The 72,089-nt window shown below is 37.2% G+C and overlaps 2 protein-coding genes and 1 long non-coding RNA gene across 3 annotated transcripts in view; all 3 read right to left on the bottom strand.

Annotated features, from left to right (window-relative positions):
* LOC123240770 (zinc finger protein 91-like) overlaps positions 1-4,430 on the bottom strand; it is a 730,881-nt gene extending 726,451 nt beyond the window's left edge. Inside the window, exons 1-3 of the mRNA XM_044668482.1 lie at positions 4,278-4,430; positions 2,790-4,073; positions 2,077-2,489 (exon numbers count right to left, since the gene is read on the bottom strand). Coding sequence (XP_044524417.1) covers positions 2,077-2,489; positions 2,790-4,073; positions 4,278-4,430 — 1,850 coding nt within the window. The remainder of the gene's footprint in view (positions 1-2,076; positions 2,490-2,789; positions 4,074-4,277) is intronic.
* A 9,689-nt stretch (positions 4,431-14,119) lies between these two features.
* Positions 14,120-19,118, bottom strand: LOC123239903. Its single transcript, XR_006505752.1, has 3 exons — positions 19,051-19,118; positions 17,930-18,052; positions 14,120-14,461 (listed from the first exon to the last, which is right to left on the bottom strand). It is a non-coding gene; the product is annotated as an uncharacterized LOC123239903 (long non-coding RNA).
* Positions 19,119-32,420: 13,302 nt separating this feature from the next.
* LOC123239895 (vomeronasal type-2 receptor 26-like) lies at positions 32,421-56,892 on the bottom strand. Its single transcript, XM_044667218.1, has 5 exons — positions 56,617-56,892; positions 54,897-55,700; positions 48,672-48,899; positions 42,364-42,487; positions 32,421-33,364 (listed from the first exon to the last, which is right to left on the bottom strand). Exons 1-5 carry the CDS (start codon positions 56,821-56,823, stop codon positions 32,421-32,423), a joined length of 2,307 nt encoding a protein of 768 aa, XP_044523153.1. The 5' UTR covers positions 56,824-56,892.
* Between the last annotated feature and the right edge of the window lie 15,197 nt (positions 56,893-72,089).

Consider the following 72,089-nt stretch of genomic DNA (forward strand, 5'->3'; position numbering starts at 1 on the left):
CATTAGTTGATATTTTGAGATAAGATGTACTTGGGAACCTCAAATCCTCCCTTATTACTTCATTAGAGGGGTTAGATTTCTACTCAGACACAGAAATCAGCCAATTGCATCATGAGTCTGAGTCCTTGGACAGAATGGATCAAACTGCAAGGATCAGGTTCCCTGTTCCTTCCATATCTTCCCCCTGCACTTTTATTTTGTGTTTGGTAAGATCTATGTGTGCCATCAAAAAACAGGAAACAAGTGAATGCCAATTAACTAGAGAATGGCCCAAAACTCTGTAATAGGTGAATGCCAACAAATAGTGAGGAAGAATGATAAACATTAGGATTTCAGAGAAAAAGTCCCTATCATTGTAGTTTTTTTTGTACAATATGAAATTTGGGGTGTTTAATGAGGGTTCCTCTATGGGAAAGTCCATGAAGTCTGTGCTACAGCAAAACACCTTTCCTAGTGAATTGGAGGCAATGAATCTTATATCGGGCAATATGTGTCTAGTGCAGTGATGGGCAAACTACAGCCTGTGGGCCAGATGCAGCCCCCTGAAATGTTCTATCCACCCTATCACAATATTCCTAATCAGACTAACACAATGAGTAGGATACAATACAATGAAACTTCGAAAGAGTTGCCTTAGAAACAGACTGACAGATGAGCATTTCCTTTCCTTTGACCCCCTCTTTAAAAAGTTTGCCCATCACTGGTCTAGTATAGTCAAATATGAGCTCAAGGTGAAGTCCTTCCTGTAATCATTCCTCCTACACCCCTTAAGAATGTTGTTCACTACTGATCATACAACTCTTCTCCACCATCATTTCATATTTTATTTTTGACAACAATTATATGTAAAGATGATATCCAACATTTTTTTAAAATTTTGAGTCTTGGATTTTCTCTCCCCAAACCCAAGAGATTTTAAGCAAATCTTATATAAATTTTGCATGTGCAACCCTATAAAACATTTTTCCATATGTTCCTTCTGTGGAATTAAACTCAAACAAATAAAACAAAAATTTTAAAAGTGAAAAAAAAGTTTCTTTGGTCTGGATTCAGACTCCATCAGTTCTTTCTCTGGAAACGGATGAAATTTTTTATTATAAGTCCTTTGGGATTGTTTTGGATCATTATATTGTTGAGAACAACTCAATACAGTTGTTCTGCATAAAATATTTTTTCACAATGTGCAGTGATTCTCCTGGTGTTGTTAAATTCAATCTGTATCAGTTCTCAAGTCTTTCCAGGTTTTTCTCAGCTCCTCCTTCTCCTCATTAATTATGAAACAATAGTATTATATTACAATCATATGTGACAATTTACTCAGCCATCTCCCAATTGATGAGTTTCCTCTTATTTTGCAATTCTTTAGTCACTCCAAAAAAAGCAGCTTTAAATGTTTTTTTTAAATACATATATGTCCTTTTCCTTTTTTTAATGCCCTTTAGACATAGTTCAAAATTGTTTTCTCCACAATGGTTGAATCAGTTCACAACTCCACTTAATAGTTTATTAGTATCTCAGTTTTCCCATATCTTCTCTAACTTGTCACTTTCCTTTTCTGCCATAATAGCCAATCTAGATGTGTGGTGTTCTCACAGACTTATTAATGTGCATTTCTCTAAATAATAGTAATCACCCTCCTCTTGAGGAAAACACATACAACTTTAGCACATTCATTAGGTTTTTCTACACTATGAATCCTCTGATATGAAGAGATGATCTCTGGCTGAAAGCCTTCCTACAGGGAATCCATCTGGAACTGGTCTGTCCCAAAGACATTTTCTCATATGGAACAAGCTCTGGACTCTCCATTTCAATGTATTCCAAAAGCAATTCTCACTTGGGAATAAGAGATGATTGTTGCCTGAAGGCCTTGTCCACATTCATAATATTACTAAAGTTTCTCTCTAGTGTAGATCTGTTAAATAATCTAAAAGTGGCAACTATAACATCTGCTTCACTCATGAGGTTTCTCTCCAATGAAGATTTTCTGACATGAAGCAACTGTGGAGCTTTATGTAAAAGCCTATCCAAATTGATAACATTCATAGTTTCTTTTCAATGTGGTTACCCTGATGCTTAGTAAGATAATTCTTCTGTGTGAAAGCCTTTCCACATTGTGTACATTCATAAGGTTTTTCTCCAGTGTGAATTCTCTGATGCTTAGCAAGATGACTCCTCTGTTTGAAAGCTTTTCCACACTCTTTACAGTCATAAGGTTTCTCTCCAGTGTGGATTCTAAGATGTTTAGCAAGGGATCCCCTCTCTGTAAAAGCTTTTCCACACTGTTTACATTCATAAGGTTTCTCTCCAGTGTGGATTCTCTGATGAGCAGTAAGAGATCCCTTCTCTGTAAAAGCTTTTCCACACTGTTTACATTCATAAGGTTTCTCTCCAGTGTGGATTTTCTGATGTTTAGCAAGAGCTCTCTTCTCTGGAAAAGCTTTTCCACACTGTTTACATTCATAAGGTTTCTGTTCAGTGTGGATTCTCTCATATTTAGTAAGAGCCTTTTTACGAGGTCTCTCTCCAGTGTGGATTCTCTGATGTATAGAAAGAGAATTCCTCCCTGTAAAAGCCTTTCCACATTGTTTGCATTCATAAGGTTTCTCTCCAGTGTGCATTCTCTGATGTGCAGCAAGTCTGCTCTTCAGTATGAAAGTCTTTTCACATTGTTTACATTCATAAATTTTCTCTCGAGTGTGAATTCTCTGATGCTTAGCAAGACTGCCCCTCCCTTTGAAAGTCCTTCCACATTGTTTACATTCACAAGATGTCTCTCCTGTGTGGACTTTCTGATGTGCAGTGAGAGAGAGTTTCCATGTAAAAGCCTTTCCACATTGTTTACATTCATAAGGTTTCTCACCAGTGTGGATTCTCTGATGTGCAGCAAGTTGTTCCTTCCCTATAAAAGCCTTTCCACAGTATTCACATTCATAAGGTTTCTCTCCAGTGTGGATTTTTTGATGTGCAGCTAGAGTGGTCCTCTGTGTGAAAACTTTTCCACATTGTTTACATTCATAAGGTTTTTCTCCAGTGTGGATTCTTTGATGTGCAGTGAAAGAGACCTTCCAGGTAAAGCCCTTTCCACATTGTTTACAGTTAAAAGGTTTCTCTCTAGCATGAATGTTCTTATGCTTACCAAGACTGCCCCTCTCTGTAAAAGCCTTTCCACACTGTTTACATTCATAAGGTTTCTCTCCAGTGTGGATTCTCTGATGTGCAGCAAGTTGGTACTTCCCTAAAAAAGCCTTTCCACAGTGTTTACATTCATAAGGTCTCTCTCCTGTGTGGCTTCTCTCATGTTCAGCTAGAGGGTACTTCCGTGTGAAAACTTTTCCACAGTATTTGCATTCATAAGGTTTCTCTCCAGTGTGGATTCTCTGATGTGCAGTGAGAGAGACCTTCCATATAAAAGTCTTTCCACATTGTTTACATTCATAAGGTTTTTCTCCAGTGTGGATTCTCTGATGTGTAGCAAGAGAGATCTTCCATGTAAAAGCCTTTCCACATTGTTTACATTCATAAGGTTTTTCTCCGGTGTGGATTCTCTGATGTGCAGCAAGATGGTCCCTCCCTGTAAAAGCCTTTCCACACTGTTTACATTCATAAGGTTTCTCTCCAGTGTGGATTCTCTGATGTGCAGTGAGAGAGTACCTCCATGTGAAAACCTTTCCACATTGTTTACATTCATAAGGTTTCTCTCCAGTGTGAATTCTATGATGTGCAACAAGAGAGATCTTCCATGTAAAAGCCTTTCCACATTGTTTACATTCATAAGGTTTCTCTCCAGTGTGGATTCTCTGATGTGCAATGAGAGAGAGCTTCCATGTAAAAGCCTTTCCACATTGTTTACATACATAATGCTTCTCTCCTGTGTGGATTCTCTGATGTGCAGCAAGATGATCCCTCCCTGTAAAAGCCTTTTCACAGTGATTACATTTATAAGGTTTCTCTCCTGTGTGGATTCTCTCATGTTCAGTTAGGGGGTACTTCCGTGTGAAAACCTTTCCACATTGTTTACATTCATAAAGTTTCTCTCCAGTGTGGAGTCTCTGATGTGTAGCAAGAGAGACCTTCCATGTAAAAACCTTTCCGCACTGTTTACATTCATAAAGTTTCTCTCCAGTGTGGATTCTTTGATGTGCAACAAGATGATTCCTCTGTGTAAAAGCTTTTCCACATTGTTTACATTCATAAGATTTCTCTCCAGAGAGGATTATTTGATGTTCAGGAAGCTCAGAGTTCTGACTGAAAGGTCTCCCACCACTATCACTCACAGAAACCATCTCTACTGCCATTTGCCCTATGTTATCTTGATGCACAGGTATTTCAGGAGGTTTCTCATGAGACTGAATAAGTCCTGCTTCTTCAGGAAAGCATTTCCTATATTCACTATCCTGATAACAGTCATTTCCTGAGGTCAATTTCATGTACTGATTTAGGACTGAATATTGACTGAATTTTTCTGCAGTTTTATCAAATTCACAGTTACTCTTTGGATTTTTATTTACCTTGATATTAGAATCACAGATTTCTCTCAAAATGAAGTCACAGGGAACTTCATTCCCAGATCCTTCTACAAGAAGGCTCAGCTTTGTAGCCATCTTCTTCACTTCAAAATTAGTCTCTGATTCTGAAGAAAACAAATAATGATATAAACACAGAAGGAAGGTGGACATACACACAGAGAAATGTAAATTATTTCCTCTGAGGGCAGAAATAAACTGATTTTTATTCTATTTCTCCAGGCAAAAAGGAGTTTTCAAACTTAAACAAGTAGAGCCAGTCTTTGGATATACCATTTGGTCATATCTGCAAGATGGATGATTTTAGAAATACTTTCACATACAATAACAATGAAACCTCACAATGGACCTGTGACATAGGCAGGCCCAAGATTTTAATCTCTCAGGAAATGAAAAACATGATGCAACATTGGTCTTCCAGCCCCTAAGTCAAGCACTCTCTTCACTTATTATTATAAGAATAATGGACAAGTGATTTTTTAAGGAAAGATAGAAAGGTCAATGGAGAAAGACTATCCAATACTGTGGACAAAACATACTCAGGCACAGGGTTTTACTACAACAGATAAAAGTCTTTTGGGATAACAGCCTTTATACACTTGCTTTCACTTCACTCACCTGGACAGGAGTTCCTTGGGCCTTTTTGCTCTAGCAGCCATGGTGCTTTCCCTTGCTGAAAACAGAAGATAAAATTTTCCCTAGGAACTGGAAGCCCTGGGCATAAGAAAGAAGGAAGGGATCAGGAGAGAAAAAAATATATGGTCCTTTTAAAGGAAAGGGGGCATTCAAGGAAGTCCTACAGAATGGCTCCTGTTGTATTCACTGTTGGTTCATTTACTGGAGGGCAGAGATCATGGAAACCATTTACAATGAGAAAATCCCATCTCAGTTTACCTGTTGTGATAGAAAGATAGGTACATTACTTAGACATTAAAGGCAGCAGGTAGTGAAGGAGTAAGAGGTCAGGACTTGGAGTCAGAAAAGCAAATTTAATCCAGCCTCAGAGAGATGGTAAGTGAGTTCTCCTGGGCAAGTTATTTAACCTCTGTTTGCCTGAGTTGCCTCAATTATGAATTGAGGACAAGAAAGAGAATCAAACTCACAGGGATGTGAAATTAATGATAATTATGAATTTCTTTACCTAGTAGAGGACATAGAGCAGATATTTTGAAATGCTTATTCCCTTCCTTTCAATTCCTACCATCTAGCTTGAGATTTGAGGGAAGAATGAAGGAGGAATAAGAATAAACTTGCTATACTAGGCAGAATTAGGGCCTGTGAGGTACAGTTTCATACTTCTTTTTAAAATGTTATTACCATATTGGTAGGGAAATAATAATCCCCTTACCTTTACTCTTTGTATTTCTATTTGTGTATGTCAAATGTGTTTCTTGTAAATAGCATATGATAAGATTGAGGGTTTTAATCCACTTTGCTATCTGCTTCCATTTTATGGCTAAGTTTTTCTTACTTACAATCTCAGTTATGATTACCATCTATATATTCCCCTTCATTTTATTTCCCTCTTTTAATCCTACACTTCCTCCTTTCACTGTCTATCCACACGTTTCCCTTTTAATCACTTCTCCCATTTCTGATGCTTTATATTATTCCCCTCCCTATCACCACCTTTCTTGCTCTTTTTTTCCTTTATAGGTTCTTTTAATCACTCTCCCTATTCCACCTCCCTTATATTACTTCCCTTCCCGCCACCACCTTTCTTATTCTCTTTCTATTCCTCTATAGAGTAAGATAAGATTCTAAACCCCAATGAGTCTGGCTATTATTCCTGATGAAAATAAGTTATACTGATTGTCACCACCCTCATCATCCCCTCCGTTGTAATAGTTTTTCTTCCCATGCCTCTTTATTTGATATCATTTATTCCATATTACTTCTCTCTTCTTTTTTCCCCTCAGTGGTATCCTCTATTCCCCCCTTGTTTTGTTTTTGTTTTTTGCATATCTTCCTAAACAGTTTTGTACCACACCCTCTGTCTATGTACACTTCTCCTAACTACTATGATAAGGATAGTAATTCTAAGAGTTACAAATATCTTTCCACTAGGCAAATAAACAATCTGACCTTATTGAGTTCTGTAAATTATCTTTTTCTTATTTATCTTTTTATGTCTAATAGTTAAAATTAAATTATGTGACTGCTAGTAGCTTTATTACATCAAAGCAATGATAGTAAAGAGAGGGAAATGTAGGAAAGAGGTAGAGAGTTGACTACACCATTTGCCATTTTGATGAATTGAAGCTCACCACCGCCAGGGTTCCTTCATATTCCAAACTCCATCTAGATGTGTAATTATAAAACCTGAACCCTTGCTCTTCATCTCCCAGAATCCTTTCCCTTTCATCCTGTATTTTCCTCAGAGGTTATTTTTTTTCTTTCTTTTTCCTTTTTTCCCTAAATGGCTTATTGTCAATGTACGGAACATTGGTTTTGTTCTTTTTCCCTTTTATTTCCCTTTTATCTCTGAATTATTGTAAATTTTAATTTGATTATGTTTTCATGATCCTTTGGGGAGACTTGTCTCCCAAAGGATCATGGGGGGGGAATGTAAAGTTGAAAAGACCTTGTACCCCTTTTAAAACTACATTACCCAAACTCCCCTTCACCATACCCATAATTCCTTAAGCTTTTCCTATTGGTTGTGGGTTTTGCAGGCTGTTTTTTATATGGTTATTGTGGGGGTGGTGATGGGGCTTTTTTTGGAGAAGAGGCAGCGTGGTAAGGTTGAGTTGAGACTCTCTCCCTGTGTTTGAAATAAAATCCTTATAAATATACTTTGGAGGCATTGAATATTAAATTTAAAACGTACAGTCCATGTAGTGTCCTTATGTATTGTAAATAAGTTTGCTGTAACCTCTCCTCACTCTCTTTTCCCACGCGTGTGGCTGGGAAAGCTGGCTTTACTCAAACTTTTACTTTGTCTTTTTATTTTTTTACTTCAAGTTATTATTAATAAATCTTATTAAATATAATACTTGGAGTTATTGTATATTAACTTTAAGCTGACATTTATGGCTACTACTTGGTTTAAAATTCTCAAAAAAAGTTTTTTAAGCCTTAGAGAAAAGAATAGGGAGTAGATAAATTTTGCAAACTGTTTTCTCCCACTGCTGCTATTGCTGCTGTTTGCACCTTTACAACCACTCCCTCTCCAGCTCTGGTCTCCCTATTGCTGAGGTGTGCTGGGAGGTCTGAGAGCTGTTTGGAGTTTAGAAGCTCCTTCTTGGTCCTGTGCAGAGGGTGATGTATAAATCCTACTAACTCCCCCCCTTCCCCCTCAACATGGGTTTTCAGCCTTTCCTAGCCACTTTTCAGCAGGGAAACACAGTGTGGAGCAACATACCCATGCTAGTTCAGCCACACACCCCTTCTAGTTTTCAAGCAGAATTTTTTTTAAAGCTTACTCTGGGCTTCTGGTTGAAATGGCTGCTACTGAGGGCTTTTCACAGGGAGGGCAGGTAGTGAATCCGTGGATTTGAAGTCAGAGTTTATGGGAATTTTCTTCTGATTTTTTTTGTCTTTTTTCCTCCAGACCCAAAAAACACTAGAAGCCAGTCTCTCATATGCAAATATGCTATTGTTCTTCCTCAAAGTTTTGCCCTTAGGGAAGAGGACACAGGAAAATAGCTTTTAAAAGCCCTTTAGCAAACACTTGAAAGTATTTTTTCCTTCTAGTCAGGGTCTTTTTGTTTTGCCAGTAAATAAAATCCAGTCAGCTTTTTTTTTTGAGAATAATGCTATTGCAAAGCAGGCTTGAAACTCTGAAAGAACAGTTTGAGTTGATAGAGCTAACAAGTGCAGATTGGCTCTGCTTAATTCTTTTACTGGCAGTTTTTATTTTCAATGGGTATTTCCCACTTTGTTTACTTCTCCTTAAGAATATGCAGCAACAAGTTAGGCTGCTTGAATTACAGCCCAAAGTGGAAAATTTTGACAAAGTTTTGAAAAGCTTAAAAACTCTCAACATGTAGAATGGAGATTCTGCCCAATGTGTGTATGAGGAACTCCAGAGGTGAGGCCAAAGGAATCTAAATGGATGATAACACTGGTGAGGGGAAGGAATTTTAAAGAGATCTGGAAGTTTATTGATGTTAACTTTTTGAGTTTTGTTTCCCTTCCATAATAATGAAGAAGTCTATTGGAATTAGAGAAAAGGACTTTATCCTATCATACCTATTTTATTTCCTGATTATTTTAAGATTTAATTGTTTTTAAGTTATTTATATATTTATATATTTATATCTAATCAATACTATTCTGTTACACTGAATCATTTTAAGCTACTGTGTTTTGGCTATTAGCTATATATTCTGTTATATTGTCTTCATTTGTACCCTGCCCCTATGACTGTAGTGAAGAACATATCATTGTAAAAGCCCATAAACACATGCACAAACCCTTTTCTTGGCAAAACCATAGATTTTTAGGAATGCTCGGTTTGTCACCTGATCCACTGAGGTCACATGTTGCTTAATAGCCTTTTGTATCTTTTTGTCTTTGTTAATTTTCACATAGATGATGGATGGACTCCATAAAACTGGTTACAACCTTTGGAGAATTTAATGATCTAAATATCACAATTGATTTTAAAGGGTCTTCAGAAGTGATTTTTAGATATCTAGTAGCATCAATAGTTCTGACTGATTATTTGCTTGCCTTTGAGTTCTTTGTAACAAGAGGTAAAGGGTCCTTTTAGTAGCTGAAATGAAGTGCTATTCCCCATCTCCACATTTGTAAAAATTTAATGGATGAGACATATAAAGACATGTCTTCTACGGTTGTTATAGCATCATACCAGAGGAGCTATGAAGGTATTCCTAGGGCATGGTTCCCCTGGATGGCTCCTAAGAGGGAGAATTTCCCATGAAGCTGAAGTAGTCTCTGGATGATTTTAAACTCAGCTTAATTCTACCCTTTCACAAGAATGAACTAGATTCTTGGAGACATTTTAGACCCCAAAAGGTTTTTATCAGCAGTGCAGATTATTCCCCCCTAGGCTCCTGCTAAATTTTGGAATGTTGGCAATAATAGACTTTGTTAAAAATATCTTTGCCAAGGTTGAAAGATAGGCTAGATCTGTAGAACTTATGACAAGTATACATGAGTTCATAGGTTTTTTAAATGTCATATGGCAAGTGGCTATACAGACACTAATGTGAATCCAATATGATAGTAGATTTGTTTGCCATTGTCATTAGATAGGCTATTGTGAATTTCTTTGAATGTGCATTACCTGCTGTACTACTGTTTTATAAACCTGTTACTTTATTTGGTGAAAATCATTTGCACTCACACTGTGGATCATGGCTAAGTTAAAAAGGAAATGGATCTCATTTTTGGTGAGGAACCTTCGTATTCTACTTCTCCTTAGCTGACACAGTGTGTCACTGATTGTAAGCTATACATTTTTGATTTTTAAAAACATTTTTATTATTGTTTTTTTTCTTCCTTGTATGTGCAATATAATGTGTTTTATTTTCTCTCTTTTTGGGGGGGGTACTTTGAAGCACATATTACCAGTATTAAAGGGTTTTTTTGATTTTGCACTAAGGTAAGTTTAAAATGTCCATTAGCCCTAATGTCAATGCACACCCAAAAAGTTTTAGACTATAGAAACCTGTCATTCATTGTTTAAAAATCATGGGACATTGCTTAATGATTGTCTGATTCTAGAAGAGAACACATAAAGAGCTATTGCACAGTGCCAAGAGATCACATAACAATCTGCACAGTGCCAATCAAGCACAAGGTCAAAGAGACCAAACAATCCCTGTGGGATTCATGAGATTCTGAGCCAAGAAGACTTGAACTTGTTTGAGATTCAAGGCTGGTGCTGTCTGACAAACATTAGAGGGAGTTCTTCCCCGTCCCACATTCTATCAGGCACCTCACTTGGTTCCAGTATCCCTGAAAGAAAAGGTAAATCAGACCACAGAATGCTATTTCCCAATTTACTGCTGAAATCTAGTCCCTTTTCTGTCTTTCATAGTATGGCAAACTTTCTGTGGTACTGGCTGCTGAGTGGGTAAGAGCATGATGTCAGACATGGATTTTAATTGGGCCATTGTTCTAGGACCTGTTGTGATTTTGTTCTAATTTAGAATTTTTTTTCATATAATAGTTGGCATTTTTGTGATGTTTTTTGATAATTTCATTTTGTAATGATTTGTGCCTTATAACTCATAAGCCATGCACCCCTGTATCCTCCTCAGGGAGGAATGTGCTATTGTTTTCCTCGGGGGGTGGTGGTGGAGGGAAGGGTTGCTATGTTATTGTTGTGAACTTTGATTTGAATTTGAGCCTAATTTGGAACAAGAGACTACCTTCCAGAATCCAGAAGGTAAACTTTTTGGAGAAGACACCACAAAGATGCCTGCAAAAACCACACACTGCACCAAAAGATCTAGAATGAACTTTGGAATGTGCTAAATTGAACTATGGGGGGTTGAATGCATTAGTTTTGAATGTACACTCTTATGCCATAGGGGACTGCCCCCTAATTGGCTTTCTGTCAATGCACCTAACATTAGTTTTGTTCTTTTTCTCTTTTATTTCCTCTTAGCCCATATTATTGTAATTCCCCTTTAAAAATGATAATATTGTATGTACCTCTAATAAAAGTTATGTTAGTTATGTTTCCATGAACCTCTAGTTAAAGTTGTGTTAGTTATGTTTCCATGAATCATTGGAGAGACTAGTCTCCCAAAGGATCACAGTGGGGGGGGGGAATGTGTAATTAGAAATTTTGAACCCTTCGACTTTATCTCCCAGAATCTTTTTCCCTTCATCCACATAGCGTCTTTATGTATTATAAATAAGTTTGCTATAACCTTGCCGTCTCGCTCTCTTTTCCTGTGTGCAAGGTTGGGAAAGCTGGCTTTACTTGGGCTTTTACTTTTGTCTTTTTATTCCTTTTACTTCAAGTTATTAGGATTTATTAATAATAATATAATAAAAATAAATTATATTATAATAAATATAAATAAATACAAATGACAACAAATAAATACATAAACAAAAATAAATAAAACAATAAACTAATAATAATATAATACTTAGAGTTATCATATATTAATTTTTAACCTTACACAGAAGACCCTTACTTCCTGCTCGGTCTCCCCTTATAAACAGTTTTCTCCACCCATTAGCTCTCCCGTGTCACATCTTAGGAACCAATCAGAGTTCCTTAATTTGTCTGGCACTGCTCAGGTTTGCAGTGCCTATAGAATCAGTTTCACATCTCATTAGTTTCAATTTCATTTCTTTGAGGGTCTGTCTATCCCTGCATATCTCAATGGTAAATAACCTCCAGGTCTCTGACTGATTACATCAAAACAAAATATAATGGGGGATAGTGGGAGGAGTTCAAAATTCTCTTGAATTTTGTATTGGGAGATCAACTTTCCTGTTTTGGTCTGTTCTTTTAATCAGGAAAGTTTGGACATCCCCTATTTTAATTGTTATTAATAATTATTTTTCTCCTTGAATAAATATAGTTAGTCTTGAATGGTGGATGATTCATGGTTATAAACCCAGGTTCCTTGTCTTCCAGAATATCATATTCCAAGCATTTTGATCCTTTAATTTGGAAATTCCCAGATCCTATGTAATCAACACTGGGGTTCATTAATATTTGAATTATTTCTTACTGGCTTAGTTGGGTAATTTCTCCTTAGCACGGGACTTCTTCCATTTCGCTATAATATTGCAGGAAGTTCTCATTTGGGGACTTACTGCAGGAGGTGATCTGTGGATACTTTCAATTTCTCTTTTAACCTATGATTCAAGAATATCAATTTCTTGTAACACCACATCTAGGCTTTTTTTTTTTTCTTTTTGGTAGTCTAATAAATCTTAGATTGCCTTTCCTGGATCTATTTTCCATGTTGGTTGTTTTTTCAGTCAGATATTTCATATTTTCTTCTACTTTTAAAGTTCTTTGGATTTTGTTTTATTGTTTCTTGATGTCTCATGAAGTCATTAGCTTCTATATGCCCAATTCTAATTTGAAAAGAATGATTTACTTCCATGACTTTTGATACTCCTTTTCCATTTGGTCCATTTTACTTTTCCTTCAACTTTTTTCTACATCAGATTTTTTACCCTCTTTTTGTACTTGGTCAGCTCTACTTTTTAGGAAACTTCTTCATTGGATTTTTATACTTTTACTACTTGGCCATTTTTGCTTTTACAGGTCTAGTTTTCTTTTTACAATACTTTCATTTGTTTTCCCATTTTTCTTCTACTTCTCTCATTTGATTTTTGAATTCCTTTTTGACTTCTTCCAGCACTTGAGACCAAGTCACATTATAGTTTGAAGTTCTGCATGTGGAGGCTTTTGTATCCCAATCTCCACCTGAGTCTATGTCTTGATTTTCTTTGCCTTCTTAGAAATTTTTCTGTGGTTTGATGTTTCTTTTGCTATTTGCTCATTTTCCCAGACTTTTTTCCCCCCACTTTGACTTCTATCTGTTTTCAGGGTAGGCAGGGCATTCTCTTAAACTTCAGTTTTTCCTTGCTTCTTCTTTTAGCTGTAGTTCTGGTTTTCTGCAACTTTCATTTCTCCCAAGGTGGTACCATGGTCTATAGGCTGGGTTCTCTGAAAACTGCTGATGGCTTGCAAGGCTAAGAGAACTGGGATCTACTTTGCCCTGGGGCTGGGGGCTTCACTTTTCTGCCTAACTTTCAAATTGTTTTCCTCAGGAGAGCCACCTCACTCTTACCCATGTATGTTCTGTGATTAGTCATTTAAAGGCACATTTTAAAACTGCTTTGAGATTTTCAGGGTGGTTCCAGCTTTTGCTTCTACTATGCCACCTTCTTGGCTTTGCCTCTCCCCTTATTACTTAATAACAAGAAATCCTTTCTAAAGACCAGACCCAGGAGAATCTTATACACAGAGATGGATACACTGTGGCACAATCGAATGTAGTGGACTTCTCTACTAGCAGCAATGCAATGATCCAGGACAATTCTGAGGGACCTATGAGAAGGGATGCTATCCACATCCAGAGAAAGAACTGTGGGAGTAGAAACAGAGAAGAAAAACAACTGCTTGATCACATGAGTCGATGGGGATATGATTGGGGATATAGACTCTAAATGATCACCCTAGTGCAAGTATCAATGATATGGAAATGGGTCTTGATCAGTGACACATATAAAACCCAGTGGAATTGAATGTTGGCTATGGGAGTGGGGTGGAAGAAGGGGAGGAAAAGAACATGAATCATGTAACCACGGAAAATTTTCTTAATTAATCAATTAAATAACATTTAAAAAAAATTAAAACAATAAAGTATTTAAACTATCAAAAATAAAATAAAGACCAGACCCAGCCCAAAGGGGAAGGAGCTCTCTTGGCAGGAAGAGGGTTCCTTTCAATGCCCATCTCCAAGGAAAAGCTGCCTGAGAATTTGCACACAAAATTCAGGTCTAATAAGAGGCTGGACTAGATGACTTCTGAGATAAGCTTCAGGAATGTAAATCTTTTATAAAAGTAGTTTAAGTTTTCACCTGAAAACTATCTATCTAAACTATCTAAAAACTATCTAAAAACAGAGGAGAAACAATTTCAGGGGCAAGAAAGGAAAGTCCCAGCTTCCCATCATATAATTCAGACCTTTTTTTTTTTTTATGAAAAGGAAGCAGGAAGAGAACTCTGGGCAAAGATTAGCACTTTTGCTTTTTTAATTATTGACAAGGCTTAAAATCTTGCAGATTTGGCACAGAATGAAGATACTTCCTTAATGGCAGATTCAGAGTTAGGAGTGGAAATGGTCCTTACCCAAAGAGAGTAGATTCTGCACATTCTCCAGCATGACCTTCAGGTATAACACTTTCTGAGAATCGTCCAACAGGCACCATTCCTCTTGGGTGAAATCCACTGCCACATCTTTGAATGCTATTGACCCCTAAAACAGCAAAAGACACGAGATTTAGAGTTGAACCTTCAAAATTCATCTAGTACCACCCTCATCAACTGACTAGAGGAAACTGAAGCACACAAGGGATTTACCCAAACTCCTAACCTTGAAGGGTGTCAGAGCCAACATGGGAGACCAGTCATTCAAAACCCAATGGAATACTGACAAATGCATTTTGTTTCTGAATGAGAATCATGTTGTGAAGATTAAAATCTAGAGAAATGTCTTACTCTGAAATGCTTTTCCCTGTGGAATCAGGGAAATGGGAAGTGCTCTCTGAGTGAATGAAGTATGAGATTCTGTAGAGGAGAAAGAGAGAAGGTGATCTGAAATTCTTCCCTATCATAAGAGTCAGAGTTGATCTGGTAAGAATAATTTTTTGAAGTTTCTGAGATGGCAGCATGCACTGTATTCTAGGGGAAAATATCACCAGTGATCAATGAGGAGAAAACAAATAAAAAGGAATTCTCTACTTAATTTCCTAAAAGGCTAAAATACTCTTATTTAAATTAAAGGATATAGAGGATTCCATATCCAGGGGAGGAATAGATTGAGGAAAGGCAGAGTGTTTCCAAGTTTGGGAAGACATAATTCTCCAGATCCTCAATGCAATCTTGAAACTTGAAACCCTACAGGGGTCATTCCACTGTCCTCCAAACCCATCTGGGGGCTATTCAACACTCCTGCAATGGCTTTGTCCATCCCCATGGCGACACTATGTGTAATATCTTTGAATATATACCTTCATGTCTTGATAGAACATGTCTGCACTGCAATTTTTTGGGCCAGAACCAGCATTCCTTCTCACACAACAAAACTCACTCTCCCACAACAGTAACAGGGGCAGAGAGCAGCCCCTGGAGCCAGGTCTGGGAGTGAGAATTGCTCCTAATGTACCTGAAGGACATTCAAAAAGTTCAGACAGGAAAGACGAGGCCCAGTGGAAAGGGCAGCCACTACCAATAGCAGAGGCAGCAAAAGGCCCTCGTTTAGATATACCTAGAATCAGAAGGCAGAAAAATTTCAGACCCAAAGGAATGCAGAGAAATCTGGGCTCAAAGGGAAGAATGCAGGGAGACCTCAGTTACAATGAAAGTAGAAAGCTTCTTGTTTGGAACTCGTCTACTCTGGGTGGTTCCTGGTAGTCCCAACACTGCCCCACCTATCCTGCCACTGAAAAGCCAAGATCACAGCTGTCCTCCAATGGCACCAAAGGAAGCTCAATCATTATATAAAGCCATGAATTGAAATATGACATGGAAAGAAGAAAAGTGAATGTGGATTTGACTTAAGGAAAAATATAACCTGACATTACCACTGATTGTTTATCTGTGTTCTGTATCCTGGTAAGAGAATGACTATCCTAGATTGCATGTATTTCATAAAGACTGCCCTCTGCAAAGAAATTCTAAACAACACACTTCTGAATGTATTCATAGTGTACTGACCAAAGGGGAATTGTTCATTGCTATCATATCACAGTTCATGAACCACGTGATCACGTATGATCCTTTAGATAAGTCATTGTGATTACAATTTTTAGAACAAGTGAGGCCCAGATAAGAAATTAACTGTGTAGCAGACAGCCATTATAATAGTGGAGCATGGGCTGCAGTATTGGAAGGAATGGAGTTTGGGGTATTAGAATATTAAAACAAATCATGATATCAAAGACTTCTGTGGGAGGAATAAAAACTCTAGGTCTATGTAGTCATCTTGAGGTAGCTGAAGGCCTCAGAAGGAGCCGGGCTCACTGGGAATGGTGAGTGAGGAGATCCAAGGAGACAACCTCCTCCAGGTGCTGTTTGAGCCTGTGAAGATTTATGCCAACTCCAGGCTCTCTGAGGATTGTGGCCAAGAGAGGTTCCTCTGACCGAAGCAGTCTGAGAGCTCTGAAGGAATCAGTACATTTTTTTCTCTTAACCTCGTACTGAACTGAGGACTTAGGATCAAATGTTCAAACTCTTGTAACCAAATGGCACTGTACATTTCTTAACATCCTCTGTGCCTTCCAGCCTGTTGATGACTTTGCTAATTATCTGTCAAACACCCATAAAACACCCAGCCCTACGCCTCTACGGGACCTTTGCTACAGGCAGGGTGGGTGCCATCTCCAGCTTTCACTTACCACAATTAAATTTTGGATCTTCAGCTTACAATGATGGCCCAGAAACATCTCTGTTCCTTAAAATATTTTCCATGAAGGGAATACACAACTGCAGGAACCAACCAGGCAGGGCAGAGCCAGAGGGTCTCACAGGTCAGATGGCTACCCTGACCCTGACTGGCCTTCCAAGAACAAGAAATGCTTTTTGATGCCACCTTGCTGCCAAGCCCCTGCTTCACTGACTCCCCAGCTCCCACCTAGGTAGCCTGCACTCCTCCCTGGGGTAGGTCTCCTCATCCAGCCCAGCCCCTCTCCCTCTGTCCATCTTGATGCCAGCCCCTTCTAGCCTCTTTCCTCCTTGAGCTGGGGAAGCACAATCCTATCTTTCACACTCCCATCCCCCAGCACCTTCCACTGAGGCTCTCCTATAGCCAGAGAGGAATGGCTATCAGAAGGGAATGTGGGAGAGAACATAAATGACTGCCCTGGATTTACCTTTGCTGTTAGGATAGAACAAGGTGCAGGATGTCCTCAGCAGCACCTCCCCTGCCCTTGGCCCTCACTCACTTCTTTTTACTCTTTCTAATAAAGAACAAAAGGCTCTGGAATGTTAACCCACTCCCAGTCCAAGGAAGCCGACTTGTGTCCTCTGGCCTGGAGGAAGGAGCTTTGCTGGAGACCTTCTAGCCCTGCCCTGGAATTCCCATCCCTTTCCCTCTGCTAAAAACACATCTTTTCCTGTCTGTGCCTTAACCTGATCTCATCCCAAACTTCTTCCAAACTGCCCTGGCAGGCTTGATTGACCTGTCCAAACTCTGTTTGGACAGTGGAGTGGAGACCATCCTTGGAACTGTGGGACACATGGCCATCCCCCACTGATGGGAGGGTATCACACATGAGGGTAGATGAATAAATGACAGCACTTGAGTCTATCTGGAACCAGGACTGACTCATTCAGGCAGGGCCTACTGAGGCCCTGGAAAACTCCTGGAACACAGTGTATGTGGGGGCAGTCAGGATTGACCCTTGAAGTTACACTGAGGACAATCTTTTTTTTTAAACCCTTACCTTCCGTCTTGGAGTCAATACTGTGTATTGGCTCCTAGGTGGAAGAGTGATAAGGGAGGCAATGAGGGTCAAGTGACTTGCCCAGGGTCACACAGCTAGGAAGTGGCTGAGGCCAGATTTGAACCTAGGACCTCCCTTCTCTATGCCTGGCTCTCAATCCACTGAGGTACCCAGCTGCCCCCTGAGGACACTCTTGAAAGCTTGGGGAAGACACAAGTCTTAGTTCTGCTGGATTCCACCTTGGGGGAGCTTGGTCAGGACTCAGGATGAACTGCACTCACCTGGGAAGGGAGCCTCTTGGTCCTGGGGACCATTCCCTCTGGCTTCAGGGTCTCTGCTTGGGTCAGACTGTGGTCCTTCAGGGGGTGGGAGCCCCAAGGTGGGGAGACTCCCTCTTTGTACACCTGTGGGGAATTAGAGAAAGGGAGGGCTCAGAGGAGTTCCCAGGGCCTTTCGCTGGCCTCAGGGAGACTCTCCCCACAGGAGGGGACAGGGAGGGTCAGGCTTGGAAAGGACCTTGGATTGGACAGGAAGAAGCCTCCCCACCCCCTCTGCTGCACTCTTTGGCTTCATTCCATCCAGAAACTGCATTGGGTAGAAAGGGTGGATTGAGGGAACTCTTAGGAGGAGAGGTTATTGGGTAATGGGGGGAGGAGACATTAGAAGGAGGATGGGCACCAGGTGGAGATTGGGGAGAGCATGCTAGCATTTTTTTGGTGCCCAAGATCCAAGGCATGGGCACCCCACGCCATCCTCTCACACCCTGCTGCCCCATGACCAGGCTTATGTTGGCTGCTTTTCCCTTTGGTGTGTTCTGACCTGAACGTCCCCTTTGGGGAAGGGCCTGGACCAGACCAGCCCCTATCCTGTGTCTGCACCCCCTCCCCCATCTGCCTCCTAGTGGGGGGGGGGTATTCTCTCCTCTGAGGGAGTCCAAACAGTCATCCTGGCCCGATGAATGGATAGACACAGAGACACCACTGAGATAGCCCCCTCCTCCTACCACAGGCATTTACACTGGGCACAGGGCTCGGGCCCCGCCTCTCTTGTTGCACATGCGCACATGACCCCTACCCCCACCAGCAAGCTCCAAAACCCGGAACTGGCCCACCTGGGCCTTTCCACCCCAGAGGAGTTCAGGAGCTGCCAGAGCAGGGAGCCCGGGCTGAGCCTGCGCACTGACTCCCTCCCAGCCCCCTCTCACCCAGCAAAGGTCCCAGAGCCACACCGGTGAGCCTTCCGGGAGCTGAGCCTGCCCAGGAGAGATTTCCAGAATGCCTCGGGGTGCCCCAAGAGAGGGGCCAAGACTGAAGCGGAATTCTCCAGGTAGCTGGGCGAGAGGGACCGGCAAGAGGGTCATTCCTCAGGTCTGGGCCCCCAGAGAGGCGCCACAGTTACATACCCAAACAGGATTTAGAACAGTCAGGCAGGCTTGTACAGTCCTTGATAAGGCCAGAACATCAATCCGGCTGCTTCGTTCTGGAGTTCCAGCAGGTGCAGGGGAGGGAGGGGCTGTGGCTCATCCCGTCCTAGCCAGCTTCTGGCTGCTGCGGCAGCCTTGCAAAGCCAGTCCTTAAAGGGGGACAGCAAGGATTTTCCACTACAAGACTTGTGTGTCGTCCCTAGGAATTCCCGGGAATGGAGTCTTCCACAGGGGAGGGCCACGGCTTACAAGAAGTCATGACTCAGGCATTCTGGGAAATGAAACCCTCCCTAGGTTTAGAGCCATTGGGGGGGTGGGGGCTACACACGAATGGGGGTGGGGGAGAAGGGTGCAGCCTTCTCTTCCCCACCTTCATTTCCCCTCCATCCCTGCCCGGCTTCTTTAGTCTGGAAACTGCCTTAGGCGAGAGCCTGGCACGCCTCCGGTTCGTATGAAGTGTCTATAGATTCATAGACTGACCCGAAGGCTCCATGGATCTACGCTCTCCCCGGCCCGGGGAGGTGGTGCTGGGTTCCTTGCTTCGGACTCACAATAAGACACACGCACACTCACGCACTCATTCAAAGACTCTCCCCTGCCCCCACCACAGTTTAAAAGCCCGACACATCCATCGCACCTGCCCTTCCCCCGTTGTTGCACAGGCGCAACGATTTCACCCACGCTCCGAGGCTCACTAAGCCAGGTCTTCCCCTCCCCCAGGAGGCAGGAAGCTGAAAATCTGCCGCTAGAGCAGGGAGCCCCGCTCCCTCCCCCTAGCCCACCCCTCCCCCTCTTACCAGCAAAGGTCCAAAAGCACTGCAGCGCACCTTCTAGCAGCTGAGAGGGTCCGAAGGAGATTCCCAGCATGCCCCAGGCTACTGCAATGGGGAGGAGCTAAGGCTTGCATGATGTCATGACACCGGCATTCTGGGAAATGGAGTCCTCTTGCCGGAGCCCCTGGGTTTAGAGGCTTGGTGGGGGAGGGGTCATAAAGGAATTGTTCCCCAACCTGGGGGGTTCAGCCTTCTTTCCCCCCAACCCCATTTCCCCTTCCCACCCTGCCCTGCTGCTTCTTCTTTAGACTGGAAGCAGCCTCAGGATATGGCCTGGCACATAGCAGGTGCTTAATAAGTGTCTGTTGATCGACTGATCAGTCAATGGATCTAAGCTCCCCCAGCCTGGGAAGGTGGTGCTAGGATCCCCCCTTCTGACAGAGAAGGAAACTGAGGAAAAGCACAGTAGCTGACAGTCTGGAGCACAGGCCCAGACCCAAGACCCCCCCTCCTATAGGTTTCCTTCCTTCATGGATCATTTTGAACATCTTGCTGTTCCTTCTGCTTTGGGGGGGACCCTGGGACTCCCCAAAAGGAGGGGGTAACCTTATCCCCAAGTGGGGGAACCTGGTGACTCCAGGGCTGCCCTCCTGGGCCTGGAACCCCCAAGATTTGGGTTCAAATGTGACCCCAGACCCTTCCCAGTTAGGGGCACCTGGCCAAGTCCCTTCCCCAGTGTTTACCTCAGTTTCCCCAATTGTGAAATCCAGAGAATAAGAGCCTGACCCAGAGTGGGGGGCTGTGGAGAAGATGGTCCAGTGTGGACTGGGGGGAAAAAGATTTCTCTGGTTCTCCTGGGACTCTGGGCCATTAAGCCTGAGGCCTCTCAGCCAGCTGAGGAGAGCCTCCTTCAGCATCACCCTCAGCCCAGAAGGACCGGAGACAATTCAGAAGCCTGAGGGAGGCCCAGGAACTCCCCTCCTGCCCTTTAGGAGGCCAGAGAAAGCAGGTGAAGCAGCTGAGCCCATGTAAGGAGTCCTGATGGACAGAGGGAAGTCTGTGTGTGTGTGTTTGTGTGTCTATAAGCAGGGCTGTCCTGGGTTCAGGCTGGTCTGACTCTTCCCCCCACTTTGGGGCTTTCTAAGCAGAGATGCTGGGCTGCTTTGCTATCTCCTTCTGCAGCTCATTATAGGGGAAAGGAAACTGAGGCAAGCAGGGGCAAGTGACTTGTCCAGAGTCCTGCAGGGGGAGAACTCAGGTCTTCCTGACTCCAGACCCTTTCCCTGAACAATTCTTCCTTTTCTGGCCTTAGGGCCTGGGGCTGCTGCTCTGAATTCCGCTGCTGTCTCTGGGGGCTCAGGAGGAGACAATACACTGGTCTACTCTGGGGATGGCAGGGCTGAGTGTGTGTGGGGGAAGCAGGGGGCCCTTCCCTGGACTCCAGACTCCCCTTCTTCCAGGATTTGGGCCTGTCCAGGCTGAGCTGGGAGGGAGACCTAAAGAGAGCCTGCTTGTGGTCTGTTTCTGTTTCAGTTTTGTCATTATCTGTTCTATTTCTCAGTTTTTTAACTGGCATGAATTAGGATACTCTGAAGGAAGTCTTTAAAATTATTCATTTGATCCCCCAAAGCATTTTACATTGATTAAATCTGCTCACACAGGGGCAGTTAGATTCCGTGGTTCCTATCCAAACTCAGACACCTGTATCTGCAGATACTTATCGTGCTAGTTCCCTGCTTATTTGTCCGTTTGTTTATTTTGCTTTTTATTTTATTTATTTAATTTTATTTATTTGTTTTATTTATTTGTTTTTTACATGCAAAAGAAAATTCTTAGGCTAGCTAGAAAGAAAAAAGGGAAATGAGTTGGCTCTATTCCATCTGACAGCCCACTCCATAAATTGCTGCAAGCATGGCGGCAGAGCCGGCTTCCTATTCAGCCTGGCAAGGCAAAGGTTAAAACTCTTTGAGGGAAAATAAGAAAATAAAGAAACTAACTAATTAGTTATTGGGTATAGTCAAATCATAAAAGCAGTGGGGACTGCTCTTAAGAACTTTATATCCAGACACTAATAATTTCTTCAAAAGCTTAGGAAAAAGTCAGAGTCAGGGACTTAGAATTTTCTTTGCCCTTATAGAAAATAAGGGATATCCTCTACTCTAGATTCCCCCCCCCCTTTTTTTTCAGTCTGCATATTAATGTTGTTTCAATTCATATTCGAAGATGCTTTCCAGGTGTCTCTACCTTCAGAATGATCAGCCAGAGGGGAGAGGAAATTTTGAATAATAAGACTTTTACTATTATTGAAATATACATGTGTATGTACACACACAAATTTCTGTTTTATTTTCTCTCTCTCTCAATCAATGCTGGCCATATTGAAATGGGACCAAGAGAGAAGACATATTAAAATTGTCAGAAACTAAGTATATGACACAGAGAAATGCTTTAATTTCTCCACTGGGAATTTCTAAATTGAGTGTGTATATATATATATTAAAAGTTAATCATTCTAAGTTAGGAAAGTTGAATTGTTTTGAAAGTGATAAATCTCAATTCTGAGTTGTGCTCTTAATGTTTGGACATTGAAACTTAGAGAACCTTCAGGTTTTGAATATGGAAATCATTCATTTTTTGAAAATGTCTCTCCATCAGACTTTTGACTTTCCAGAATTTGAAAAATGTCTCTCCATCAGACTTTTCAAGGTTACAGATACTACTTGATCCTGTGAATTCTGGTAAAGTATTTATTCTAATAGCCATCCTAAAACCCACTTGGTTGGCAATAGAAACAGATATTTTGACCTCTGATATTATGGTGTCAGTTATATAGGATTCAATAATCTCATGTTCTTTAATGATCTTAGTTAATGATGAAATGTTAATTTGAAATGCCAAATTTATCAACAGAGAATTAACTACAATATTCAAATTGTTTCAATATTGTTAGATACTGGTTTGAATGTTGGAAAAAATGAATTAAAGTTTGACAGAGTTTTCTGAGCAATTCCCAAAATGATTTCTTGATAAAATCTTGCCAGAGTTAAATTTAAAAAATATACTAAGTAATTTTAACTGAAATTACTGAAGAAAGATGAAATCTTTTTACAGAAATTTTGCTCTAAAAAAACTCCGTATGATCCTCTTGTTATCTTTTAATTGGGAAAATGATCATTGTATAGTTATTATGATCTGTGAAACTCCATTCTGAAGGTTTTAAAATAATTGTCACTATATTCAAATTTCTGTTTAAATTCTTGTATTTCACTTTTAATGTGTTGTCTGATAAAATTTAGAAGTTTTTTTTCTGCTAATTATCTCCGGATTTGAAATAGAATATTGAGAACTTTGTATGAATATTGAGTATTTTATTGCAAAATACTTCTGAGAGTCAACTTTTCAGGAATGATTATTATGAGGTTATTGGACCTCAAAAGCAGGACATCAGCACCACATGGATGACTCCTCAATTTTGAGACAGACCAGACGACTGTTATTTCTATGCCTCTTCTCTCTATCTTCTGCCTGAGATTAAGTAAGGGGCTTAATTGTATTTCCTTTCTTCCTTCTCATATAGCAAACTCAGTAAATATAAGTCCACAAATCTTTCTTTTACAAGTGGCATACTCTGAAGCATTTTCCTACAAGAACCTGCTTCATCAGAAAGCTCTCTGTTGTGTGTTTTCTAACTTTGTTTCTGTATTCAAAAGAAGGCATAGACTCCCGTCCACAATTTAGTGCCTTTGGAAGCTCCACAGGCATCTCTGAGTCTTGTAGAGGAGACAAAGCCTAGAGGTAGGACAGGCTCATGGTGCTCCTAGAGGAGGCCATCCATGTGGTAACAGATTCTTCATGGGGGCTCTGTTGTTACTCTGCAGGATGTCACTCTCTTTCTGAGGTTTTATCCCATCTTGTTGCCATTTCCTTAAAAACCCTCTGATTAAACTGTCCTTCCCTTTTATAATAAATAAAGCAAAAAAGATTAAAAAACCCTACCCCATTTTATTTTCTCAATGATCCTTGCTCCCTCCTCCTCTGTCTTCATGCATCATCCCCTTCATAAAGAACACAAATACTGTGATTCTTTAATCTTATCTTCTTCCTCTCTCTTTTTCCAATGTTCCAAGTGTAACATTTTTTGGTTCTGAGAAATCCAGATTGTAGTGTGATGATCTTGTACCTCTAATGAACATGATAATGAGGGACAGTCTCAGTTTGAAAGTTACATCTAGAAGAACTAATAATCTATGTGCCTAGAATCAAGGTCTTTAAAGCTGGTTTTTAGCATGCACAGCTGTCAATAATCAAAGGTTCCATATTAATTTTACCCAGTTGCACCCCTCACCCTCAATTATGTACAAACCTAGTCCAAGCCCTGTTGACCTTTTCCTCTGGAGTTTTAGATATTTCTCTGGAAACCAGCAATTTCCCCTTGTCCCAAGCTTTAACAAGGTTAGCTGAGTGAAATATGGCCACAGCCAAAGCATATACTCATCATCCTGCCATTTACATAACTTCTTAGGAAATTCTGATTTTTCAGCACTCTTTATTTACATTTTGCCCTCCTCCCTTAGAAGGTAAATACCTTGGTTTCAGAGACTGTCTTCCTTACATTAGTTGTATGCTCAACCCTTAGCACAGTGACTAGCACATACTAAAGACTTATTAGGTGGTCTGTGCTTTGTGTCTCCTTTGATAATTAATATGAAGTCAGACGAAAATTTTATTTAGTTTCTGATTATTCTCAAAAACTGAGCTAAGCAAATTCTATTAAGTATAGAACAGAATAATCCCACTTAATGATTGTAGTATTTCTTTTATTCTAAAACCAAATGCCTTGTTAGTTCTCTTTTGAAAACCGTCTTCTCTATTGAAAAGCCTCCTCATAGACTTTTCTTCATTTCCTGATTCCCTGTTCTGTGTTCAGTGAGAGCTGAGACTCTGAATGCTGGAAAAATGCTCATGATGGGGAGTCTGGCTGATGTATCCTTGTGCTCTTTGTTGAGAGCGACATTCTTCCAGGTCATCAGCAGAGATGTACAGATCAGATACAGTGTGAGAGAGCCTCTCAGCTGTGAAAGCCAAGGGAATCCTGAGACTGGAGATGTATCCAGAGATAATAATAAACATACTTTATTTTGTGGCTAACCTCCTTAAAAAGGTCCCTCCATTTTCTTTTCTGTCACTCTCTCTTTAACCAAACATCATTCCACTGAAACTGATCTCCAGATTTACCAGGGATCTCTAAAACCTCATTCTCCTCTCTCTTTCTTCAGGTTTTGGTACTATTGATCGCTCTTTCTTGATCTCTTCTCTCTATGTTTTTAGGGTATCACTCTGTCCTGGTTCAACTCCTTAACCAGAGGTGTCCCACAGAGTTTAGTCCTAAGCACTCTTCCCTTCTTGCTCTCCTTGTGATGATTTCATGAGATCCTATGGATTCTATTCTGCCTACAGTCTGTAAGAAATAAAATTATTAATATAGAATGATAAAATTAAAAATATCATGGTTTCAAAGGGTTTATTGAAAGCCATTTAGAAAAATGAAGCCGTGTGTCTGTTGAGTTAATTTAAAGGGACCCGCCATTTACCTGCTCCTCCTCCAGGATCACAAAAAAAGAGCGAGCCAGTCCGGGCACTCCCTATTTAACCTTCTGTTTATGTTATTAGGTAATTGCCTATGTCATTCACATAAGCCAGGAATCATGGGAAATGTAGTTTCAAGTCCCCTAAACATCCACAGGAAGTTTAGATCAGGGACCTCAAAATTAGTTCAAGGACCCCCAAATTTCCAATATCACAAGTCTTTACTGATCTGCAAACCTGAATGTTCAGATACTTTTCAGAGAACATAAAGCCGATGTCCAGGAGCCATTGGAATCCAAAACTAAACCCAAAGCATCCTCCCACCTAAACTCTCTTCCCCTCCTTACTTCCCTAATTCTGTAGAAGGAAACATTATCTTCCTTGGGATCACAACTTGGGTGCTATTCTCTATTCTTCATGGCCTCTCATTCTCCACATCAAACCTGCCACTAGGACTTGATGATTGCACCTTTGTGATGCCTTTCAACTATGTGTCCTTTTCTCCTCCAACACTACCACTACTCTGGGTGCAGACTTTATTTCTGGATTTACACTTGGTCCTGTGTGGTATAGTGTTGTTATCAGAAATGTGGAGAAAATCATAGAATCATAGAAAATATGGTCAAAATCATCAGCAAGAGAGAAGAGGCTTCTTGTGTATATGGAACACTACATGTACTGTCACTATTGATTGATTGATTGATTATTGATAAATATGCACACACATGCATGCATACACATATACACACTATATATGTGTGTGTGTATATGTACATGTGTACCTGGCCTCAGAGTAAATGAATATTATGTGTATTTGTATGTATTTCTATATATATAGAATACATATTACATATGTATATTTTTAAAAGTTTACCTTAATTTGAGATTTACATTTCTCTAAAGTTTCTTGATGTTTCTTCAGCATCCCTCCTGATAGATAGCTCTTCTACCAGTTCCTTGGACTCTACTCCTAGACCCCGGTGCACTGATTGGTGAGTTTTCTCTTAATCTTAAGAGAAATTTGGTCACTTCTAAGCCATCTACTCACCATGCTGCCAGCTGTGAAACTGATTTTCAGTTCCCTTTAGATGTCAACCTCCTTCATTAGAAGATAAACTCCTTAGGTTTAACAACTGTCTTTCTTACTTTTAATTGGACATTCAGCCCTTAGCATAATGACTAGCACATAAGAAAGTCTAATTAAATGGTTTGTGTGTCCAGTTTATCCTTTGGTCACTCATTTTAAGTTAGACTAAAATTTCATTTAGTCTCTGATGATAATTGAGTCAGGTAAAATTCTGGTAAAACTTGAATAAGTCCACTTTTATGGTCTCAGAATATCTTCTGTTTCTCCTCTTATGAATTTTTCTTTTCTATTGAAAAGCCTTCTCATAGACTTTCCTCCATTTTCAGATTGCCCACTCTGTGTGAAGTGAAAGCTATGATTATGGATCCCGGAAAAGTACCCCTTATAGGAAGCCTGTCTCTTGTTTTTTTTTTCCCTGTATTTCCAGAGGGAGAGTTTTTTTAACTGATCTGGTAGTCAGATGCAGAGATGCATCTCTTCCTTCTAAGTAAAAGTACCTAGGTCATGAGGGATGATGACTGGGTTAGGTTTTCAGAATCACGTGCAGACTGAGAAGGTCTTCCAGCTGAGAAAACCAAGGAGATGGAAATGAAGGTAGAATCAGAAATGATCACCAACATACTTGGCTTTGTGGTTATACTCCTTAAAAAAAGACACTTTCTTTTATTTCTTTCACTCTCTCTTATTAACCAGTTGCATTCTAGCTTTTGACCTTATCATTCAACTGAAACTGTTCTCTCCAAAAGTTTATCATCTGATATTTTATTTTCATTATTATGCATAATAAAAAACTTTTACATATGTTTTCTGAAATTATAATATCCAAATTGTCTCTCTACTTTCCTTCTCTCCTACCTCCCTAAGATAGTAATCAATTTAATTTGGTTTATACTTATATATTCTTGCAAAAATATTTCCATATTGGTAATATTGAAAGAGAATATTCACATAAAACCAAAATCCAAAAACAAAAATATATAAATGAAGCAAAAAATAGTGTGTTTTCATCTGCAAACTTCACCAAATCTTTCTTTGTAGGTAAATAGCGTTCTTTGTCACAAGTTCTTATCATTATCTTGGATCACTGTATTACTGGGAGTAGCTAATCCTTTCAAAGTTGATTATCATACAATATTGCTGTTCCTATGTAGAATGGTTGTGCTCACTTCACTCTAAAGCAACTAAGAGCATTTTCCCATCTCCCAACAAACAGTATAGAAGTTTTATTGTTAAACATCTACAAAATGAAGTCATCATTAATTATAGATAGATGGATTTGGGGACAGTGCTATTAAAGTTTCAGAAAGAGGATATCACTCTGTTGGCATAGTTAATAATCCTTTCCTGGTTCACAGAAAGGCAAAAGGTTTACTGTTGTGTGGAGATGCAAAGCATGGAATCCCTGCAAAGATACGGGGATAGCCTCACCCAGAATTCCAGGGGACCCCTCTGGAGAACTTTGGGTGAGGGGGCAGTTGACAAGGGTTTGAGTCAGTTAATTTGTGGAGGTTGAAGTGAGCAGACACTCTGCTTGCTACTCCAGACTTGGGGGTTCACTTGAGGTGGCCATTGTAGCATAAGCCAGTGGTTTCTACTCATAGGGTTAGCCTGTTTATTATTACTATTCTTCATTAATATCAATATATAATTACTTAGTAATTAGAGAGTAAAGATATTCATTAATAGCAAGAGTGCCAGTTTTAGTTAAGTGCTTCATCCCCTCCTGTGAGGAGGGGGAAGGGCAGCATCAATCTAACAGTTCAGGGTCTCCTCTCATTATCCTAAAACCTTCATTAACTTCTCTAGTTTTCCTTGTTATTACTTAATATAACCTTTATCTTCAAATCTGTGCCTGGGCTCACTTCAACCTCCACAAATTAACTGACTCAAACCCTTCTCAACTGCCCCCTCACCCAAACTTCTCCAGGGGGTTCCCCTGGAATTCTGGGTGAGGCTATCCCTGTATCTTTGCAGGGATTCCATGCTTTGCATCTCCACACAACAATATGAACTGGGAAACAATTGAAAAGTTGTAGAATTTTGATTGGAACAATTAGAGGAGTCTGACATGCTGTAAAGTGTATAAGCCTCCTATCCATTCCTGTGATTTGTTTAATTGAATATTAAGAGTTATCATATTTCCTATTTGGCTTATGGAATTTATAAACAATTACATTGGATTACTAAGAATTTTTAAATTGTCTATAATACAGGAGTGATTTGTAATAATTGATCTATTTGTCAGGATAAGATGTAACTTTAAGAAGAAGAAAAGGAAATCAAGTGAAAGATGCTCAATGAAATCTCTTCTATGTGTGTGAATCCTAGGACTTTAATTTTTCTTTCTCTTTTAGTTTTCTCTTAATTTTATTTTAATAACAAATATACACATAAGTTTTCCAAAGTTACATGATTCATGTTGTCTCTCTCCCTTCTTCCCTCCTTCCCAATGGAGTTGACAAGCAATTTCACTGTATTATCATACATATATTATTACTCAAAATATATTCCCATATTATTCATTTTTGCAAGTAAATAATCTTATAAAACCAAAATCCCAAATCATATATATAAATAAACAAGTGATAAATCATAGGTTTTCATATGCATTTATACTCCAAGAGTTCTTTTTCTAAAGATGATTAGCATTCTCTTTCATAAGTTTCTCAGAATTGTCACAGATCATTGTATTGCTGTTTGTAGCAAAGTAGATCACATTTGATCATCCCACAATATTTCAGTTACTGTGTATAATGTTCTCCTGGTTCTGCTTATTTCACTCTGCATAAGTTCACTTAAGTCTTTCCAGTTCTTTCTGAAATCATTCTGTTCATCATTCTGTATAGTACAATAATATTCCATCACGTCCTTTCCTCTCTATCCCCAGGGTGGCAAATAGTCTGATACAGGTGTTAAAATGCTGGTTAAACTGTTAAAATGATTGAGGGAGAGACCCAAAGGTGTGTGGGTGATAGAGAGATGTATGTGTATATGTCTAGTAGAGTTCACCCTCCCCCTTAATGGAAGATTTTCAGAGGGTTATCCCTGTGATGATGTTGAGAATAGGGATGGACAGGAATCTGTGTTCAGAGAAGGAAATTCTATGGGTTGAGGTATAGATAGTTTTCCAGGACCTAGCATAATGCCTGGACCCCAAGAAATCCTTTCTGATCATAGCCCTGCCAATGTAAGACTGAATGATGGACAGCCTTGGATTTGGCATAACCAAAGCTTATTAGACAGTCTTCCCCTATTCCCCCTTTTACCTTATACTTCTACTATATCCTCAAAAGAAATTCTTATCTGACTGCTTATCTTAACAAGGAGGTGTATTATAACAAAGGAACAAAGTTGGGTGAGGAGAGTGGAGTATGAAACCCTATCCTGTGTCTATAGGAGTGGGGTCCTTTTTGGCTTGGGCTAAGGCCAGGGCTTTAGCCCAAAATTCTCTTTCCTTCTTCATCTAGTCTGTCATCTATCTAATCTACAGACAGAGAGGCAAAGGTCTTTCATAGCTGGCACAGATTTGGGGCAGGAAGCTTCAGGCTGGTCCAGCTTGCCTCCTGGGTCAAGGACCCCTTCAGCTGCTGTAATGTCTAAACAGCCTCTTGGGTGTTATTCAGGAAATATAGGAGAAACAGGATCATGTTCAGGTCTTCCAGGCACAAAGGGAAAAGCAAGGAAAAACCTCAGGGTTTTTTTCAGGATTGAATCTTGAAATCAAGAAGGTCCTCCGTCTCCCCCTGAGTCCAGAGACAAGAGGTCCCCCTCCCAGTTCCATCTCCCACAAGTCTCTGCTTCTCCTCCAACTGTCATCCTGCTCTTCAAACTTCCTTGCTTGCAACATTCCAAAAGCAAATCTCCTTTCTGTGCCAACTTTTCCTACACAGGTTATATCCATTGTTACATGCAATACCTATTTCCATATTGCTCATTTCATGATAGAAGGCATATCACACATATAATAAAAAAATTATGAAGGGAAGAAAGTTTAAGATGGCATGCTTTGATCTGCAACCTGACTCCAACAGTTCTTTCTTTGCCTGGAAATTTGCTTTATTAATAATGGCTTAGTCCTTCACAGTTGACAATCATATGAAATTTCTCTTACTATACACGCTGTTCTATTCTGTTCACTTCCCTTTGCATCAGTTCCTATGAATTCCCAGATTTTTCTGAACTCATCCTTTTCATCATTTCTCATGGTGCAATCATAATCTTATTACATTCATATACCACAATGAACTCATCCATTCCTCAAGTGATAACTTTATTTCTTCACTGCCTGTTCTATCTAATTCCTTCTATTTCTTTTTCTGCTCTTATTTCTGTAACAATAGTCATGATAATGAGCATTCTTGCTTTATCCCAATATAATTGGGAAAGGTTTTTTTTTTTGTATTAAAGATAATGCTGATGGTTTTAATAAATGTCATTTATCACCTTAAGGAATTTGCCATTTATTCAGTTTTTTAATGTTTTTATAAGGAATGAGTCCTGTATTATGTCAAATTATTTTTTTCCTTTATTGAAATAATCATATATTTTCTGTTGGCTTTATTATTGATATGCTCAAAAGTGCTAATTGTTTCCCTAATATCGAACCATCTCTGTATTCCTTGCATAAAACCAACTTTATCATGGCTTATGATTCTTATAATATAATTCTGTAATTTCCTAGCAAGTATTTTATTTAAAATTTTTGCATTAGTGCTCATTAGAGAGATTGGTCTTTAATTTTCTTTTGCCATTTTGGCTCTTCCTGGTTTAGATATCAGACCATACTAGTGTTTTAAAAAGGAGTTTAGAGGGATTCCCTCTTCCCCTATTTTTTCAAGTAGTTTAAGCAGTATTAGAATTACTTCTTTAAATGTTTATTTATTTTCTGCTGAGAATAAACTGCTGATTTATTCTCCCTCAGGGCCTGCAGTTAGTTTTCACAGCAAGGCACACTGTCCAAGGTCAGAATCTCACTGTGAACTTGAACTGGTGATCTATACCCTTCCATCTATATCTCTTCTTGGTGAGAGCTCAGAACTATGAGGGGTTGGTGTGGGAGTCCTTTGCCGTTGGCTTAGGCAGATTCTCACGTATCACTGCTTGCCTGAGTCCCCAGTTCAAAATCTCAAGTAGAAATGCTTTTCCTAATTCACATGCTTGACTATTTCACCTCTCTTATTTGATAGATTCCAATGGTTTCTTATCACCTTAAGTATCAAATTTAAAAATCTTCCCTTTAAGTGGTGAGATCAAGTGGAATAATTACAGAGAATCAGGAGAAATAAGGAGAGTGTTTCATCAGAAATCCTTTAGGAGTTGATGAAATTCATGACTGAGGTTATTGCTTTAGAAAAAGGGTGGAAGAAGCAGTGCCTTTAGAAATATTAGGGATGAAATTGACAGAAATGAATTTTATATTAAATGGATGAAGAATGTAGAAGTGAGAATCAAAAATAATTTAGAAATTCAGACAAAGGTTGCCTAAAGGATAGCACTAACTATGGAGGTAAGGAAGAATAAGAAAGAACTTGTTCCGATGATGAGATAATAGAGGTTTATGTGTTAGCAGATTACTAATGTAAGAAAAAACACAATTAGGTGATGTAGCGGGTAGAGTGTCCAGACTGGAGTTAGGACAACTCACCTTCATGATTTCAAATCTGGCCTTAGATATTTATTAGCTGTATAAATAATCCTGTTTGCCTCATTTTCCTCATCTATAGATTGAGCTGGAGAAGGATATGGCAAATCACTTTAGTGTTTTTTCCAGGAAAAACCAATCACTTCAGTATTTTTGTCAGGAAAAACCCAAGTGGAATCACAAAGAATTGTACATGATTAAACAATAGCTAATTATATAAATTATGATTTAGATAATTTTTTTCAGATAACTCATAACATTGCTATGAGGCATGAGGAAGTACTTTAGAATGATTCCTTCTCCCAGCATAGGGTTTATGATTCACCCATTCCTGAGTGTTCCATTGTGGCCTAAGAAGAATCACAAAGCACTTGGGAATGAAGATGCAGCCCAGTAAACCAGCACTAGAGCTCAAGATGGAGAAGACTTCCACAGCTACCATAGTTTTCCCTTTGGTGCTCTGGTACGTGGGTAGGAAAGAGATCCAAACACTGCAGAACACAAGCATGCTGAAGGTGATGAACTTGGCTTCATTGAAGGTGTCAGGGAGATTTCTGGCCAAAAAAGCCACAGTGAAGCTCCCCAAAGCCAAGAATCCCATGTAGCCCAGGACAAGGTAGAAGGCAATGAGAGAGCCCTCATTGCACTTTAGAATCATGTGTTCCAGTTCTGAATATGTATCTATATCTGGGAATGGAGGAGAAACCAATAGCCAGATACCACAGAGAATCCCTTGAATCAGGGAGCAGACAAGAATGATAGAAATGGGGGCCCTGGAGCTCACCCACTTTCTACTCCTACTCCCTGGTCTTGTGGATTTGAAGGCTAGAATTACTATGAATGTTTTTGCTAAAATGGAGGACACAGCTATTGTGAATGTGATCCCAAATATTGTCTGTTGAAGTAAACATGTGGCTGAGGTAGGCTTACCAATGAAGAGTAAAGAAGACAGAAAACATTGACTTAGGGAGAAGAGCAAGATGTAACTGAGAGTTCGATTATTGGCTTTCACTATGGGAGTTTCTTGATGCTTCACAAAGATGCCAATGATTAGAAATGTCAGCAGACAAAAGGCCAGAGCTGTGCAGGCTAGAATCATGCCCATTGTGTCTTCATATCCCAGAAATGTTACCACCTTGGGGAGGCAACAATTTCTCTCCTTGTTTGGGTATTCATCTTCAGGACATTTGATGCATTTGTTCATATCTAAAGAGAATAACAAACATTCTCACTATGATAACTTCAGGCAGTCTTTATTGTCTCTTGCACAGGGTAATAGAATTTCTCAAACTGGACTTCTCAACTACAAAGGACACTCTTGATCCTTTCCAATTCTAAAAAATAACACAAATCTCATGCAATAAGTTTATCTAATACATCATTACCATTACTTCAGGCACTTGGGTTCTTCTAGTTGTTTTTACCCTAAAACTTTCTAAGAGTTGAATTATTTAATGGCTGAGGAAAATAATATCTTTTAAAATAAATATGCTGTGATGGCAGGCAGTCAACAAGCATTTTTTAAGCACTTACTAACCAGTCATAGTGATAAGCCCTATGTGTACACATACAAGCAGAAAAATAATATAAGGATTAAAAATTGTTGTGGTTGCCATTTATAAAAATTAACTCTTAAGTCATGAGACTGTTAGTAGCTTTAGTAACTTTATTATAGCAAGGTAGAGATAGTAAAGGGGGAAATGTAGGAAGGAGGTAGAAAATATTGCCTAACTAAAATACCCTAAGTCTGGATCTGACTGCCTCCAGATTGAAGAGAGCATCCCATCAAAGACAGGAGAAGAGGCAAAGAGCCAGTGTCTCTGTCCAGGATCTCCTCAACCCAAACGAGTCACCTAAGCCGAACTCCTCAAGCCACCAATGCCAAATCCAAGGCAGAATTGAATGCCTAATCAAGCTGCGTTGCACCAGGCTGAGCTGCAAAAAGACTGAGCTGCCAACAGACTGAACCACAAAAAGACTAAGCCACCAAAACAATGATCTGCCAAAAAAACCCCAACAACAACAACAACAAAACCCTGAGGGTCCCAAAGGTTCCCACTTATATGCAGTTTTCTCTACCCATTAGCTCTCCCCATCACATCTCAGGAATCAAAGTTTCTTAATTTGCCTGGCACTGCCCAGGAGGCAGTGCCTGTAGGATCCACCTCCTGTCTTCTGAGAGTGTGAACTTTTATCAAAAGGATCCCCGAGTTCCTGACTAAGTTAAAAGGGTGGAGCACTCCAAGTATTTGATTGATTAAGTTAAGATAAAAAATTCCCTTTCACACAAGGTATTGCAGTAAAATGAGAAAAGAGAACAAATAAAAGGGAGCAGAAAAGGAGAGTTTCATTTAGAGGTATTCAAAGGTAAGAAAGTACTTCCCTTGGATGTATGGTTTGAAAGGCCATTGATTCAAAAGCAAAGCCTGCAGAAGAATAAAGCAAAGAAGGGTGCAGCTACATGATATAGTGGATAGAGAGCTAAACTTGGAGTCAGAAGGACCAATGGCCAAATCTGGTCTCAGACACTTCCTAGGCGTGTAATCTTGGGCAAATCACTTAACTCTGTTGGTTTAGCCTTTGCACTTCTCTTTCAGAATTATCACTAAAACAGAAAGGAAGGTGCATTCCTTTTGGTTTATTTTTAGAATTAAGACTGAGGGAATTCTCATGTAGGAGCAGGTGGCTAACATGGCAAAAGAATGGTCTAAAGCCAGGTAATGAGGAAAGTTTAAGTGTAAGATTACCTAGACATGATGGCAAATTCCATTGAAAAGATGCAGAAAATACAAAGTATTAGAATGAGAATTTTCTATAAGGTAGACTACATAGAAATAGGATTCTCAATGTCTTTGTAATGATACTCAGTATATTAATGACATAGATATATTAAAAACTCTGTAAGACATATTTCTTAAATATAAGTTAATTAATTAATTAATTAAGAATATTTTTCCATGGTTACATGATACATGTCCTTTCCCTCCCCTCAACCTTCATCCCTCCCTGAGCTGATGAGCAATTCCACCAGGTTATACATGTATCATTGTCCAAAATCTATTTCCATGTCATTCATATTTGCAATAGAGTGACCATTTAAAGTCAAAATCCCCAATCATATCCCCATCAAACCATGTCTTCAAGCAGTTGTTTTTCTTCTGTTTTCTACTCCCACAGTTCTTTCAGTGGATGTGGCTAGCGTTCTTTCTCATAAGTTCTTCTGGATTCATTGCATTGCTGCTGGTAGAAAAGTGTGTTACATTCAACTGTGCCCTAATCTATCAGGCTCTGTGAACAATGTCCTCCTGGTTCTGCTCCTTTCACTCTGCATAAATTCCTGGAGGTCTTTCCAGTTCACATGGAATTACTCCAGTTCATCATTCCTTTTAGCACAATAACATTCCATCACCAACAGTTATCACAATTTGTTCAGCCATTCCCCAATCGATGGACACCCCAGCATTTTTCCAGTTTTTTGCCACCACAAAAAGCGCAGCTATAAATATTTTTGTATATGTATTTTTCCTTATCTCTTTGGAGTACAAACCCAGCAGTGGCATTGCTGAATCAAAAGGCAGGCATTCTTTTAAAGCCATTTAAGCATAGTTTCAAATTGCCCTCCAGAATTGTTGGACCAATTCACAACCTCACTAGCAGTGTATTAGTGCCACAATTTTTCCAAAACCCCTCCAACATTTATTATTTTCCTTTACTGTTATATTGGTCAATCTGCTAGGTGTGAGGTAGTACCTCAGAGTTGTTTTGATTTGTATTTCTCTAATTATGAGAGTTTGAGTTTTGATATCTTTATCTGAAAACGATTCATGTGCCTTGACCATTTATCATTTGAGGAATGGCTTTTTCGTACAATTGACTCAGCTCCTTTTAAATTTGAAAAATTAGGCCTTTTTTAGGGGTTTTTGTCATAAAGACTTTTCCCCAATTTGTTGCTTCCCTTCTAATTTTCTTTGTATTGGTTTTGTTTGTACAAAACCTTTTAATTCAATGTAATCAAAATTATTCATTTTACATTTTGTAATATTCTCTGTCTCTTCTTGGTCTTTAATTCTCTCCTTTCCCACAGAGCTGACATATGTACTAGTCTATGTTCACCTAATTTATTTATGAAAATTATACTTTATATTAGTCATTTACCCATTTTGAATTTATCTTGGTTTAGCATGTGAGATGTAGATCTAGATGTGATTTTTCCCATAGTGTTTTCCAATTTTCCCAGCAGTTTTTGTCAAATAGTGGGTTTTTGTTCCAAAAGGTAGGATCTTTGGATTTTTCATACAATATCTTGTTGAGATCATTTACCCTAAGTCTATTGCATTGATCCACCCTTCTGTCTCTTAGCCAGTTCCATATTGTGTTTTTATTTAAACCCTTGTACTTTCGGTTTATTGTCTCATAGGTGGAAGATTGGTAAGGGTGGGCAATGGGGGTCAAGTGACTTGCCCAGGGTCACACAGCTGGGAAGTGGCTGAGGCCGGGTTTGAACCTAGGACCTCCTGTCTCTAGGCCTGACTCTCACTCCACTGAGCTACCCAGCTGCCCCCAGTTCCATATTGTTTTGATGATCACAGCTTTATAGTACAGTTTAAGATCTGGTACTGCTAGGCCTCCATCCTTTACATTTTTTTTCATTATTTCTTTTGATATTCTTGATCTTTTGTTCTTCCAGATGAAACTAGTTATACTTTTTTTGTAAATCTATAAAAAAGTTTCTTGGTAGTTTGATAGGGAGGGCACTGAATAAGCAAATTAATTTGGGTAGGATTATTATTTTTATTATATTAGCTTGTCCTATCCATGAGCAATTAATGTTTTTCCAATTATTTAGATCTAGTTTTAATTGTGTGGAAAGTGTTTTATAATTGTGTTTGTATAATTCCTGTGTTTGTCTTGGAAAATCAATTACTATATATTTTATATGCTCAAGGGTAATTTTAAATGGAATTTCTCTTTCTAACTCTTGTTGCTGAGTTGCATTGGAAATATATAGAAATGTTGATGATTTATGTGGGTTTATTTCGTATCCTGCAACTTTGCTGAAGTTGTTGATTTTTTCCACTAGCTAGGATTCCCTAAGTAGAACCATTAGATCCTCTGAAAAGAGTGATTTCCTACTTTAATCCCTTCAGTTTCTTCTTTAATTGCTACCGATAGCATTTCTAGTACAGTGTTAAATAATTTTGGTGATAATGGGCCTCCTTGCTTCACTTCTGATCTTATTGGGAAGGCTTCTAATTTATCCCCATTGCAGATGATGTTTGCTGATGGATTTAAATATATACTGTTTATTATTTTGAGGAAAGGCCCATCTATTCCTATACTTTCTAATGTTTTCAATAGGAATGGTATATCCAATTTTTTGCCACCACAAAGATCACAACTATAAATATTTTTGTACAAGTTTTTTTCCTTATTATTTCTTTGGGGTACAAACCCAAAAGTGGTACGACTGGGTCAAAGGGTAGGCATTCTTTTAAAGCCCTTTGTGCATATTTCCAAATTGGCCTCCAGAATGGTTGGACTAATTCACAACTCTACCAGCAGTGTATTAGTGTCCCAATTTTGTCACATCTCCTCCAACATTTATCACTTTCCTTTGCTGCCTTATTGTCAAGTCTGCTAGGTGTGACATGGTACCTCAGAGTTGTTTCAGTTTGTATTTTTCTAATTAGGAGGGATTTAGAATACTTTTTCATGTGTTTATTGATAGTTTTTATTTCATTGTGTGAAAACTGCCTAGTGAGGTCACTTGATCATTTGTCAATTGGAGAATGGCTTGTTTTTTTTTTGTAAATTTGACTTAGTTCACTATATATTTGGGAAATTAAACCTTTGTCAGAGAGTTTTGTTATAAAAATATCCTCCCAGTTTGTTGCTTTCCTTCTAATTTTGGTTGCATTGGTTTTGTTTGTACAAAAACTTTTTAAAAATTAAATTTATTTATTTAGTTAAGTAATTTAGAATATTTTTCCATGGTTACATGATTCATGTTATTTTCCTCCCCTCCTTCCAGTCCCCTCCCATAGTCAACGAGCCATCCCACTGGGTTTTTCATGTGATCTTTGAGTCTACATCTCCAATCTTATCCCCATTGAACTATGTGATTAAGCAGTTGCTTTTCTTCTCTGTTTCTACTCCCACAGTTCTTTCTCTGGATGCAGATAGTGTTTGTTTTCATAAGTCCCTCAGAATTGTCCTAGATCATTGCATTGTTGCTAGAAGAGAAGTCTATTACATTCGATTGTGCCACAGTGTATCTGTCTCTGTGTACAATGTTCTCCTGGTTCTGCTCCTTTTGCTCTGTTTCAATTCCTGGAAGTCTTTTTCACATGGAATTCTTCCAGTTCATCATTCCTTTGAGCACAATAGTATTCCATCATCAACAGATACCACAATTTGTTCTGCCATTCCCCAATCAATGGACAACCCTCATTTTCCAATTTTTTGCACCACAAAAATTGAGACTATAAATATTTCGTACAAGTCTTTTTCCTTATTTTCTCTTTGGGTACAAATGAACAAGTGGTATGGCTGGATCAAGGGGCAGACAGTCTTTTAAAGTCCTTCAAAGTTCCAAATTGCCTTCCAAAATGGTTGGATCTATTTACAACTCCACCAGCAATGCATTAATGTGTTCCAATTTTGTCACATCTCCTCTAACACTTATTACTTTCCTTTGCTGTCATATTAACCAATCTGCTACATGTGAAGTGGAACCTCAGGGTTGCTTTGATTTGCATTTCTCTAATTATAAGAGATTTAGAACACTTTATTATGTGCTTATTGATAGTTTTGATTTTTTTTATCTGAAAATTGCCTATTCATGGCCCTTTGCTCATTTATCAATTGGGGAATTGCTTGATTTTTTTGTACAAGTGATTTAGCTCCTTATAATTAGACCTTTGTCAGAGGATTTTGTTATAAAGATTTTCCCCCCAATTTTTTGCTTCCCTTCTAATTTTGGATGCATTGGTTTTGCTTTAATGACTTGTTCAATTTCTTTTTTCTCTGATGGAGGGTTTAAGTATTGTATTTCCTCTTCTTATGCTGGGTAGTTTATATATATATGACATATATATATGTATATGTATATATATATATATATATGATATATAGCTTATCTCAATAAAATAGAGGAAGAGCAGATCAGTGAATTGGACATGCAAATAAAACAACCAGAAAAAGAACAAATTGAAAATCTCCAATTCTGATTTTTAAGACTTGGTTTTCTTCTGTCAGTTTTTGGTTCTCCTTTTTCAATTGGCCCATTTCTTCTTCCATCAGTGTCATTTCTTCTTGTGTTACTTTCCTTTCTTCTTGTATCCCTTTCATTTCTCTTCCCCACTTTTCCTTTACCTATCTTAATTGGTTTTTGAAGTCTTTTTTTAGTTCTTCCAGACTCCATGTCCAGTCCATATTTTTTCTTTAGGACTTTGCATGTGTTTTCTTTGCTTTTGCTGGCCCCTTCTGTGTCTCCACCTTGCTCTTTGTCTTCATAAAAATTCCTTAGAATTAGGTGCTTCTTTGTTTCTCATTTTTCCTATCTAATTATAGGTATGCTCTATTTTTCTTGGAGATTGAGGTACCCTCTTAAATTTCAGTTCTTCCTTGATGCTATTTTCAGCTTATTTTCTGAGTTGTTACTAGTTTTCCAGATGGTCTGAAGGCTGAGAGTTCTGATAGTCCCCTCCCCTTGCTGATTCAATTGACCCTTGAGATGCCAATAGCTTAAATACTTTCCTTGGGCTTGGGTGTAAGCTTTTGATCTCACTCTGAACTTGATCAGGTCAGGGATTGATCAAATTCTATCCCCAGGCTTAGGCTAAAGTTTTTGGTCTCAAGGTGTTCTTGATCCAATCATGCACACCCTTGATTGCCTTGTCCTGGAGTGCCACCCTTAGTTTTGGGCAAAAAGATCCCAGGGAGGTTCCCCCTGGGAACTTTGTCCTTACCCCAAACTGTGGATTATGTCCTCATCCCAACCCCAGTCTGGTATTCCTGGCTTCACTCTGGGCCTATGAAGATTGGCCCCTTTCAGCCCATATTGCCTTGGGTTGGGACTCTTGACTTTTCCACAGGTTTGAAAAGTCAAGGTGTGTGGTTTGGTTTATACTACTATTTGCCTAGGCAGGATCTTAGGGTCTGACTGTTAGCTTGAGATTAAGTTAAGGACTGTGAGAGCGGACATGGGGTGGGAGTTGAGTGGGAAGAATTGTGGTTTGCTCTTGGCTTGCTCTTTACTTGCTGCTATGCCTCCTACTAGCTCTGCTCCCCTCTCAACTCAGTTTCTCAGATTATCTCTGCCTACCTTTTGTGTTTTTCCTTTCTTGAAGGTTGTTTCACTCTGTCTCCTTTTTGATTCTTTCCCTCCTGTATTCAATTTTTCATGATATATTACTCTTGGTCAGAGAGGATTTTCATGGTGAAACAGAACTGCTATTCTAGTTACTCCTCCATCTTGGCTCTATCCCCAGAACTCAACATTGCCAGTTCTCAAGAGAACATGTATTTGAAGCAGGATCTTTTTAAATCATGAGAGAAATGTGAAAACAGAATTTATGCTTTTACTTGCTGAAATAATTGGCAGCATACAAAACCATGAATTGACTCTGACATTTCGTTTATTAATTAATGAATTAGTTTATTCATTCATTCATTCATTTATGCCTTCCATCTTGGAGTCAATACTGTGTATTGGCTCCAAGGCAGAAGAATGGTAAGAGCTAGGCAATGGGGGTCAAGTGATTTGCCCAGGGTCACACAGCTGGGAAGTGTCTGAGGCCAGATTTGAGCCTAGGACCTCCCATCTCTAGGTCTGGTTCTCAATCCAGTGAGCTACCCAGCTGCACCATACTCTGACATTTTAGCACAGAAATCAAAGATAGAAATGGATAAGGCAAATAAAAAGAATTCTTATCTTGCTTTGGATATATTTGTTTACATGCTATTTCCCTCATTGGTTAATAAGGGATATACTTATCACTTTAGTAATGATGTGGCACTGTGGCACATAATTATAATAAAATATTGCTTTTTGTGAGAAATAGCCATTATGATGAATACAGAAAAAAATGGAAAGATTTATTTGAATGGTCAGAGAAGGAAATTATCCAAGTGAAGAATAGAACAATAGTCACCAAACTCAAAAACAAAACAAAACAAATCCTGGCAGGGAACTCCCCACACTGAAAATAATCAAAGATGAAAGTTTCAAAAAGACAAAGAACAGTGTTGTTCTTTGTGGCCCTGAAAGTGGCCCTGAAAAATAGTTTTGAGAAAACATCTATCCTCACCATGCTTTTTTGCATAGGTGGGAGATCCAAAGATCTATTACCTTGCATATATTTTTAAACTTTTTTGATATATTCATTTATTTTGCTATTTTTTTGGCAACCAGGTTGTATAGTGGATCAACTACTTGTCCTAGACTCATGAAAACTCATAATCTTGAGTTCAAATCTGGCATTGTACAATTTCTAGTAGTTAACCCTGGGCAAGTCAGTTGACCCTGTTTGCCTCAGTTCTTCTATAAAATGAGCTAGAGAAGGAAAAGGTAAATTACTCCAAGATCTTTTCCAGGAAAACCCCCAAATATGGTCACAAATAATCTGACAGAACTGATCAATAAAACGTATTTTTTTCTTTTTAAAAATATTGTTACATGGCTTGGTTCTCTGTGAGGTGGGAGAGTGATGGATAATAAAAGAAATTTTGGTAATGTACAACCAAAAGATAGCAATAAATACTTTTAAATCATTTTAATCTTAAAAATGCTGTATCATCTACTTATTAGGGGAGACTTATGAAGGAATATTGGTATTTTCTTCTAATTAGGTAGAAAATTCTACTTATGCCAATACCAATTTTATTAATGTTGGGGCTATTACTTTTCAGGTTTACCATAAATTTTTCCCTGTGAATCATCACCACAAATATACAGGACATTCATATTTTCAAACTTTCAGTTCTCATCTCCAATTTTTGCTAACATTGTCCACTTTTCACTCCCAATTTTGTTTCCAAGGCTCTGGCATTTTTCCCACTAGTGTATCCAAATGTTTTTTTCAAATGAATCTCCTCTACAGAATGTATTTGACCTTGAGAGACTAATCAATTCTGTTCTTTCTTTCTCTGCATGACTCCTTTTTATAGCCAGGAGTGGGTGTTGTTTCTCTGGAAATACTTACTGGTCTGGTTAGAAATCTCCCCCTCTGGGCAAGGGATACACTCAAAGCAGCAAATGGGTTCTCCCTTGATGACAGATTTCAGATATCCAGGGTCACAATTCTCACTGCACAATGACTCGTGTTTCTGAACAAGAACGGAATTTTTTTGAGGCAGTTTGTCATTCAAATAGTCTAGAACATGCATAGCCATTTAGGAACTGATAGTTGTGAAACCACAAATTTATAGAATTTCTAGAGAAGTAATAGGTGGTCCATGTTTCTAGGGATTCATTCAATCAATTAAACAGTAAATATTTTTTAATTACATAATGTGTAACATATACTACACTAAGGTCTAAAAAATGTTAATTGAAGGAAATAACATACTATCTTAAAAAAATACAAAGAAAGTCAATTGACAAGCAGTTGAGAATTCTCAAATGTATTCAGATTTAAACCATATAAATGTATAAACACACACACACTATACATAACTACTAACAAACAAGTGACAGTTTTAGATCAGGTAGCAAATGAGCAGGTCTAAACAGATTGCTTTTAAATAATATTTATTTTAGCTATTTTTTATAAAATACTAAAATGTTTGCAAATTGATTTTCAAATAGTAACTCATATTATAATCATAAGAAATTTGAGATATTGATTCTATTATTATTCTCATTTTATGGATGATGGAACTGACAATGTTGAAGAGGCAGAGAGAGTTAAAGTAACTTGTCCAGGATTACAAAACTATTAAGTATTTGAGACAGGATGTGAACTCAGGTCATCCTGACACCATGCTCAACACTCTGTCTATTCTTGTAATTAGCTTCATACATTTCTTGGATTAAACAAAAACAGCCTTTTGAGCAAATCTTATAATGTTAAAATCTTATAATTTTGAAAATAGAGACACATATAGGAATTGATCATTAGCAAATAGCTGGTGATAAAGTCTGAGAATAGAGCAGGAATGCTCAGTAGAGCAGGAATATGGCTCCTCTGGGACATAATATTTGATTTTATATTTTTAAGGTAATTATCTACTGATTATGTGTTCACTATTTTGTTATCATATGCATTTAAATGACCTACATCTTAGGGAATGGTTCAAGATGGTCAAACTCTACTTACTCCTCAATTTGGATATGATTTTGTGGACATCAATAAAATGCATAAAGCTGCAGTCAAATTGAGAAACCTCCTTAGCATACCATGATATAATTTCAGTACATTTTAAAAAGTAGAAAATATTAAATAATTTGGGAATCTTCTAAGAATGAATAAACCACCAACTTGTTAGATAAGTCAAATCCATTTTGAAAAAAGAAAGGTTTTTCAAAAAGTTGAAATGAAAAATGGTATTGGACAAATTATAAGCTAAGTTATTTTGACAATTAGTAATGCTAAATGAAAAGTTGATAAAATGATAAAAACTAACCCAATCTCTCACCTTTTCCTAATGAAGTGTAACCTTTAAAATTAATTAAGATAATGAAGTGCACAAAAATATAATTGTGGTGCTTATCAAGAAATCTGACATCTATGAATAACACAAGTTTCAAATTTATAAGTATATCTGTAATAAAAATAAGAATAATGGTAGAAAAATGTAACATTATTTCACAAAATAATAAATGGTAAAAGAACAAATTAAAAATCCGAAATTAAATACCAAATTGGAAATCCTAAAAAAATTTAGATGAGACTAACAAAATGGAATGTAAGAAAACCATTGAATTAATAAAGAAAAACAAGTGTTGGTTTTGTGAAAAAGACAACAAATTAGATAAATAATTCATTGATATGAGAGAAAAAAGTCAAATGACTATCTTCAAACATTAGAAGGGTGAATTTAACACTAAAGAAAGATGAAATCATGACATTTATAAGGACATATTTTACCCAATGTGCCAACAAATTTAATAAGTAAAATGAAAGAATAGTTATAAAAATATAAATTACCTAGACTAAGAGAAAAGGAAATACGATATCTAGGTAAACCTATTTTAGAAAAATAACTGAACAGGACATAAATGAACTTCCTAAGAAAAAGTCATCAGTACCAGATAAATGTACAACTAAATTTTACCAATATCACCTAAATTAAATATCATCTAATTCCAAAATAAATCATTTTTAAAACAATTGGCAGAAAAGGAATCCTGAAAATCTCCTTTTATGAAGCAAATTTGATGCTGATATCTAATCAAAGATGAGAAAAAATGGAGAAAGAAAATTATAGGCCAATTTCATTAATGATATAAATGCAAAAATCCTAAGTAAAGTGTCATCCAGTCATACATACAATAATATATCTCAAAGATTATACATTAGGACCAAACAGGGTATATGGAAGTTATGCAGGTATAGTTTAATGTAAGGAAAACTATTAACATGATTTATTAGATCAATTAAAAAAGTAACAAAAATCATGTAATTGTATTAATAGATGCAAAAAATTTTGGACACTATTCAACACCCCTCCCATTAAAACACTTGAAACCATAGTTATAAATGGATTTTCCTTAGAATAAAAAAGGCATATGATTAAAACTATCAGAAAACATTATTTATGATGGAGATAAGTTAGAAACCTCCATATAAGAGCAGGAATAAAACAAGATGCCCATTATTGCCAATATTATTTGGTAATGTACTCGAAATGCTAGCAATAGCAATAAAAGGGGGAAAAGAAAATAAGGGAATCAGAATCAGCAGAGAGAATATAAAATTGTCTATTCACAGATTGATGACATAAATTTTAAAAAATCCTAGAGATTCAACTAAAATGTTAATTGAAACTGTAAAAAATTTTATTAAAGTAACAGGATTTAAAATAAACTCACATTAATGATTGGCATTTTTATATGTCTCCAACAAAGTTCTACAAGAAGAGATAATAGGAAATAACATCTAAATAAATCACGGATAGAATAAATACATAGGGGCAGCAAATTGAACAACAAAGAAGCTTCTAGAGTTGCATGTTGGAAGATAATAAGAGGGTGGAGTAAAGGATACTCCATGCCCCCAATCCCTAAAGATACACATGCAAAAAAAAAAAGAAAAGAAATCACCTCAAACCAAAAGAAAATTGAAGGAATATGTCTCACTGGGGTAAGAAGAAGATAGGCCAGGCAGCAAATGATCTGTGAGAACCAGCAGAACTTGGAGCAGTCAAACATGGCACAACTTTGCCAGAGGCCATGAAGGTAAAGAATGGGTAAGAGCCCAGCCAAAGCCACCATACAGACGTATAGAAGGCAGGAAACTTGCACTTCCTTGTGCTAGTAGAGCTCTGAGGCTACAAGAGAGGAGAGAGGGTGGCAGGCCGAACCTCAGGAAAAATCATACTACCATGTTGCAGCAGAGAATCTGAGATAACAGGCTACTTGGCAGGGGCAGGGAAACAGCAGAGTGGAGAGCAGCTCCCCACATGAAACAAGAGGGAGTGGCTATCAAAGGATGCTAAATATAGCTGGACAAAACAGCTGCAAACCTCCCCACAGTAAGCCAGCAGGGCCACCTCCCTGACAGGTGAACCATGAGAAACAAAGCCAGGTGAGCCTACCCCAAGTGCCAGAGAAAAATACTCTACAAGCCTAGTGCAGTGCACTCTCTACCCCAGAAACAGAAATATCTCAACAGATAGATAAAGCAATGAGGTGAGAAAGGAAACACACACACACACACACACACACACACACACACACAACTAGGAGAATTAGCAAAAGACAAATAATAATAAAATAATAATAACCTGACTTTTAAAAGTTAATTTAATTTCAGGGAAGTCCAAAATACTAACTCAGAAGAGGAAAATAATGCAAAAAAGGAAAATGTGAAGTCTTAAAGGAAAATGCAAAAAAATGTCAGACTCCAAAAGAACCCCTGGAAGAACTTGAACAGAAGTTTAAAAAAGAGAATTAAGAGAAAAAGTAAACAGTTGAAGCAAAAATTCACTGAAGAAATCAACTCTCTCAAAGCTAAAATTGTATAGATGGAAAGGGAGGCACAAAATATACTGAAAAAATGATTCCCTAAGGAATAGAATGGGACCAATGGAAATGAAGACAAAAAAACGTAGAAAACAACTTTAAATATTAGGATTAGCCAAATGGGAAAAAGAAATACAAAAACTAAATGAAGAAAACAATTTTCTTAAGATTGGAATTGGATAAAAAGAAGCTAATGAAACCACAAGACACCAGAAAACAATAAGACAAAATAAAGAAATGAAAAAAAAGTTGAAAATCTTAAACATCTCACTATAACAACAAAGAAAACCATTTATAAAAATCATATCAAAATAGAAATCAGAGAGCGAAGGCACAAGCAGAATGGATAGATAAAGAAAGTTGGAGAAACAAAGGCTTATCAAATTTATTCTTAGATATTTGTTAACTGTGTGATCCTGGGAAAGATACTTAATCCTCTTTGCCTTAGTTTCCTCATATATAAAATGAGTTGGACAAGGAACTGACAAATTAATCCAGTATGTTTACTTAGAAAACACAAACATGAGGCCATGAAGAGTCAGACATTACTGAAATAAATGAACAATAAGAAAAAATATTACAGAGAAAACTATAGGTCAGACAATATAGAATGAGAATTCTCCCATTGAGAATGAAATAACTCAACTTAACTGACCCCACCCAAGGGGAAACTCCCTGAAATCTCTACAGCAGTAATCTGGACAGGAATATTGAGAATACTACCAGATCTTCTCATGTTTTCCTACAGTATTTTTCCTTCAATATCCTGAAGTATTGTTTTCCTCTTTCATCTTCTTTCTCAAAAGTGAAAGTCAAAAGCACTGAAGGTTCCTCACCACCTGAAGAATTCCAAAACTTGAGAAATCCCAAAGAGGACTAGTCTTTATTTTTAAACAATTATTTCCCTATAGTGATGGGATGTGTGTGTGTGTTTGTCCTTCATACTGAAAGAGGACAAATGATCAAAATGACATCATTTTGCTAAATTTGGCTTGCACACATAAATTGGATTTAAGTGCATATTTGCAAAAAGCCATCAGCTTCACTCTTTCTTTTGAAGTATTCAAAGACCAGTGGTATGAAAGAAGTCAAGACAAATGGTGAGGAGTTTAACCAAGCTCTGAGTGCTCATATAATCTGCTTCTGTTACCCTTTGAATAAATGGTTTTTATCTGACCATCCCACTGGAGAAATCTTCATATGCCTGGGGTAGTCACCACTCCCCCAACTCACCAACATTTTTGAGCACTGTTGATTACTCTCAAACTTGTTTAGCCTGACTCCTGAAATGGTTTACTGGAGTGTGGCCATTATTCATACTATGGCTTCTTTGAGCCACAGGTGAGAGCTGACCGGTAAATGGACATTAAAGAAGGAAAGCAGCCCTGAAAAGGGATTGGCAAGCCTTCTCACTGAAGATATTAGTCTTCTCTGATCAATAGTACTATATATGTATGTATACATATATACATGTGTGCATATGTATACATTTATATAAACCAATATACATATTTATTGATTACTCATGTCGTCAAATAAGATACAACTCCATATTAGTCATGTTGTGAAAGAAAACAGACCAAAAAAAGAAACATGAAGAAAGCTATTTTTTAAAGTATATTTCAATCTACATTAAGAGTTCATCAGGTTTTTTTCTCTCATAGGTCATTTGGAATTGTCCTGTATCATTTTCTTAATCAATGAGACAGCTGATAACACTTAACAATATTGCAATTACTTTATAATGTTCTTCTGGTCCTACCCACTTTACTTGGCCTGAGTTCATGTAAGTCTCCAAGAAAATTGGTCTTGAAGAATTCTGAAGGGGACAGGTGGAGACCTAAGGCTCTCTTGGGGTTCTTACCAGCCCTGACCCATCCTTCATACAGGGCAGGACATTCATTTCCACCAGTCAGTCCATTCAAATGGATTTTGAGACAGGGATTACATTTGGATTTCTTTTGCATCAAAATAAAATCATTAAACACCATCCTATATAAAATATCTATTGTGGAGCATAATTTTTTTCCAATTAAAAAAGGCCACCATTCTACAATTTACCACTCCCAAACCCTCTAAGAGCCCATATTACTCATGATATGCAAACAAAAAATTGAAGGACGTTAAATATGTCTTGTCCATTCACAACTTAATTTATTGACTTTTTCTATTTTTTATCTTCACATTTCTTGCAGAAAGTAAAAATATCAACACTTATTTATATATTTCATAGAGGTAAAGAAAAAAAGGGAAACCAAAATCTCTTTTGATAGATTCTCTTAGGTACACACCCTTAGAAAAACCATTATGTGAGTTACTACTCACCTGCATGTGAAATTGGGTCCACTCTATGATATTCTCATTGATGCAAAAATCTTTACCGAGGGGAGATTGAGGAATAAACTCTCCTATTTTCCTCAGAACTTCTCTACCGTTTCTCTGTGCCACAAAATTGTTAATATCATAGTTTGCCTCAGGGATCCTTTTCTCATCCATGAATACCTGATCTCCAGCAGTGTTGTTAAACTGTATGTTTCTAAGATGGGAGTGAAGCTGAATGAAAAGAGAATTTGTAAGTAACAATTCAATACAGGGATACCCAAACTATTTTGACCTGTTCAGACAATCTTTTTCTCCACTCAGGCTCACATAAGGATGATCATAATCTACATCTCACCCTGACCACCCACCAAGAAGTCTACTTCCTTCATTGAACCTTTTCAATTTATTTATTTGATCAAAACTTTCTATAACCTATTTGTCGCTATGCCTCACTTTACTAAACTTATTCACCATCTTTGGTGGGACTTTTAATTCCTTTTTTCCTCATGTCTTGTCAGGATATTAGAACTATGAGGATTATCTTACTTTCCTCCTTTTCAAATCTTTCCTCCATTGTTAGTCTTTTAAATTCTAAAGTATCTTATGCTACCAAATCCTTTGCCCTTTGACTTATTTGCACTCATATCTTGCTAAAGCCCAGCAATCCAATTTACCCTATGCTGTTCAGAGCTAGAAAGTGTCATGCACATCTCTGTACCAAGTACCTGATAAATTGATATTAGTAAACTGCATCTGAACACTAATAAAAGCATGGAAGCCCTTTAATTCATTTGTAATTAATTTCTTTTCTTATTCCCCACATTAAATTTCTGCTTTCCCTAAGGCTCCCATATCTCCTTTGTCCCATTTTACTTAGCTCAGCTTCTCAACTCTTTATTGAGAATATTGAGGACATAAAAAGTTAAAATATTCCTCATAGAATCAGAGATTTACAAAATGATTTCTAGAAAAAGCCTTGAAGACCACCCCTTGCAACACCATCATTTTACACATGAGCATAGTGAAGGTCCAAATACTGAAGTATATTTACACATTTAACACGTTTCAGAGAAAGGATTTAAACCCTTATTTTCCTGACTCCATATCTGGTGCTCCTGTGTCACTTAGCTCATCTTAAAACACTTGACATTATTTCCTACTCTTTCCTCATTTTCTCCAGTCATGGATATTAAAGGGATCTTTTCCCTTTCCAACCTCATTTAATGTCATCTTCATTTCATATCTTTTCCTCACCTTCTCCAGATCCTATATCAATTATTTTTCTCTTTTTAAATCTTATATTTTCCTAAGTCTTGGGGTTCTTGCCTACTTCTTTCAAATATGCTTCATCTACTCTAATATTTTAAAAAACAAGTATACTAAACTGCCCAAGATATTTTCCCCCATATTTTTCCTCTTTCAATTTCAATTCTAGGAGGGGGAACAAACAAATGTCTTTTCTCCATGATAGCATCTCCTCCTTCCAGTCACAACACTTTTTTTTTGATTCTGCTGTCATCACTGAACAACAAATCTATCTCCAAAGTCCCCTGTGTTTCTTATTCCTTAAGCAAATGTTTCCTACCTCTCCACAGATTTTTACTGCAACTGCTTTACCTCTTTTGTATCCTCTACTTTCTGTATGATATGGTTCCTTTCCTACTTTCTTCAAACATACTTCATCCACTGCAGTCCTTTAAAATACCTAACCTAAATCTCAGTACTGCCCTACACCAAGCTATTATATCTTTCCTTCCCTTATTATTCAAATTTCTTGGAAATAGCAACAATAACAAAACAATACTCTCTTTACTAAACACTACAACTTCTGCTCCCATCACAGAAAAATTTTAAAGTGAATTCCGACATCATAATAAAGAGTAAAGGCTCTGTCCAAAGTTATGTGTTCTCTTAATGGTCAAATTTGACAATATTCATCCTTCTTGAAATCTGATATATTTAAACTGGAAACCTTTCTCTCCAACTGGTTACTCTCTCCCCGCTTGGTTTCTGTAATATAAATGCATCTTGGTTCTCTTTCTACTTATCGAACTTCTCTCTCTCTCTCTCTCTCTCTCTTATCTTTATAACATCCAGAAACAGCAAGCATTTCATAGGATTCTGACCTAAATCCATTTTTTCTTCTCTTTATACTCTGCTTCTTGGTAACTCCATCAGGTCTAAGAGTATAATTTTCATTCCTATGAAAATATCTTAGTTATCTGTGTATTCCAGACTCAGTTGTTTTCTACATCTCAGTTTCTTATAATTCCAGGCTCTCTCAAATACTTCTACCAAATTATTTTCCTTTAATCGCACATTTGACCATATTGGACCTTTAAAAACCCAATTCCAGTAGTTCCCTATTGCCTTTAAAGTAAAATATTAACTATTATGTTTATCTTTCACAATACAGACTGAAAGAGCATTTTTCATGTCTTGATATCTCACTACCACTCTCCCACTCTGAAAATCTAACCAAGAAATCCTTTCTGTTTTTTCCATGAGACATTCTACCTCTCATTTCTGTGCTTTTGCTGTGGTCAGCTCATGACAGCTAGACTATACATCCTCCTCTCTTCTGCACCATTGAATCCCTCCTTTCTTTCAAGATTTAAATTAAACTATTTTTTTCTTGAAATCTTTTCTGATTCTGTGAGTTTCTAGTGAGATCCATTCCAAATTATGTGATACTTAACTACTTTGTATTTATTTGTACTTGTTAATATTTCCTAGGGAGAAAAAAATATATGTATAAATTTACATATACATACTATAGCATTTAGTGCATTAAGATTTGCAAAATATTGTTTATGTATTATATAAATTGATTATGCTCTGTGAGGTATTATGATTTTCTTTATGATGAAGATGATAGGAAAAATGAAGATGAAGAAACTGAGGACAAGAGAAATTAAATGATTTATTAAGGACAAAAGTCTCAGGAAGTCAAGAAAAATTGAGTAAAAATACTGCCTCAGACATTGAATATTTATCTCTGTCTCTCTGTCTCTTTCTCTTTTCTTCTCTTTCTGTTCATCCTCCTACTCCTACCTTTCACTCTCTATGTATATGTGATTTTGTGGGTTTATGTAATACAAATGCACACAATGACATGTAAGTGAAAAATATCTATCTGTGTGTATATATGTATTATACTCAGGTGTTAAAGATGAAGATATTCTTGTTTATAAGCCTATATATCTGGCTTTTTTGAATACTATATTCTAAGATCTCCTCTTCTTTATTCTAGAAGTTTTCATATCTTGCATATGCTTCCTAACTGCTTCCATGGTACTTGGTACTTGTTCCATGTCATGTGGTATTGATTTTAGGAGATTATATATAGACTTTTATAACTTTGCTCTGAATTTTGATTGACTAATAATAGAGCATTTCTGGTTTTAACTTTTTAAAGTATAGTGTCCATTTTGTATAAATGTATATCTATCTCTATATACATATAAATACACACATACATATAAATATACAAACACATATATACACATATACACAATATATATATGTTTATATACATATACATACATATATATAATGTTTTTCAGGCACTGTTACATACATACATATATAATTGTTTTCCAGTAGTATAACAATTCCTATATTACTCTCTCTTTGATAGCTTTTCCAGATTTTTGTCTTCAGTCTCTGCTATGGTTTGATTTTGTTCTTATATATGTATATATTTTCATATATGCATATGTATGAAATATATACATATGTATATATATTCATATATATATATTTTTTCCTGCCTCATAGGGCACTGAAATTTTGACTGGTCTATTTAGAGCTTTCTAGGAATCCATTATATATATAGACTTAGTATTTCCTCTTCTAAACTTTTTTTTTTCCTTTTTCAATTCTTTTAAAAAAAGCTTTCATTTCATTTCCCCCCTCTTGTGTCATTCATCTTTGGTACTAATATAGTCTTCATGGAAAACAAACAAATAAGCAAATACCTTTTTCCCCTTTAAGTCTATTCTTGTCATTATTAAATAATCATCAATCATTTCAAGTATTGGATAGTGTTTCCTTTGTTTGACTCATCTCTGCAATTTTCAAACTTTTATTGGGTCTTTTAATAAGGCCTCGAGTCTTTCTCCATATTAGCTTTGACCTAGGATATACTATCTTCCTTGATTTAACTTTGGGTCATTTATTTTACTCTACTGGCATTGGCCTCAAAGAATCAGGTTTCCCTGGATTTTAGAGGTTAAGAAATTGGATCCTTCCTGCCCTTTCTTTTACTTGAGGGATGTTTATTTGAGATATCAAAGTCACTGGAGTACTCACACATGGATTATCCATATATGAACTCTGGGGCTTTGCCCAATACCACTTCTAAGAAGCTTGGGGATTTTTAATTGTGCTGGTTCTTTTTGACTGGTTTGATGTCCTTGACTCTTCTTGCTTCTGGACACAAAGGTTTGTCACCTAAATTAGCGTTGGACTCTCCCTGGTAATGAGTTAATATATGTCACTAAAATTACCTTTTATGGCAGCTGATTTTCCTATTGCCTGTATGTTTTCCTCCCCTAAAGAGACCTGAGATGGACAAATTCAGTGCTAATTTTCATTTGATTTCTTGGATCTTTCTTCAATCTGGTGGGAACTTCAGAGTTTTGCTGACACAGGAATGTAAAAAATGTACGATTTGTTTCTTCTTCAGAAATCCATTTTAGATGTAAAACTTTTTCAATTTAGACCTGATTCTTACTCTTCACCTTTTAAATAGTTTAAAGTTCTAATCCATGTAATTAGGTTAAGCTTCATGGTCCATTATTTCAAAATCTGCCCTTCTATTTTATGTCAATGAAAACAGTACTTGCCTTTCTCTAATGCTGATTCAGCTCTCAATATTTCAGATATCACAGAGAGCAGCAGAGTCACTAAATCTATTAACTCTTTCTGTAGAACTTTTCTAATTCATTGTCCTTATAATCATATTGTGAGGTATGTATCACAAGATTTTTCCATGCTTTGAAGATGAGATAACAGAGGCTCAACATGGTTCAGTAATAATAGTAATAAAACTAAAATTAGTAATATCAATAATGGGAATCCATTTTCCACATAGTTAAAATGCATTTGAAAATTAGAAGAGATTACCTAGCCTATCAATTCCAACCTATTCTCACCATAATATACAAAACACACTGCCCAGCTTCTGCTTGAAGACTTTGGAAAGAAATCCTACAATCAAAGAAGGAATTTCATTATATTTTTGTCCACATTGGAGTTTCACACAGTTGCTGCTTTTCTTACTTTTTCATTTACTTATTGTTCTTTTTCTCTTGATTTCAAACCTAAATGATCTTGTTTTAAAAACTTAACCATAAATCTTAGTTCTGCCCTTTGGAGTCAAATGAAATAATTCTAATCCCTTCATAATATTATAAATATTTAAAATAATGTTATAAACCTTGAAGTATTTGAACACCACCATTGTTCATCAGTCCTTCCTTCTCCCACAAGCTAAAAATGCGTAGTCCATTCATTGAACCAACTAAGTCATGATTTCAAGACACTTAATTATTCTGGTTACACTCTTATGAACAACATTCAACTAACTAATCAAAGTTCATCTTTACTTATGATTTGCAGAACTGAACACAACATACCTTAGTGTACTGACACCAGTATAACCTAGCTCTTCTCACGCTATTATTTATCCTTAACCTAACAGCTAAATACTACATCTACCAACATTGGGAAATTCTTGTGCTATAGATATTTTTTGTGCCAAAATTTTCCTTGACAGTCTGATGGAGCTTATGGGTTCCTTCTTAGGATGGAATTGCAAACAGTTGCATCTTCTCACTGAAAACTTTTTTTTTCAATTTTGTATAAAGTCATTGAGATTGAAGTTGCACTGGCTTCATTTCCCCTTTCCAAACACTCATACCTTTCTCTGCAGGTCCTCTAAAATATGTAGATATAGAACCCAAAGATATGTAACCTCTTGTTAGATTCCTCCCTAAGCTCCTGTTGTCTTGGCATGGCTTTTCTAATCATGACTGAGAATGACCTCTGTAAGAACCACAATTGCCATCATTAAAGCAGAAAAATAAAGGATTGGTTTTTACAGTAAAATAGGTGAGAAGCCATTTAGCTGAGTGACTCACTAACTCGCTACTCCTTTTCCTAGTCTAGGAATCAGATAAAAGTTTGGAAATGTGTACTCTGGTTTTATAAATGAAAACGTACCTTCCAGGGATATATGAGTAGGCTGTCGCCTTCTCTCAGGGATTCCATTTCAGTTCTGGTTACGAGCATTTTATGGAGAGCCCAAGCCACAGCATACACTGCATTGTAGATAGTGTAACTTTGAATAGACATAGACATGTCAAAATACCGCAAAGGCAGAATCTCTAAGGATGCATTTTGTGAACAATCTTCTCGTACATGGTTTCCATCCTTAAATGGACATCCAAAAGCTGAGTTCCAGAATTTTTTGAGGAAAATATCTTTTGGGTATTTGGCAGGTTTAACTGTTCTTAGGAAAGATTTGAAATTTGGAATCTCTTTGGTCTGACTTGAAAATGTCAGAGCTCTATTAAAAATATTGTATTGTGTATGACGGGGTCTTATGGTGAAATCCCACTGAGAAGTAGTAATCCACACTTTTCTGAATGTGAAGTAAAGCATTTGTATATGATGCATGATCCTTAGTGAATTGTTATCTCCATAAATAACAACAACACTGGCAGAAAGTCCTCCAATTCTTGGCATTATGTAATTATATGGAGTAAAATTATATCTCTCACTGGCAGGGATCTTCTCTATAAATGTCAAGCAAACACCGTTCCTGTCCATCTCTTTTTTTATGTCCCAGAGGAATGTTTCACCCTTGGTATCATCTGAAATCATCAGTCCCACCCATGTCCAATTGAAATGTACTATCAGTCGGACCATTCCCAGAGGAAGAGTGGAATCCTTAGGTGTTAATTGATAAACACTTGGAAAATGGACCTTGTTGCTCAAGATGGAATCAAAAGGACCATAGCTAATCTGTATGAGAAGAAAACATGATCTCTTTTGTGACTGAAGAGTGGATTCAAGAAAATCATAAAGCAGAACAAAGTCTTTCTATTTTCTTAACATCATCTCGATTTCCATTGAATCAAAACAGCATTTCTGGAATTCAACCCAATCTCTTCCCTGCCTTTATTGTCTCCTTTTCCATTTAAAAGGCTCAATTGATCCCTAAGGAAGTGACAGACACCTGTGGCCAAGTGCTATATCCTCCCAGAAAGCGGGCCTAATGTATCCAACTAAATGTTTCTTTCCTGAACCCAGAGATTTTTTTTCAGACAAATTTGTTTGAATCTCACATTTGCCTCAGTTCTGCCTGACACTCTATAATACTTTGAAGTATCTCAGATGCTGCAAGTTATTCAAGGTCATCAGAATTTTAAGCATGCCACTTCAATCTGCCTGATCCGTTATTGAGCACAATGTCTTCATTTGTAAGGAACTTTACAAGTACTAATTGTTTCTGGCTGAATTGCATGGGTACACACACACACACACACACACACACACACACACACACACAACTTTGAAATGAATTACATTAGAATATATATTATACACATATTTATGTACACATATGTAATACAAAAATACATAAATATTTTCACCAATTTAATTCATTGCTATATTGCATAATAATAAATACATACATAATGAACAGTCAAAATATAATGTGAGGGATAAATCCTAGTAGAAAGAGCAATTGGGATGACATATATCTTACTTGTCTATCTTCTTTCTCTGAAAACCAACTGTAAGAATAATTCTAGAAAAAAAAAGAATTCCTCAGTGTTTTCAGTGTAACATATCAAGCTTCATGCCTGTGGTATTACCCCCTAAAACCCATCAGTATTCTCCAGACAGTCTAGGCTATTTTGATCATGGTACTTACCTGTGGAAATCTGTAGAGTCCAAATACATGGGCCATTTGGACTGACAATTCAGAAGTGCCTCCTCCAATGACAGCTATAGTCTTGGCCAGCTTCTCACAGTTGTAATTTGGAACAGCCAGTCCCTGCCCTGACAGCCACATTAAAGAGCTCTCCAAGGTTCTGGCATCGCTGTGGTATGTGTTATATATATGATATCCAAGAGTCATATTGGGTAAAAGATTGGGGTCCTTGTTGATCTCCTCTACAGCAAACACCAAGGCCAGGACCTGGTTGTAGTGTTTTTCCTGCAACCTCGAATGATATCAATAGTGTAAGTACACAGGAATGTCTTCTGTCTTCAAAGAGATGATTTCACAAAGAGGTTGCTTAGTAGGTCTTTATAATTTTAGAATCTACAATTCATGCAATTTACTCGGTGTGATTCAGCTAGCTAACTAGCAATTTCTCTTTAATTCCTATTTTGCCCTCTTCTACTAATGTCACTCTCACAGTAATACACATTCATATAATATAATATATATTTACATTCTTCCTATTTGTCTATCATCAATCCTAGATATTACCAAGCTACTCATCTCTGCCAGAAGGAAACACAAAATAATAACTTTCTCAAACAAGAAAGAAAATATAGAAACTGGAAAACAATATAGAATCTAAAAACACAAAGAAAATCTAATATATTTTAAAAGACTATGAACCAATCTTTTAATCAACAGCAAAAATTTATCAAGGACTTACTATGGGTCATGGATTAAACTAAGTAACCAAGAATGCAAAACAGAAGAACAAGAAAAGAAAGTAGACTTCTGACACCAAAGAGTTCACAACATGATGAAGACATTATATGCATAACATATCACCCAAAATATACATGCCCAAGGTTAATTGTAAATGATCTCTGAATGACAATATTAGCATTCAGATGGTTACAGAAAGGCTTCTTGCAAAAAGTGACATTTTTGTTAAGGCTTAAAGGAAATGAATGAATCCAGAAAGTGAGAATGTGAAGGGAGAGTTTCCCAGGGATGGGAGGAAATCAGTGAAAATAGAAAAGTAGGGAGATGAATCTTGTGTGAGGTATAGTAAGTAAGCTGCCATCACTGGCATTCTCCCATATGTAGAAGGGAGTAAGGTATAAGAAGATTACAAAAGGAGTCAAGGTGACAGAGTAGAAACCAGGAAAGTTTGAAACACTGTGTGAAACCTCTCTAACCAACCTCAAAATAATGTCTCAAAATGAATACTGGAGTAAAAGAAACAATAAGGAGATGGATTGAAGCATATTTCATGCATAGAACAGCATTAAAGGTAGGCAGAGTGTGTCTGGTTCATTGAGGCGACCGAGAAACACATCACTCAGGAGGTAATTCTAAGGGATTATAGTACAGATCAATAGCAATCCCCACACCAGCACCCCAATCTACTGTTCCAGGTTCTGAACCTGGGCCCAAGCTAATGAGACCTTGAGACACTACCTGAGCTAGCAACAGAACAATCTTATGGACATTCCTTAAGGTTCTGATTCATAACTGAAGCCTGCAGTGAGGCCCCAAGCCGTAGCACAGGGCAGTTCATGGTGTGCCTACCTTATGCAGACCCAAAGGGAGGCTCTGAGCCCCTACCAGGGCTCAAACCAAGGCCTCAGACAACAGTTCAAGGAAGCTGGCAAGGGTGCCTAGGAAGGCCAAGTAGGGATTCCCAGTCTTTGCCCAAGCCTGCTGTGAAGTCCTGAATCCCAGCACATTGCAGTCTGCAATGCAATCTGGTCTGTGTACATCCAAAATGAGGGCCAGAACCCCAGCCTAAGCCTGCAGTGAGGATGTGCACCTCATCACAGGGTAGTCCACACTGTGTCTGACTTTATCAAGCCCAGAGACAGACCAAAAGTCCCTGCAAATTAAAACAACGCTGAGATACCACCTCACACCTAAGACTGGCCAATAGGACGGTAAAGGAAAGGGATAAATGTTGGAAGGGATGTGGAAAAACTGGGACTCTAATGCACTGTTGGTGGAGTTGTGAACTAATTCAAACATTCTGGAGGCCAATTTGGAACTATGCCCAAAGGGTCATAAAATTGAGCACATCATTTGACCTTGTGATATCACTATTGATTCTGTATTAAAAAGAGATAATAAATAAAGGGAAAAGGTCCTACTCATACCAAAATATTTATAGCAGTTCATTTTGTAGTGATAAAGAACTGGAAAGTGGGGGGGGGGATGTCCATCAATTGGGGAATAACTGACAAACTGCAGTATATGTTGGTGATGGAATACCATTGTGCAATAAGAAATGATAAGTAAGATGATTTTAGAAAAAATCTGGAAAGATCTACATTAACTATTGCAGAGAAAAATAAGAAAAACTAGGAGAACATTGTACATAATAACAACAACATTGGATGATGATCAATTGTTAAAACTCGATTACTTTCAGCAATCCAATGATCTGGGACAATTCAGAAGGACCTATGATGGGGAATGCTATCCACTTCCAGAGAAAGAGCTGTTGGAGTCAAATGGATATAGATTAAAAACAGAGTAAATTTCACATCAGTGTATTTACAATTTAATTTTAGGGTTTGGGTTTTGTATGTTTGCTCTTACAACAATGAACAATATGAAAGTGTGTTTTGCATGATAATACATCTATGGCTCAGATCAAATTGCTTACCATCTCTGAATAGAGAAAGGGAACGTAGGCAGGGGGACAGTTTGGATCTTATAATTTTTAAAAACTTAGGCTAAAAATTATTATTTCATGTAATTGCAAAAGTAAAATATCTTTGCATAAAAATAATGTGCATTGAAGAAAACCAAAGGGGGGAAAAGAAACTGGAAAAGTGGGAATGTGATAGGTGGTGAAGGACTTTAAAATCCAAATGAAATATTTTACATTTGATCATAAGGCTAAGAAGGAGCCATGGGAATTCATAGAATAAGTGTGGGACATGCTTAGATATTATTTAGGAAGATCATTTTAGGAACTGAGAAGATAACAAATTAGAGTATGGATAGAATCTAGGCAGGGATCACTTTTACTTAATTTAATTTAAAAATATATAAAAATCAAATAAATAATAGAAAAGAACAAGGTAAAATTATGACAAACCCAGAATAAATAAAATAGAATGACCAAAACTTTGACTTCAGGGCAGCTAAATGATATAAAAAATAAGATCTAGGAATCTGTACTCAGGAGAACTGCAATAAAAATATTGTCTCAAACACTATTTTTATGAAATTGGGCAAGTTATTTAACTGTTTTCTACCTCAGATTCTTCACCTCTATAATGTAGGTAATATCATAGGAAGTTATTATTATAAAATGAAATAATATATAAAATGCTTCAAAAACATGGTCCTGAATGAAGAAAGAATTCTATCTTATGTTTTTTAAATGTGAGAAGCAATAATATTAAAAGCATATAATATGGAGAATGAATGCACTCTATTAACATGCTCATATGAATGAAATAGTCCTGAACCTAAACAATGGAAGAGAGACAGACACAGACAGATAGTGACAGAAAGAAACAGACAGAGGATGAAGAAGACAGAGACACAGAGACAGGGACAATCAGAAACTAGTATAGACAGATGCCTTGACTGAGAATCATGAAAACATGAGCTAAAAGTCAGGACTGAAAAATACTAGCTGTATAATCATCAGTAACTCACACTCAGTGTACCGGGCAAAACTCTAAGAGAATAGGTTACTCTTAAGTTTTCAGGCAGCATCATATTCAAACAGACACTTGTAAATGTAGTTAGATGTAATGACATACATATAGAGATTTATACACATTGGTAGTTATATGTTCATATATAGTTATATATAAATATATGTAATATTAATATCATGTATTAGAGCATAATTATATAATAACAATTTATGAGCTTTTACAATCTTACATATGCTATATATAAATATATATAACTGTGCACACATTTATGTTTGTCTCTCTGTATATATTATAGTTTTCATGACATAAGGACGCAGCTCTAGTGTTTGAAGTAATGAATTTGTAATCATAATGACTTGGATCCAAATCCAACTTCTTACCCTGAAAGACTGACTGATCACATGGGTAAATGATTTCATGTGTCTACATTCACATCTTTAAAATGCTGATGAGGATATTTGTAATGTCTTGCTGACAGGGTTAATATTGGGCTGAAAGGAAAATGAATTACATATTCAGAGCATTTATCAAGCATTGAAGTTGTCCAAGAATATCAATTCTTAGTCACATAAGGACAAGGAAGGAAGATGAAACTTGGACTTCAAAGGGAGAGAATAGCCAAATCTTCATCCTGTCAGAAATTTTCCAGAAACTAAGCAAAAATAGGGATGATATTGATTGAATTACTTGATGGGGCAAAGGATTTGTATGTAGGCATGTGTGAGGTGGAGAGATGTTGTTTCTTGTATGGAATTTTAAAGGGAAACTAGCAGACATTAAAGACATGGAAAGCACAAGATAGAACAGGGAATGGTTCTCTGTCAATGAAAATGTTTATAAGGGATTTTTTAATCATCAAATACCCTATTCTTTCTGAAAATGAAAATAAAAACAAAAACTTACTGATGATTATCAAGAATGTCTTTAGGAAGAAAATGAAAATATTTCCACTGTTGTATTAGGAACATTTGATATATAATTAAATGGAAAAATCCCCCCACAACAAAGTCACCATCCCTGTAGTGTGCAGGACTTAAATCTCTTTTCAGGAAGCAGAGAGGATCTTTCTTATGACCCATAGGCTGAGCAAGCTCCAGCAGCAGGAACAGAAAAAGTTGTGACAGCATCAGGAATATCTGTCTCCAACTTCTAACCAATGGCCAAATAATAGTCAAACCAAGATGGAGTGAGTTAAAGATCAGACCTGGTCACAGTAGGACTGCGAAGAACTTTCTAATGTTAAATCATTCTGCAAGGAGAATATTTCTTTCCAGTGAAAATTTTGAGTTTTCCATTGCCTCCTGACACCTATGAAGACAAATGGAATTTGATTCAGACCCTTGACCAAAGCAGGGTAATGAGGGGAAAATCTTAGTATATTTATAAGGATTGTATCTTGTTTATTTAACACTTGAGATGGATAGGATCCTTACCACTCTGCTCCTTCGATCCCCATGTGCAAATATAATGAGCCAAATCAGTGGATGCTGTGGGGCCATTCTACTTTGGGGGCTCTGCACCTGTGTTCCCATGTTTGTGTAAAAACATATTTTTTTATCTTTTCTTTTTCTCTGTCCAGGTATTCTCAGTGGACTATACTGGGAAGAAAAGGACTCCTAGGAATTTATCTTGAACCTTTGATTTGTCCTAGCCTGTGTGACCTTATGTCAACAATCAGGTTTCCTACAATGATGCCTGATATTGCATCAGGCAGAAGTTTGTGTGAAATGGAAAAGTCAGAGTTTCAATGACTTGGCAAAGTGGAGCTTTCTCCAGCTCATATACACCACATTGTTCTAGCAAGAAGCCTAAATGTTTTCATTCTCCCAGAGCTCATAGTCTTTACTTCCTAAATCCCATCTTCTACTTTTGGTATTATATAAATGGTTCTTCCTCCAATTATACCAGTGTCTCATAAACATTTTCAAATGTCCTCTGCCTGGGACAGGAAATTGACAGAATCTTGGTCTGGGTCTCTCTCATAATAAATGATCAGAGCCAATCTCTCAGAATCACTCTTCAAAGAACTGAATCAAAGCCTCATTGTCTTTCATTTACCAATCTCTTAGCCCAGTGAATTGGAATAGTCACAGATATTATAGTGTATTTCTTTTCAGTCCTTTTCATAAAATAAAGTACCCTTTGGTGAACTACAAAGCATCTGAAATTTTTTGTATTATGAATCGATTGTATTGCCTTTCTAATAGGCTTATTTCTTTTATTTTTTTCAATTACTTGTAGAAACGATATTCTACAAACATTTTCTGATATTTTTCAATCCAAATTATCTAGCTCCCTCCCTTTTTCCTTTCCAGAGACAGTAAATAATATGACATAAAGCATACAGTACTGCTATACTTATTTCTATATACCCAATCTAGTGAAAGAAGACATATATCACACATACAAGATAAGTCCTATGAAGGAAATGAAGTGAAAAATGTTATGTTTTGATCTTCATTCAGACTCCACCAGTTCCTTCTATATCTGTGTATAGGACTTTTCATTGTGAGTCCCTTGAGGTTGTGTTGGATTCTTTCATGGCCAATAATAGCTTAGTTTTTCACAGCTGATCATCATATAATATTTCTCTTACTATATACAATATTTTTATGATTCTGCTCACTTCTTTTTGTGTCAGTTCAAATATATCTTCCCAGGTTTTTCCGAATTCATCCTGTTTGTCTTTCATTTTGGCCCAGTAGTATCCTATTATAACTAAATGCCAAAATTTGATTAGCCATTCCCAAATTGATGGATATCCCCTCAGTTTCCAAATTTTTCCACTACAAAAAGCTGTAATAAATATAAATATATATATATATGTATATATATTTCCTTTTTCTTTGATTCCTTTAAGATAGATAATACTAGTGGTATTAACTAAGTCAAAGTGAATGCATAATGTTATAGCTATTTGGACATGATTCCAGATTGATTTTCAGAATGGTTATGTTAGTTCCCAGCTTCATTAACAGTGTAGTGCTCTAATTTTTCCAATCCCTTCAATATTTATCATTTTTCTTCTTGGTTATAGTAGCCAGACAGATGGATGTGAGGTATTATCTTAGTTATTTTAATTTTCATTTCTCTAATCAATAGTGATTATTTTTTGTTTTTTAATATATTTTTATATGAATAGAGATAGTTTTGATTTCTTCTTTTAAGTCCTGCATCTTTATAACATTTTGTCATTTATCATTTGGGGAATGACTTGTATTCTTATACATGTGAGCTAGCCCTCTATATATTTGAGAGATGAGACCTTTGTCAAAGATGTTTCTAATTAAACATTTTTCCTAGTTGTTTTTCCCCCCCATCTAATCTTGGTTGCATTGTTTTGTTTAACAAAACATTTTTCATTTAATTTAATTGAAAGTATAGATTTTACTTCTCATAATGTTTTTGTGTGTTATTTGGCCATAAATTCTTCCCTTCTACATAAAGCTAACAGGTTTATTTATCACTCCCTAGTGATTCCCAAATTTGCTTACGGTGTCACCCTTTATTTTCAATTAGGCATCCATTTTGACTTTATGTTTGTTCATGGTGGGAAAGATTGACCTATGCCTCATCTTATGCCATATTGTTTTCCAGTTTTCCTAGCAATTTTTGTGAAATACTGAATTCTTCTTCCCAGAGCATGGATCATTGGGTTTATCAAATACTAGGCTATTATGGTCATTTACTGCTACATGTTGATTACCTCACCTATTCCATTGATTCACTACTCTATTGTCTTAACCAGTACCAGATTGTTTTCAGGATTATTGCTTTTTAATACAGTTTGAGATCTGGTATATCTAGGTCTTCTTCCTTCATACATTTTTCATAATTCACTTGATATTCTTGACTTTTTATTTTAGATTAATTTTTTTACAATTGTTTAGGTCTAACTTTAGTTGTGTGAAAAGTGTTTTGTAATTATGCTTATGTAGTACCCTACATTTGTTTTGATAGATAGACTTACAGCTATCTTATATTGCCTATAGTTCTTTTAAATGAAATTTCCCTTCTTATCTCTTGCTGTTGGACTTGGTGGTATAAAAAAAGGTTTTAGTTTATATCCTGGAACTTTGCTAAAATTGCTAAATGTTTTGATAACTTTTTGTAGATTCTGTGGGTTTCTCTAGGTCTACCATCATATCATCTGCAAAGAGTGAGAAATTTGTTTCTCCTTTCCCTATTCCAAGTTTTGCAATTTCTTTTTCTTTTCTTTTTGCTATAGTTAGCATTTCTAATATAATATTAAATGATAATGGTGATAATAGGCAGCCTTGCTTTGTCCTCATCCTACTGGGAAGGCTTCTAGTTTTTTTTTCCATTATAGATAATGCTTTCTGATAGTTTTAGATTGATTCCATTTGTCCTATTAAGGAAAGTTACATTCATTCCAACGTCAGGTGACAGGTTATACTGACAAACATTTGGGAATCCAAGAGGGGTGAGGAGAATGAGCTATGGTGAGGATGACACATGTGAGGAGGGCCACTGAAGATGGTAGCAAGCAGAAGCAAGGTTTTTATTGATCACAGCTAGTATTTTATAGAGAAAGTGATGTAGGCTAAGGGACTAGGTAAATCTTTTTTAGGGACAATGGTTAGTAAAGATTTATAAAATGGAGAGAATAGATTTAGATTACCTCAATGGCTCTAAACAGAGTTTTCTATAGGACAATAAATCATAGATAAATATGTGACTGTCTAGCCCAGAGTTTCAGAGAAATATTTGCTTCAGTGGGTTTGTCTAAAATAGTCAGTTATTTACTAAGTATAGCAGAGTGGGGGTTGAGTTCTCATGTGAGGAAGCGGGCTATGTCTGGCTATTTTTCAGCTATGGCTGTGATTTTACTGGGGCCTACTCTTACTACTGGGGGCTACAATTATGTAATGTTTTTATAACGTATAAAGTATTTTGCCAAAAGATTTTTTTCTGTATCTAGAAATAATCATATTGTTTCTGTTGTTTTATTGATATGGTCAATTAGGGTTGATAGTTGTACTAATTTTGAACTACTCCTGTCTTCTTGGCATGAAACCCACAAGGTCATGGTGTATAGTATTCATGATATATTGCTGTAATCTCCTGTCTACTGTTTTATTTAACATTGTTGCACTGATATTCCTTAGGGATATTTGTTTATAATTTTCATTCTTTGTCTTTGCTCTTCCTGGGTTTAGGTACGAACACCACATTTGTATTATAAAAAGAATTTGGTAGAATTTCTTCTTCACCTATTTTTCCCAATGATTTATGTAGTATTAATGTTAATTATTCTTTGAATGTTTAGGAGAATTCACTTGTAAATTCATCTGGCCCTAGTGATTTTTTCTTAGGGAATTGTTTGATAGATTTTTCACCTAAATTCTCTGAAGCAGTGTTATTTAAGCATTATATTTACTCTTCTCTTAATCTGGGCAATTTGTATTTCTTTAAATATTTATCTATTTCACTAAGATTATTAGAGTTATTGCTATATAGTTGGTCAAAATAAACCCTAACAATCGCTTTAATTTCTTCATCTGTTTTGAATTCACCTTTTGCATTTTTAAAACTGATACTTTTGTGTTCTTTAAAAGATGAAATTAACAAATGGTCTATCTATTTTATTGCTTTTTTTCTTAAAAGACATCTCCTTGACTTATTAGTACAATAGTTTTATTATTTACAATTCTATTAACTTCTTTGAATTTTTGGATTTTCAATTTAGTCATTAATTGGAGGTTTTTAATTTGTTCTTTTTTGAACTTCTTTTTAAATTGAATGCCCAATTCTTTGATCTCTTTCTCTATTCTATCAATGTATATGTGATGCTGGAAGGCCATTCTGGGTGAAGGTCTGGCTTTTGTGCCATGGAATCATATGGTCAGAGGTCTACATGTTTCTCCTAATCCAAAACTCAAGTCCCTGTTTGACAAAACTCTCTCACTTTTATTATTTCCTATCTCTAAACCCATCTCTTTGCAATATATCTCCAAGAGATCCCTGAGACTATTTCTGGAGCTTTGAGGAGCTTTGAGGAGCTTTGAGGAGCTTTAAAGACTTATTGGGGTTTCCAGAGCAGTATTTGGAGGTGGGGCTTCTGGTATAGGATTTCTGGAGTGACATCTGCAGCTCTGGGGCCTCTGAGTGATCCCCTATTTCCTATTTTGCTTATCTGCCCAAAGTACACTGTTGAATGAATTGATACATTTATGAGTAACATAATTATTAACTTATGATTAATATAGCAGTTAAAATTATTCTAACAATACCCACGCTTTTAAGTTATAACTCAGGTATTATTGCGGGACTACATTCTTAAACTGGTTTATATACACAGATTTTTGTCTGGGATTAAATTTCTAAAAATCATACTCCAAGCATAGTTTAAGCTTTTAATGATTGATTTTCTGATTACAGTCCTCCCTTTAACCCTTCCTCAATTTGGATTGATTAAATATTAAGCACAGCACAGATTTCTATAGAGGGCATTCTTCTATAGGTGATGTGAACCAAAGTTACAACTGAAGAAGAGGAAAGGAAAGAACTGTCAGAGGTCATTGGAAACACTGGCACAGAAGTATTAGGGACTGCTGGTGATGGATGTTGCTGGGGTGACAGTTTTTGATGTGAGGTGGTGACAATGAATCTAAGAGTATTTCCCTTCTATCTTAAAGGTAGTTGAGGTTTTCAATAGTACCTGGAGTGGTTCCTCTCAGGATGCCTGAGTACCTCAAGTCCTATTAAAGTTTTTGGTGTAGATGTTGTCAACTGGAAGGGAGGCCACCAAATTCAATCTTCCTAAAATCATGTTGGTTATCAGACTGACATATGTGGCAAGAAGAATATAAAAAATAGCAATAGAGGAAATGCTAGAGGTAACACAAACCCATTTGATTCTGTCCACCATTTCCTAACTACCAAAATGCCCCCTTTTGAGCTGAAAGACAAATCTGATGGTAAAATCTCTTAGGGAGAATAGGTTTACCAGATTCTTGGATCCAGACTCTAGATACCTACTTTGCATTAAACCAGTGGTTCCCAAACTTTTTTGGCCTACCACTCACTTTCCAGAAAAAATATTACTTAGCACCCCCTGGAAATTATTTTTTTTAATTTTAATAGCAATTAATAGGAAAGATATATGTATTAATGTTTCTACCTTTTTTTTGTAAAATGTACCTGTGGCCATCACCGCTCGCCTGGATCACTGCAGCACCCACCAGGGGGCAGTGGAGCCCACTTTAGGAATTACTGCATTCAACTTTGTTTTCCAGGACTCACCCTCTTAGTTTGGAGTTTTAAAGGGCTGAAGGAGATTACAGAGAAGTTCAGCATTGAGAATAGTCTTTCTAAAGGTTATAAGGAAGTGGTGTCATAAGCAGAAAATACCAGAGGCATGATAGACAACAAAAGCATTCCTGGTGTCTGTGTAGATGTTCACAACTTTACCTTAAGATATACTACAAGCTTGGGTGAGGGCAATAAAAAACCATCAGTGTTAGAGAGTTAGATCTGGATCAGGAAGTGGAACATCAGTGATATCTAGTTGGAGTCTCTCAGAGTCTCTCAGCCAAATCAACAACAAGGCTATAGTCATGCAGAGGAAGCATTTCATCTGATAAAGGAAGTTCTGGTTGGGGTGTGGCAGGATTAAGGATAGAACTTTTTCTGATAGTAATGTTTTCTTTGTCCAACAAGGTTACTTCATATCTCACAGGTCTCTAGTCAGAGAAAACCTGGGTACAGTTTCTTGGCAATAGAGGTTCTACTTCATGGGGGTACAGCGCAGTGAGCTGAGAGTCCAAAAAACATATTGTAGGCCTTGTTCACAAGGAGAGCAGCAACTGCCACAACCCAGGGGCCTAGAAATGCCCCCTGAGACAACTGCATCTAGATGGCAGAAGTAATAGCCAATAGGGTAAGGGAATGGTCTGAGACACTAGATAAGTACCCCAGATGCCACACTCCTCCATTCATAAACAAAGACAAAAAAGGGCTTGCAATAATCTGGGAGGCCCAAAGCAGGTGCTAAGAGAAAACTTTTTAAGAGTGTCTATGGTTGTTAGGTGTTTAGGCTGCAAAGCCAAAGTTTCTGGAATAGAGTCTTTAGTTAAAGTAGTTAAGGGTTGAACAATCTCACCACACATTGAAATAATTTGATGAATATAGCCTGAAATACCTAAGATATTGTAAGTGAGATATTGTATATTAATTTTTAAGCTTACAATAGCCTGTAGATGCTTCTTGGTCTTTGGGTTTCCCATCCTCTGCATGGCATTGACTTTCTTTGGTGAAACTTGTTCTGGAGTTTTCTAAAGAAGAAAGCCTAAATATTCAACTTCAGGAAGTCTTGTCCAGGTGTATTGAGTCTCTTTCCAGATGAATAAAAAAGAGACTGTGTGCATTCACTGATTAGAATAGTAAAAAAAAACTGAGCATAAATCAATTAAAGTGGAGCATTTGTATGTGGAATGGTGGAGACAATGGTAGCTGGATTAGGCACTACTCAATGTCTGGGAATAAGAGTTAATAGCATGAAGTTTGCAAAAATGGTATATAGATTTGCTCTCAGGAATTGGCTTGGGTTTTTAACAGGAAATATGGGAGGATTATATGCTGATTGCATAAAATTAAAATCCCCTGATCAATTAATGCATTAATTTTGCATTCAATTCCTTCTATTTTTTAGACAGGGTGTATTAAGTTTTGGAGGAAGGAAGACCATCTTGTTTCAATAGTAACAGATACAGCTGATTTTAGAAGTCCCATATCATTCAAAGATTTAACCCAAATTTATTCAAGAATAGTGAGTAGAATCTGATTAGTACCAACACAAGAAATGCCAGGTAGTTCTGAGTCGAGTAATAAAGGAAAGAGACAGAGAGAGAGTGACAGAGAGAGAGAGAGAGACAGACAGACAGACAGACAGACAGAGACACAGAGAGAGACAGAGAGAGACAGAGACAGAGACAGACAGAGACAGAGAGAGAGACAGAGAAAGAGAGACAGAGACAGAGACAGAGAGAGAGAGAGAGAGAGAGAGAGAGAGAGAGAGAGAGAGAGAGAGTCTTCTGGCTGGCAGCTTTAAAGATAAATACCTGTTAGATAAGCACTTGATAGTGGCTCTTAATTTACACAATAGGTCTCTTCCAGCAATGTTAATAGAGTCATGTAGCATGAACAGGAAAGAACTCTCTATGGTCAGGGAACCAACAATAAGTTGTTTGTGGGCCAAGACATCAGTATGTTGTGGTATCCCTGTTATATCAATGATAGACTGTGTGCCAATGACATTAGATTGATCTGGGTGTGAAGTTTACCCAGACAAGGAGTACTCTGTATGTAGCAAGCAATAATATGTTGTGTCATCTATTATAACAGAGATATAAAATTCAGAGGTACAGAGGGAAGCAGAGATCAGGATGACAGGTACCAAAAGAACATAAGGTTCAGGAATGACAAACTCTTCTCCTTCTGATTGTGTCGTATCCTCTCTCCACCCTCACTCTCTGTATGTTCATGTACTATCAAGGAAGTTTAAGTCCTTCCTTACAGGCAGCAGACCATGTAAGGAGTGCCTATCATGTCTTCAGTTGGTGTAATTTCCTTTTTTCATTTTCCTTCTCTCTTGCAACACTGCCTAGCAAGGTGACCGATTTCCTACCAGTAGTAACAGTCTAGGAGTATTATAAATAAAAATTAATCTTTGAAGCTTATTACTAGATTTATAATTATTTATCAGAAAGAGAAAAATAAGGTTTTCAGCCTTCCTAACTTAAGGTAAAAATCTGGTCCCAGATTGTAGAGAGCAGAGTTCCCTTCATGCCTTGCTTTCCAGAGATCTCAAGTGGACCCAGAGAAAGAGGAAACCCAGAGAAAGAAACAGTTCAGGGAGAAGAATGGGAATCAAGAGCCTGACTCATTTTCCCAGACTGGCTTTTCAAACATAAGCTCCTTTCCTGTATCCTTCCATTGGTCAATGGTTTGCTGTCTGGTTTTTGTGGTGACCTCATGCCATCATGTCAGCTCCATGACTCTGTGACTTTCTTTCCATCTTCTGGGGTAAGCCTTTTTTGAGATAGGACTGGGAAGGAAGTCCCCCAAAATATTTACTTCACACAGAGATTTCCCTCTATCTGCCTTGGGAAGGATCTTGGTGCACAAGTGCTCTGAACCAGTATCTTATAATTGGAACAGAGATCATCTAATGACTCAGATTCTAGTCATGCCTAGTTGGACAGAAAATTTCTCATGCTTCCCCTGATCCTTAGTAACTACCTGAGAAGTATCTTTTTACTCCCCCCCTCCTTTATTTCAGTTTGAGATATGACAGTTGAAAATTTTCTGTTTCTCACACACAGCCAACACAATTGCATCATCTCACAGCCAGCACAATTGTACTTTAAGAAAAGAGACAGAGACCTCTAATCTGTATTCTAAGAAAGTATCATACAAAAAAATCAGTCTGGGGATAAAAGTATAAAAGGAGCAATATTAAAGAATTTCTTTTCTAAAGTAAATCTTGAGATCAGATTCTACCCTTTGTAAGGAGAAAAGACTAGAAAGATCTGCTTCCTCATCCTCAGACATAGACACAGTAGAAACATTGTAGGATTTTGATTTTCACATATGGAGAAACAAAATTAGAAAACATGCAGCAGAGAGATTTCTGAAGAAGCAGATTCTTGTAAGAAAAAATGATTCAAAACATGCCACTTGTAAAAGAAAGACTTGCAGACTTATACTTACTGAGTTTGCTATATGAGAAGGAAGAAAGGTGATACAATTAAGTTCCTTGCTTAATTTCAGGCAGAAGGTAGAAGTGGTATAGAAATAACAAAGTGGTCCAATCTGGCTCAAAATTAAGGAGCCATACATGTGGTGCTGATGTCCTACTTTAGAGATTCAAAAGTCTCTTAACAATTGTTCCTGAAAGGAAGATTTTCAGAAATGTTTTATAATAAAATACTCAACATTCACACAAAGTTCTCAATATTCTATCTCAAATAGCAAAATATTTTAATGGATTAAAACATAAACTTTTTTCAGGAGGGATCACATCCTGTATAATTTCTAACATCTGTACAAAACAGCAATGGAGCTATCAGAGATGAGTGAATTACTAAATCTCATCTTTTAGGCCAGACTGAAAAAAAAGAAAGTAATGAATATCTCTCCATAAAGGAGGCAGGAATCATAGGTTTCAACACAAGTTAGCAGCAGCAGTTTGCACATAGCAAATGGCCAGATAAAAACATTAAATAAAAATAAACTTAAGTCAGTTAGATGAAAAGAAATGACAAATACAAAAACATCCTCGTTTACTCAAGAATTTAAGAATTCTGGTGGAGCCAAGATGGAGGTGTAAACCAGAGCTGCTCTGTGTCACCGTGAGAATCCTCTCAGACCAAGATAAAAATATTCCCACAAAAAGAATTCAGGAATGAAAGAACCAACCAGGAGACAGAATTAAACAACTTTCAAGAAAAGAAAATTCTAAAAAATAGGCAGAAAACATCTGGGGCTCTGGGGTGAGAGGAGAGCAGAGCAAGCAAGAGGCTATAGCACAGAAGGAAGAGCAAGCCTAGAGCAAGCCAATCCCACCCACCCCTCATCTGCTGTCACATGTTTGGAACCTAAGTCCAAGCCAAAATTCAGACCCTAAGATCCTGCCTGGGCAAATAGTGGTTCAAGCCAACTCACACCCCTTGAAATTTCAAATCTGTGAAGTTTAGAAACGCAGACCAGAGCAGTCTGAGCTGAAGTGGGCTGATTTGTGTGGTACCAGAGCAGAACCAG

This window comes from Gracilinanus agilis, chromosome 3 (genome assembly GCF_016433145.1).
Source record: "Gracilinanus agilis isolate LMUSP501 chromosome 3, AgileGrace, whole genome shotgun sequence".
In the NCBI taxonomy this organism is placed as follows: Eukaryota; Metazoa; Chordata; class Mammalia; order Didelphimorphia; family Didelphidae; genus Gracilinanus; species Gracilinanus agilis.

What these genes read in the sequence shown, in the direction of transcription:
- LOC123239895 (XM_044667218.1), bottom strand. Translation starts at nt 56,823, where the DNA reads ATGACTCTTGGATATCATATATATAACACATACCACAGCGATGCCAGA. An exon ending in GACTCTACAGATTTCCACAG is followed by an intron (nt 55,701 to 56,616) that starts GTAAGTACCATG and finishes CTTCTCATACAG; the next exon opens with ATTAGCTATGGTCCTTTTGA. An exon ending in GGAGATTTCTAACCAGACCA is followed by an intron (nt 33,365 to 42,363) that starts GTAAGTATTTCC and finishes TATTCTCTTTAG; the next exon opens with ATATGAACAAATGCATCAAA.